The following is a 61,907-nucleotide window of genomic DNA, read 5'->3' as shown; positions in this document are numbered from 1 at the left end:
TAGAGATTAGAAAAAACCTTGAAACCTGGAGTAAACTAAAGTTAACATTTCTGGGCAGGATTTCCATTATAAAGATGAACGTGCTTCCAAAATTAATCTTTTTATTTCAAATGATTCCAATACTGGGTGAAGCGGGCTGCCTCAAGATATGGCAAAAAGAGATTTCCAAATTCTTGTGGGAAGGGAAGAAACCCACATTCCATGCCGGAGTGAGAGCCAGGTATTGAGACCAACTGTGAGTGAAGGCTGTTCTGCCCCTAACCCCCCCCCCATCCCTGGGGAGAACTTGCAGGGATAATTACCCTCAATCGTCCTTGTTTTTTCTTTGCTAACAATCTCCCGCTATTGTAGGAGCTGCCTCCATTAAGGCAGACAGGAACCAGAAGCCGAAGGATGCTGTAGTTGTGATTCCTGGATCACAAGTGGTTGGATTAGATGACCCTCGGGTGTCCCTTCCAACTCTACACTTTTTATATGACACCAGGCAGCAAGAAGAGTAAAAGGCAGCCGATTGACACACACAGTCTGCCACCTCTGTCGAAATCTCTGGCTCCCTTCCACAATGCAGGGAGAGAGGCAGCTCTGTGGCCTGCTGGGCCCCCACCCTCTCCATCTGAGCTCAGACAAGGAGGAAGGCCCAGCTGGGCCCAGGAGTGGCAGCATCTCCTTGCTAAGCATGGAAAAGCCCCCCCCCCACCCCCATACTCTGAGACATGTTCTCCCTTCACTGTCAGAGGCAGGAGCCTTCAGAGTCCCAGTTGCTGGAAGCCACCAGGGGTGGGGGGTGGGGAGTCCAGATAGTTCTCTTGCGCTGGGGTCTTGCTTGTGGGCTTCCATAACAGGCACCTGGTTGCCCACTGTGAGGACAGGATGCTGTCCTAGGTGGGCTCCCTTTGGCCTAATCCAGCAGACTCTTCTCATGTCCTCCACAGTCCCACTGCTGGTGTGTGCCTGCTGGCAATCTGGACCCCCAGGGAACACCCTGCTGCAGCTCCTGCCCCTCCACCCCTTATGGGGCCTTCTGGCCCACAAGGGCGAAGACAAGCCCAGCCCCTTCCTACATGGTCCTGCATGCAGTGCCTTTTGCTGCCTGCCGGGTGGGGCTGCGGGGCCCTTTCCTGCCCAGCTCCCTCTGCTGAGAGCTGCTTGCGAATATTTAGTCTGCCCTCTATGAAACCTCCCTTTCTGTAGGCTGTGCAAACTCCTTCCAAACTCTACTGGAAACCCCTTTCCTACCAGGGGAGCATCTCCATTTGCAGCTCCCTGTTTAAATGGCATAAACTCTGTCATCGCCTCCAAACTGTTCCATCTTCTCTGCTAATGAATGTCTAATTACAGCAGGTGCTGCATGTGTGTTCAGCGACCGAGGGCAGAATGTGTCCCACACTACTGGCAGCTCCAGGACAACGTGGGCAGCAAAGGTGCTCCTCTGCCTCCTGCTCTCCCTAATTCCCCTCGCAGTGATGAGCCAGGAACAGGTGTGGGGCTGAGGAAGGGGTGCCTTCCTCCTGGGGCACCCGCTTGCTTGCCTGTCCACCGGCCCACCTGTCTGTCAGATCAGCCCCAGGGGGCTATTTCTGGCTCTGGGCTCAGCGCAGGCAGCTGAGGATTAGGACCACCTCCCCATGCCAATAACGTCACCTCTGGCACAGCTCCGGCTGCCTTGGGAGCAGGGCCTGCTCTGGGGGCTTCTCCCCATCTCCTGGGGACAGCTCTCTGGGGACCTGGTGGCAGGAGCAGCAAAAGCCCCCCCCCCCAAGAGATGGGGGTTTCAGAGGAAGGGAGAAGAACAGGGCCTGCTCAGATGTTGGGGGAGGAGAGCTCCCTTGCGTCCTCTGCCCCAGGATGCTATTGCTGCTGGGATTACAGAGAGGACCACCCAGAAGCGGACTGGGGGTGGGGGCAAGGGAAACCAGTCTGGGTACTGGTCCCATTAAGTTAGAGCACTTAGCAGATATCAGCCTGTTAGCCTCGCAGGCCTTGGGGCAGGCATCGCACTCAGGGTTGTCTCTGCTGCGCAGGAGCCTCAGGCTTTAAGGCAAAGGCTGGAAATGCCGTGGGGGCTTCCTCATGGGAAGGTGGGGCTCTGCCCCTGAGCCCCTATGGCCCTTTCCCTCCACACTCTCCGCTGCTGTTTCTGCACACCTGTGGGGAGCTCCAAAGAAGCTGCTGGCAGCTCAGTGGCCGCCTGCAAGTGTACTGGCTGTTCCTGGGGCACAGGCAGGCTGGTCTGTCCTTGATCCTGGAGGGGGGGGATTCTAGGATGTTAGGGAGGGGGCGATAGAGCAACAGCCTTGGCAGAGGAGGGAGGGAGGGGGGTTCAACTGCCCAAGCAGCCTGAGGTTCACACCCAGGCCCCAAACCTGGGAGGGCTGGGCGACAAAGAGAAGCGTGAGAAAGGACCCCACCTCCCTTCTTGCTTGCTCAAAGCCCATATGGCAAAGGGAGGACTGAGTGCAGCAGCCAAGGAGACCCAGGAAGGGCTCTGCGAAAGACACAAGAACCCCTCAGCCTCAGTGGGCCTCAGGAACTGCAATGAAGACGACTTTAATTTATATGAGATGACTCACAATATGAAAGTACTGTAAAATATATAGTGTTATGGCTGGGGGACCAGAGTCTGTTAGGGAATATTAGAAAGTAATAAATGGTAGTATTTAGATAATATTTGGGATATGAAGGGAAAAGACAAGCTGCAGAACTGCGCCAGAATCCATGGGTTCTTCTTGTAGAGCCACTGAGCAACAGTGGGGGACCAGCATGGAGTCATTGGGGGCCTTGGCAATGCAAAAGAACTGTGCCCCCCCAGGAGTGGACAGACAGGAGAATTGGCAGGTTGCCAAGGGGATGGGGATGTGATGTCACAGGAAAACCTGTCCTTTTTGAAATCTAAAAGTGTGCTGGGAAGGAGTGGGCAAGACTCTGTGGGCTGCTGTGGTGGCGAGAAGCAGGAAGAGACCCAGACCCCAGGAATCTTGTGCATGGCTCAGCAGAGGCTGGGGCGGCTTCCCTGGCTTGTAAGAAGCTGCACTTCCCAGTGGAAGAGGCATGAACTGCCATCCATGGTGATCTCTGTTACTTCTGCATCCAAAGTGGTGATGGGAGGGGGTGGCCAAGAGCCCCTCAGTTTGGTTCCCATTGGAAGCCTAGAAAATACCCCATGTCTTGCCTTCCTTTCAGCCTCCCAAACTAGGCAGCCCAGTCAGGTGAGAGGAGCCTTTGCCAGCTGTGGTTGGCCAGGCTGTTTCACTGCCAAGACAAGCCTGGCAGCACCCCTACAGAAGAGCCAGGACTGAGGTGCCCAACAAACAGAGGGGCTCCCCTCCCCCTCTGGGAGGAGGCCGGATTTGGCCCTGCCTGCTCCTGCTGCCCGTGTTTGCAGCGCCATGCCATACCTGGCATTCTTTCCAGGCTACAGAAGTCTGCAACTGCTAAGGAGACGCTCCCATAATAAATGCCTCAGGACTGCAGCCGATGAGGGAGAAGAGGGAGAGCCCTGCGTGTGGGGCTCGGGAAGTGCAGTGGGTGAGGTCTTGTGGGGCCAGAAGGCCTTCCTTGCAAGAGAGGCAGGGAGGTGCCAAGCCAGTGGGGTCACCAGCTGGGCAGGGGGCACATAAAGAACAGGGATGAAGGTGGGGTTCTGGTCTAAACCACTGAGCCTCTTGGGCTCGCCAATCAGAAGGTTGGCGGTTCGAATCCCTGCAACAGGGTGAGCTCCCGTTGCTCGGTCCCAGCTCCTGCCAACCTAGCAGCTAGAAAGAATATAGATAAATAGGTACCACTGCGGAGAGAAGGTAAACAACATTTCTGTGCGTTCTGACTTCCGTCACCGTGTTCTGCTACGCCAGAAGTGGTTTAGTCCTGCTGGCCTCACGACCTGGAAAGCTGTCTGTGGACAAACACCAGCTCCCTGAAAGCAAGATGAGCGCCGCAACCCCAGTTGCCTTTGACTGGACTTAACTGTCCAGGGGTCCTTTACATTAAGAACACAAGAAGAGCCTGCTGGATCAGGCCAATGGGCCTTCTAGCCCAACATCTTGCTCTCACAGCGGATAGAGAGTTTCCCCATGGGAAACCAGCAGACAGGGTGGATCTGAGCCCAAGAGGCCTCTCCTGTGGCTTCCAGCCACTGGCATTCAGAAGGCAGAGCAGAGCCATCGAGAGCCTCTCCTCCTCCATGAAGTTGTCTAATCCTCTTTTAAAGCCATCCAAGTTGGTGGCCATCCCTGCCTCCGGTGGGAGGGAGTTCCAAGGGCTAACTATGCCTGGATCTTATCAGTAGAGACTTTGGGCCATGCAAGCCCAACTTCTCGTGGCCCTCCAGGGGCTCCCTCCCAGCCCGCCTTTCTTTACAGGTTTGTTGTGGCAATTTGAAACGGAAAGAATTGTACTTTGCATGATGCACTGCGCTAGAAAAGATGATGACAACCACCACTGGCCCAGCACCCTGGACGTCTCCACTCCCCCCCCCCGGTGGGAGCTTTGCTGCTGGGGCTGGAGGAAGGACTGCTGGATGCCCTCCCTTGGGGCAAAGCTCCCTGGAGGCCTGGCTGTCACAGTGGCAGCCAAGGGGGCTGAACCCTCCCCTCATCTGCAGGAAGGCGCCCCCTCCACCACTTAGGTGCCCTTAGAGGCAACTCTGGGCTGTGCAAGAGAAGGGCGGCCAAGGGGCATCTCCACCCCCTCAGCCCAATTTCCCAAATGGGGACTCCCCCCCCCATGCCAGTCCCCTAAGGTCGCTCCGCACACCTGCAGAGAGGAAGCAAAGCCACACAGACTCGTGTCTTCCTTCCTTCCTGCAGCAGATAGAGGCTGCGCTGCACTGAGAGTCCTGGGCAGAGAGGCTCCTTGGGCGCCTTCCTCCTCTCGCTTCTTGGGGGAGCTTGCTTGCCTCCCTGCGCAGCGCTTCCTCCGAGGAGCTGGGAGAGACTCAATTATTGCCAGTGGGAACCAAGGGACTCCTGCCTTCTTCTCCTCTCAGGCCTTTTAAACTGTGTGTGTTGCAATGTCTTTGCTATTATGGTATGGATGTTTGTGTTTTTATGTTGTAAACCAGCCTGTGATCTTTGGATGAAGAGCAGTATAGAAATATAATAAATCCTTCTCCTCCTCCTCCAGCCGAACTCCTTGCAACACAGGAATCACAGCTAGAGAATCCCAGACAGACGTCCAGCTGACCTGTTTCAAAACCTCCAAGGAAGGAGAGCCCTGCATATTCTGGGGGAGTCCATTCCAATGCTGAAGAGCTCTCACTATCAGAAAGTTATTCCTGTTTAGCCAGAAACTCATTTATTCCCATTTGAATCCATTGGTTTGGGTCCTACACCCCAGAACAGGAAAAAACAAGCTTGTAATAGCCCTTGATGGATATCTGAAGGCGGCCGCCATATCTCCTTTCAGTCTCTCCTCTTATCCAGACTAAACATTCCTAACTCCCTCAACCGTTCCTCCCAAGGGTTGGTCTCCAGACCCTTGATCATCTCGGTCGCCTTCTCTGCACGTTCCAGCTTGTCAAGATCTTTCTTAAACTGGGGTGCCCAGAACTGGACCCAGGACTCCGAGAGTGCTCTGACCAAGGCAGAAGAGGGCAGGGCTAGGACTTCCATCTGGACACAAGATTTATGTTGGTGCAGCCTAGAAGAGCATTAAGATTGTTTGCTGTTGCATCTTGCTACTGACTCATGCCAAGCTTATGGCCTACTAAGACCCCCCCGAGTCCTCATGTACTGCTGTCAAGCCAGGTGCCCCCCCCCCGCCATATCTATGTGCAACTGGTTCTTCCTGCCCAAGTGCAAAGCCAGCCGTCTCCTCCTTGCAGGCTGTTTAGCCATAATAAGCATTCATTCAGTCTCTTCCTCTCAGGCACAGGCCCACAACTTTCCAAGAACGATGGAGAATGGCTGCCTCACTGCTCCCTCCTAACTCTATTGCTTATGAAGTTTACAAGCACAGGTCCCAGTCCTGACCCTTGAAAGAACTATCCATTTATTCCTGCTCTCTGCTTCCTGCTACTTCACCAGTTCCTGATCCCTGAGAGAACTTCTCTTCATACTCAAGAGTCTTTAGCGAGGTACTTTGTCAAAAGCTTTTTGAAAGGCTCAAGCACACAATGTCAACTGGATCACCTCTCTTGACACTCTCGAGAGGTTCATGAGACAGAACTGGACTTGCAGAAGCCATGCTGGCTCTGCTTCAGCAAGGCTTGTTCTTCTATGTCCTTATTCTGTATATATTGCCTGTGATTGGGGTGGGCACACAACTTTGCCCCCAGAGAACATGTGTGTGCATATTGAGGGGGACAGTCCCCGAGATAGGGAGATCTGTAATACGAAGTAAACACACACTTATTGGGGGTTCAAGGACATGTGCCAAAGGTCAAGGGAGGACCAGTTGAGATTGCCCAGGGTGGCTGGGTGTCCAGCATTTGTGCATGTTCTGCAAAGAGAACCAGCCCCCCCCCCCCGTGTCTCAGCAGGCTTTTCTTCCTTTCAGAGGAGCAAATGGGAGTGACACCTCCTGGGACGGGACGGACAGGGCTGCCTGCGGGACGTGTGAGTGGGGCTGGGCGGGGTTCCCTGCCTACGGCTGCAGAGAAGAAGGCTGGCACTAGACTGGCTCTGAAACTCTTTCCAATCTTCCCCAGGCTCTTCTTGCCCGACAGCTGAGCCCCACGCATCACCCTCAGGATGGTCGAGTGGGGAAGAGAGACCCAAAGGTGGGGGGGGGCGTAGCACCTGTTCCACACCACTGAGAGACAGAAATTGCAGGGAAGCCAGTTTATTCAAGGCAGGCCCTTTGCAGGCCTGGGGGGTGGGTGGGGGGGGGCGTGTCTGGTTCTGTGTGTGCTGATCACACACACCCCACCATCCATAGACTCATGCAACTGCAGAGAGCTGGAAGGGACCCTAAGGGTCATCTAGCTCAACCCCCTGGGACACAGGAGTCCCTCCACCCGCCTCCCTTGGATTCCCTGACATAGAAAGGACACAGGCGGCTTATGGATGTATCAAAATTACAAAAGGTGAGAAGCCTCAGCAAGTGGGGGGGGAGGGTTTCAAAAAAGGGGGTGTCGAGCCTTGTGGTTTGGGGGTTTGCAGCACAAAGCGAATTTGCTGCTGCTGCTGTAATGGGGGGGGGGGTTAGGGCAGGACCTGGGGCAGGCAAGTGGGTGCCAGAACCAGGGGGGGGGATGTTCTGGGCCCACACAGACAGGCACTTGGGAACAAGAGCAGCTATGACAAGAGAGGAGTGGGGTGCAGAGGCCTGGGGGCAGCAGGCAGAGAGGGGGCTGAGGGGGGCTGCTGCCTCTAAGCCCCCCCTGGCTCCCATTTAAGGCACCCAATATTTGGTTGGAGTGGAGGCTAATCCACATTGCAGAGTCAGACCACAGGCAGCGGCCCCCCACCCTCCAGAGCGAGAGGCAGGCTGAGTAGCCAAGGCACAAGGAAGGAAGATTCTTGGAAGAAAAGGCGAGGGGGCTTGGGGAGCCTCCGCCCCCCCCCGCTCTTCCTGGAAGGGCAGTCCAGAGCGTGGCACGTGGCGGGGGCCGTGGGGGCAGGGCAGGCGCAGGGTGGGCAGTGGCAGGCCCCCATCTCTCCCTGCTCGGGAGGAGGCCTGGCTGGTCCTTGCTGGGGGCGGGGGTGTCGGCATTAAATAGGGGAGCGGGGGGGGGGCCGCGGCGGTGCTCAGGGGCAGAGGCGATGGCGGAGCTCAGTTTGGCCCTTCATCCCGCAGCTCCGTGGGCAGGAACTTGTACTGCTGCTGCCGGATCATGGCCAGCTTCTTGCGTGCCTCCTCCAGCTCCCGCTCCTTGCGCAGCATCTCTTCCTGGGCAGCAATGATCTGGGGGGGGAGAAGCAGGGCAGACCGTGAGGCGGGGGGTGGGAGCAGCTGCCCCATTGCTTGACAGCAGCGCCTGCACGGGGGGGGGGCACCTGGCACTCCCCCCTTCCTCGCTTGCAACCACTGGGGGGGCCAGAGTCCCACCTGCCTGCAAAGGCAGCCTTGGCCCCCCTGTCCTCCCCCCACCCCTCCCTGGGGACTCACCTGCGCAATCCCGCCCACCATCTTCTCCTTCACCACCACCGTCTCGTTCTCCTGGTCCTGGAAGGCGGCTGCTTTCTGAGCTGCCTTCACCAGGTTGTCGGACGCCCTCTTGACGGCGTTGCCAGCGGCCTGGAGGAGGGGGAAGAAGAAGAAGAAGAAGAGTTGGATTTGATATCCCGCCTTTCACTCCCCTTCAGGAGTCTCAAAGCGGCTCACATTCTCCTTTCCCTTCCTCCCCCACAACAAACACTCTGTGAGGTGAGTGGGGCTGAGAGACTTCAGAGAAGTGTGACTGGCCCAAGGTCACCCAGCAGCTGCATGTGGAGGAGCGGAGACACGAACCCGGTTCCCCAGATTACGTGACTACCGCTCTTAACCACTACACCACACTGGCTCTCTCACACTGGGGGAGAAAGAGGGCTGGGACTCTCCCCCAGGATACAGGCATGGGGGGCAGGAAGGGGCCGGCCAGAGGAGGCTCACCAGCCCTGGCTGCCTGCCCCAAACCAGAAGCAGGAAACTTTGGGGATTATTATTATTTAGGTGTTGTGGGGTGGGATTAAGTCTGGAAATAAAACCTTCCCAGAAGGCAAAATAGTCTAACAGCCACATCGTGAGGCATGAACTGCAGGAGAGCAGAGCTGCCCTGGGCTGTCCATTCGCAGGACCCCTCGCCCATTCCCCCTGCCCACAGCCAACAGCCCCCCCATTTGGCTTATGCTGGACACAGGGTGCAGGGTGAGGGAGGGGTCGGCAGCGTGGGGGGCCAGGGGAGACATGCCCCCCCACAAGCCCTTCCTGCCCACCCTTGAAGACTTGCTGCTCCCATGATTTGGAGAGCTGGAAGGGATCCAAGGGTCATCTAGTCCAACCCCTGCAACGCAAGCCATAAAACGAGGACCCCCCATGGGAAAACTCAGAGCAAAGGCCAGCCTGTACCACCTCCCAGGACTGTGCTGCAAGGGCACAAGGCAGGGGGGCAGCATCAGCCAAGCGGTCCCCTCCCTGCGCCCGACTTGGGTGTTCCCGAGGCCGCACGCCCCCCGGCCTCCCCGCTTGCTCACCTGCAGGCGCTTCATGGCCTCCGAGTCCTGATCCGCCTTGACCTTGCAAGCCACCAGCAGCTGGGCGGTGGAGGCAGCCACCTGCTTGGCGGAGGAGATGAGCTTCTCCTCGCTGGCGTGTCCCTGCACAGCCGCATTGGCCGCCTCACACAGGTTGTTGGTGGCAGCGGCCACCATCCGCGCCTTGGCAGGGGAGGAAGGAAAGCGAGTGAGCGGAGGGGGAAGCCGGCCGGCAGCTCACCCATCTCCCCAGCAAAGCGGATGCAGACGGGGACTGTGGCCCCCACAGGGGAAAAGGAGCCTCTTCCCCCCCCCCTTTGGTCCCCTTTGTACTCACCGCTGAAATGAGGCCCTGGGACCACTGCCCATCGTCCAGGGCGTTGGCAGGGATGGCACCCACCTGGCAACAGAGAAGGCGGAGGGGGGTGAGCCTGGAGGGTCCCCGGGAGGCCAGCCCCCCCCCCTGATAGATAGATAGATGATTGATAGATGATAGATAGATAGATAGATGATAGATAGATAGATAGATAGATAGATAGATAGATAGACTGACTTTATTCGCATTAGCCAACGGCCATAGCAACATAAAACAAGCAATATATACAAATAAAATATATACAAATAAAAAAAGACAGCAATGGGCAAAAAGGGCAATCAAATGACCAAGATTATCATTCAGATAGTGGCCCTTAATCTCATTGCTCCCTCGATCAACCTAGCAACCTTTGCTGTTGTCTGATCATTTTGATCTGATAAAAGAAAGAACAATGCGGCCTCAGATGGGCGGCCTGGGATGGTAAGTAAGAGTGGGGTGATGATCTCCTTCCTCAGATCTTTATAAAGGGGGCAGGACAGGAGACCATGAGCCACTGCCCCCCCCCCCGCCCAGTCCACAGGACTCACCTTCCCTTGGGCCACTAACTCTCTCTGGGCGGCTGAGGCTGCTTTCACCAAGGCGCTGGTTGCGGCCGCAATGGACTTGGCAGCCTCCAGAATCTGCTCCTCAAAGTTCAGGCTCTCGTCTGCCTGCTGTTGGGGGGAGAGCAGAGTCAGCGGGGAGAGAGGGGAGGGCGGGATCACCTGGCATTGTTGCAGGATTTCGAGACACCGCCCAAACCCCCCATTCAGAGACCAGGCCAGCAGACCCCTCCAGCAGCAGCCTTGGGCAGACGGGTGAGGGTGGCATCTGGGGGGCCTGGGGGCCCTCCTGGGGGCAGCCCAGCTGCCCACCTTGGGCTTTGCCCGCGGCTTCAGCTGCTCCAGCTTCTTGGCGGCAGCCTCAATGGCAGCAGCGGCGCCCAGCAGCTCGTTCTCTGCGATGACGGTGGGATCCTCAGGGTCCACCCATTCCGTCCCTGGTGGGAGAGGGAAGCAGGAGTCAGGAGGGCAGAGAGCCATTCCTCCCTCCCCCGGGAGCCCCAACAAGACCCCACCCACTTTGTTCAGGCGGGCTGCTGCCCCCTGCTGGCTTCACTTTCTCCTGCTTCAGAGGGGTCCCTTCCGGAGAGGGGAAGCAGGGGGCCTCCCCCGGGGGACCCACCCACCTTTCATGGCCTCCGCTGCCTGGATGAGCTCCGTCACCGAGCCGGCCACTCGCTTGGAGTATGCGGCCAGCTGCTGCTTCAGGTCATGGCTGGGTTTCTGTAGGATCTGGAGGAAGATGGGGGGGACGACAAGGGGTGAGCCATGCCCAGACCCACAGGGGGAGGGCGGAAGGCGGCGCGTGTCTTGGGGAGGGTCCCCCCTGGCAGGGGCTTGCCTGCAGCAGGGCACCCAGGGGTGGGGGCCGCAGAAGACGTGGACACCCTGGCAAGAACCACAAGGGAGGCCAAAGGAAGCCTGGGGAAAGGGGCAAGGGAGGTGCAAGAGGCTGAAGGAGGGAGGAGAGAAGGTGGAAAGAAGAGCAACGGAGGTTCAAGGCCGCACAGACTTCCCGGCCCCATGAGCTGCCCAGCAGCAGCAGAGCGAGGGGTCAGGGAGACCCTGAAGCTGCCTCCCCTGGAGAAGGCTGGGCACCTCTTGTCCGTCTGCATTGCTTAGTGCAGAAAGTATTGATCTGATGGGCAGAGATCTTTCCTATTCTACTTAATTCAAGAGGGTTGTGGCAGCTTCTCTGCGTGAAAGAAACAGGCAGAAGGTTCCTGATGTTCTTCCTTCAGAGATGCTGAGTACAGTTGGCTTAAACTGGTCCTCTTATCTCTTCTGTCAAGGTCATGCTGACTATAATAAGAGGCCAGAAAGAGCCTGTTTCTCTCTTTCTCTTGCTATCTCTCTTCCTTCTGGTGTTCTGTACATAGTATGCTTAGTGTTATAGTTTAGACTTATGAACTATTTTAAGTTTAAGTTGAGTCTGCTGCACCTATGGACAGGGCCAATCCTGAAGGTATGGGATTTGTGACCATTATGCTCATTTGCCTTCAGTAGCAGTAAAGCTCTGCTGGATGAAATATAATTGCCTCCGGTCTATTTTTTGGGAATCTGCAACGTGCTTGTTGCTCTGCTAACTGCACATCAGAGTTCTGCTCTGGATCAATATTGAGTAGAATTTCAATGACGCCTCTAAGGGAGGCTGCTTGGCCTCAGGTCTCAGAATCACAAGATTTAAAGGGACCCCAAGGGCTCATCTAGTCCAACCCAGGAATCCCAGCTGCCCTGACCCCGGGGAGCAAGAAACCTTCTGGGCTGCACCCCTGAGAGTGGGAAGACCTTCTTTTGCCCCTCCTTCCCACAACACAGAGAGGCAGGCAGAACTGCCGGCTCAGGCTAGTCATGGCCGAGCCAGGATTAGAACCCAGAGCAACACTGCCCACCCCTGATCCAAGTGAGATGTTAGCCACACTGCAGCTGGGACTGGCTCCCAGCGGTTATTCACCACGGCATCCCAGAATCCAACACAGCACAGCAGAAAGGCAGGCACACAGCAAGGGCCCAGAGTTAAGGGGGACAGGAGAGCCTGGCTCACCCCTCCCTTCTGCCAGGAGACCCCCCCCCATGCGTGTGAGCACACACACCCCAGGTGCCACACACTCCCATGCAGGGCACTCCATACTCACAGGCTGCCCAGAAGAGAAAGAGAGGAGAGAGAGAGAGAAAAGGGGTGAGCAGGGAGGAGGAGGAGGAGGCTGCTGGGGGGGGGCAAAGGGCCCCCGCCCCGAGATCCAGCCTCCGCCACGCAGGGTACAGGGAAGAGAGAGGGACATGCACTCACCACCAGCACGTGCTCCAGCAACTCCAGGTAACCGTTGGCACACTCCTTGCCAAAGCGCAGCGCCCGCTGCCGAACCTCCGCGTTGGCCTCTGGGTGGTAGGCAGCCTCCTGCAAAAGCCCCTCGGGTGAGAAACAGCCTAATGCAGGAGCCTGGCAGGGTGGTGCACTGGGCACAGGTTTGCTGGGCACAGGAGAGAAGCCTCCAGAGCCACGCCGGGTCCAGAGAGCCCCTCTGGCTTACCAGCTCTTCCAGGATCCTGGCCGAGCCTCCTCTGAATTGTGGAACTGGCAGGCACCCCAAGGGCCGTCTAGTCTAGGGTTGACATATGTCTGGTTTCTCCCAGACAGGTCCTCTTTTTGGGGGTGCAACATCTCAGTCTGGGCAGATTTTTAGAATGTGCCAAACTGTCTGGGTTCTTGCAAACAGCCAGGAAGTGTGTGTGCGAGGATCACTCTTAACCTTTTCCTCGTTCTACAGTGCACCTGCATGGTGCATTTTGGGATTGGGCTCATCATCAAATGGCAGATTGGCTGCTACTGGTCCTAGACCGGACCTCTGTTGGCCATACTGGTGCCCAGGAAGCTGCCCGTGAGCAGGCGGGAAAAGCTCCCTGCAGGGGGGTCTCTGCTGGAACCTTCTTGCTCTGTCTCCCCTTCCCCACCCCAGGGCCTTGTCCATTGATTGCAATTAAGCAGACTCTATTTTGCAATATCAGAAAGATCTAAGAAAAGAAACAGAGCGCTGGCTAGTAAAGAGGACCCCCCCCCCTCAGCTCTCTCTGTCCTAATTAAAAGCTTGGGGGGGGGGCATTTGGAGATGAACCAACTCACCTCGGCTACCTCTAAACACAATTCTTGAATGTAAGTTAAAATACACAGCTCTCACGTAAGGCCAGGGAAAGCCCCTCTCCCCATTTTTGTGTGTGGGGTGTGTGCCCTATTTTATACATCTTGAAATCTTAGCAGACTGAAGAACCTAGAAAAGAAAGTGGTGGGGGTTTGGGGGGGGGAAGAGTGGAGGAAATGGCGGAAGCACTGGGCACCCCATTCCCCCCCAAAAGCTTTGCTCCTTTCCTTTGGTCACCGTTCTGCTTGGATCTTCATATTGTATTTCTTCTTGCCCTTATGTGACCCCCAAACCAAGGAGATAAGTAACTATACAACCTTTAGAAGACATTTGAAGGCAGCCCAGTGCAGATTATAAATGTTCCATGTTTTATTATATTTTTATATATGTTGGAAGCCACCCAGAGTGGCTGGGGCAACCAAGTTGGGTGGGCGAGGTATAAATAATAAAATTATTATTATTATTATTGAAGATGATGTCCCTATTTTCACAGGAGACATGTTTGAGGGTACAGTGTGCCCAGTGTGTTCGTGCCATGGAAGGTGTCCTCCGTGTCCTCTTTTTCGCTCTTCAAAATAAGGCAACCCTATTCTAGTCCAACCCTCTGCAATTTAGGATTCGCACCTGGAGCCTCGTATATGCACTGCCCCCCCATCCTCCGCTGATTGTTCAAGGGGGTCCTGTGACCTTGGCCCACCTGTTTCCAAACATGCCCCCCTTCAGCTCCCCCCACTGTGAGCACGCTCCCCACCTTGCAAGAGCGCAGCATGTCGGCGATGGCGCGGCGGCTCAGGTTGGCCGTGGCGATCACGTCCTCCTGCCGGCACGAGTTGCCGGCCGCCACAGCCTTGGCAGTCGCCATGGTGATGCCTTTGGTCATGCGGATGAAGTCCTCCGGTGTCGAGGTCTTGGCGGGCGGCACCTGGGAGCAGAAGACCTGTGGGGGAGGGGAGGTGGTCAGCCTGGCCAGGAGAGGAGGGTGGGGCAGAGCAAGGGGGCAGCAGCTCCAGCCCCCTCCTGCCAACACACTCACCACAAGCTCCTGGCGGATGTGCTCAATTGTGGCTTCCAGCGCTCGGGTCCCCTTGGTGGCTTCGTCCTCCACGGCCTTCACCGTCTTCAGCAGCGATGTGACGTTGGTGACCATCACCTGCCAAGCAGAAAAGGGTGACCTTTGGAGGGGGGGAGGAAGAGGGCTCCCTGCTCCCCACAGCCCTAGGGGAACTTCCTCCCTTGGGTGGCCATAGAATCTAAGCATTGCAGAGGGGGAAGGGACCCCTGGGGGTCATCCAGTACAACCCCTGCCATGTCACAACCAAACCATCCCTGAGAGGTAGCCATCCAAGCTCTGCTTAAAAAGCCCCCAAAGGAGGAGAGCCCACCCCCTTCCGAGGAGCCTGCCTTCCCTACACACCCCACTCTGCCCCACACACGTGCCCATGGCCTGCTGCAGGGCCTCCCACCTTGGCCGAGTTCTTCAGCTGGTAGACGGCTGGGTCATCGCCAGACTTGCCCGCGGCAGCCTTGGTGGCGCTGATCAGGTCCCCGAGGGCCTTGGCCACGTCCTTCACGGCATTGATCAGGACCACCTGAGTGCAGAGAGGAGAGAAGGAGGACATGAGCAGAGCCTGCAGCTGGATCAGGCCCAAGGGGTCCCCCCACGGGAAGCCAGCAAGCAGGATTCGAGAGCAAGAGCCCTTGGGTGGTCAACGGAAGGACAGACCCAAAGAGAGGGGCAACCCAGCCGTTGTGGCCCTTACCTGCGTCTCGGGGTCCTCGGAGCCCAGGCTGGCGGCCCCCAGCTTCACCACCTCCGAGAGGCGTGTGATGGTGGCCACAGAGGACTGGGCAGCCTGCGCCAGCTTCTCCTGGCTGGCCGTGGCATTCTGCACCAGCACCTTGGTGTCCTCCACCAGCGCCTTGGCCGTCTTCAGGATGCCCTCCCTGCCACAGAATTAGGGTGGGGGGTTAAGAGGTGGCCAGGAATTCTGGAAGGCCTGTTGGAGGCCGAACGGGAACCGATGGGGGCCGCTACCTGTGGTCGGCAAAGGTCTCTGCGTTTTCGCGGTTGAGGGTCCCGGCCGTGGCAAACATGATGGTGGTGTCCAGGTCGGCGATGATGCCAGAGACAGCGCTGGCCGCTGTGATGCAGGCCTGGGTTCCCCGGTTGCCCGCCTGGAGGGCGGCCAGGACGTGCGACACCTGCGGAGGGAGACAGGACAGCTGGCCTCCCATCGGCACTGGGCTGACCCCCAACACGGTCCCAGGAGAAGATCCCAGGGGGAGGAGACAGTGCAGGCGTGTGTTGGTGTGGGAAAATGTTGGGAGGGGATCTGCTGGATCCGGCCAGTGGTCCCTCTAGCCCAGCATCCTGTTCCCACAGTGGCCGACCAAAGGGAACCCAGTAAGCAGGATCTGAGCACGAGAGCCACTCGATTCCGGCCGCTGGCGTTTGGAAGCACTGCTGCCCCCAACCTCGAGGGGAGAGCCCAGCTGGCAGAGCCAGCTCCTCTTCCCAGAGGCCACTGGGCCCCGGCCTCCCTCCACCCAAGCCCAGGCAGGCAGGCACCTTCTCGGAGACCCTGCGGGCGCACTCAATCAGCTCCTTCTTGGTGTAGGTGTCGCTGGGGCTGCACTGGAGGGCTCCGGCCTTCGTCACCAGCGCCGCACAGCCGTGGCCCAACTCCTGCACCCGGTTCTTGATGTGGGAGCCAATCTGGAGGGGAAAGAAGGCTGTGGGAGCCTGGCTGCCTGGCCCTCACCTTCTGCCCACACCTCCGTGCCCCAGCGGCTGCTGCTTCTCTCCCCCAGCCCCACCTGACCTCCAACCACCCCTTTCCCCATTCCAGCCGCCAGAGGCAACAAGGTCCTTCTCAGCCTTCTGGGTTCAGGAAGAGGAAGCGGAAGAGCCCAGCATTTGATGCCCTGCCAGGCCGAGGCTCACAGCTCCCCACCACACCCCTGTCCCACTGCCCAACCACCAGGGACGCCCCCCCTCCTCACCTCATCATTCTCAGCCGTGATGGCAGCCGGCTTAGCCTGGAGCGCCAGCTGTCCGTAGTCGCTGGTGAGCTGGTTGGCCAAGGTGCCCAGTTCGTCCGGGTTGGTGGTGGATTTGGTGACCTGGAAGAGAGTAGGGACAGTTGGAGGGGGAAGAAGAGAGGGGCACCCCCCAATCCTGGCAGAAGGAAGAGGGGGGTTCTCAAAGGGGCCTGGCCCAGATTACCCCCCACGGAGGCCTCCCCCACAACACCCCCAATGCCTCACCATCTCCTGGACGGTCACAGCGATGGCCTTGGCGGTCTTCACCATGGTGGTTTGGTAGTCCACAAAGGTCCCCTCTGGCTCTCCCACGGGGCCCTCATCCAGCTGGGCGGGAAGAAAGAGAAACGTCTCCTTTCAGAGGATACCAAGGCTGCCTCTGACCCCCAAGCAGCTGAGCTCCACTGCTGGCCCTGGAAGAAGTAGCAAGGACCCCCTCCCACACTGGCCTCTGATGCCTCTGGACCCAAGAGGCTCCCAAGAAGCTGCCAAGGCCTTTCTGGAGACAACCCTGTGGGGGGAGGGAACTTCCTGGGGAAGCCCAGAAGGGAGTGCCGTTTGATCCAAGGTGGTGGGTTGGAACAAAGGCACCGGGAATTCCAAGGTAAAAGGGAGCAGATATGGTCTGTTTACTTGTTCCATGTCCAAAGTGGAAATGAATCCAGCAAACACAACCGACATCCGGGGGGAAGAAAGGGCAGATTGACCGTCTTTCTGATTGATCTCTGCTGACAGATCATTACGTGGCGATTGACAGCAATCAGACAGAAGGTCTGGGGATCAAATCACTCTGGGATGAAGACACGCAAATGCTCTGACCAAGGCTGTTTGAGCCAAGGAACTGACATCATGTTCAAACGCCGCATAATAATCCTTTATGGGTATAAGATCTGCATCTTCTCTTTCTTAAACATTTATGGGACAAGATAATTTGTAACTTAAAGAGATTTCTCTGTCTACTGATGAAATTTCACAACTGGAAACCTTGCAAGAGCCGCTTTCTGTCTTGAAGAAGAAGAGAAGGAAAACTGGTTAAGTGTCCAAGGAGAGCAAAAAGCCTGATTTATGGTTGACAATAAAGATTAAACAAAATTGTGAAGAATCAATAGTTGTTTTTCTTCTTTCAAAAGAAGAAACTGGGGAACTGAAAGAAAGATGGCCATTATTTCCTGTGTAGGAAAAGACTATTGTAGTGACAGTGATCTTAAGGTGGAAATCTTAGAGTCGGGAATTATGAAGAGATTGAGTTGTTAATAACATCAAAAACATCCAAAGTATCCAGTTTGGCAAATATATCTTTGGCTTCCGCAGTGACTGTTGGTATTGTTTGGCAGCTGATGGCTAAACAATTAGAAATGATCAGATTGATGTTTCATGAAAAGGGGAAAGAAAAAGAATCAGAGAGATATGAAATGAAAAACGGAACTGGAGATTAGATTTCAGACAAAATCGATGAAAAGTTGGTAAGACTGGATGATGAAACACCAAAACTGGAGAAAGCAGGTGGTGAAATGGAAATGCCTTTCATCTGGGGGCTTGGAGGAAAAGGGAAAGATAAAATAATAAATGCAAAGATAGATATGAATGAAAAAACACAGTTGACAATGACTAATAATAATAATAATAATTTGGAAACCCCTCTTGGATTTTCGTGGGAAAAAGAAATGAATGATTTTGAGACACGTGGACTCAGAATAAATATTACTGAACAGAAAGTGGAGAAGATGGAGGTGTTTCCTGCTTGGCAGGGGGTTGGACTCGATGGCCCTTGTGGTCTCTTCCAACTCTATGATTCTATTCTATGTTATCATGGACAGAATGTCTTAAATAACATTTTTTATGTAACTGGCGGATGGAAAATTGGAGGTCCTTTTTATCTTTTTTAATTGTATCTTTTCGCTTTCTCGCTCTTTTCCTTTGCTTTCCTTTTTCTCTCTCTTTCCTTTCTTCCTGTTTCTTTCTTTCTTGTTCTGGTAGCTGTTTTCGTTTCTGCTTTTATTTACGTTAGTTTTCTACATCTCACCATATTATGAAATCTTCAAATAAAAATCTTAATGTGAATGCAGCAAACACAATCAGGAATTGCCTTTGCTACACTTTTCAGTCTGCAAACGATACACAATTGATAACATTCCCCCCAATCCTCAACTGTAGTGTAATTAGGCAATTATGTAAAATCCCGCTGCGGTGGAGTGGGACAAAGAACATTTTTGTGGGAAGCAGAAAACTGCAGCCAAAGAAACAGTCCTGCGTGGGACGGGGGGGGGGGCAGACCTCCCTGCCTTCTCCCCTCCTGAGGCCTTGGAGGGGGTCCCCCATTAAAAGTCAAAGGGGGAGTTGCGCTCTGGGGAAGGAGTCACACCTGATTGATGGCTTGAGTGATGGAGTCCACCATGCCGCCAACCACGCCTGCTGCGCTGGCCGCCTCGTTCAGGGTGGCCGTCAGGTCCTCCACGGCCTCCTTCATCATCTGCGCAGACTCCTCGAGGGCTTCCTGCGTGTGGGCTGCTTGCTGGGGGGGGGGGGAGAAGGCGATGCATCACCTGCTCTCAGAAGCGCCTCGATGCTCATCATCCACAGGCGAAGGCTCTCTGCCGCTCCCCACCTGAGCAGACACTGGTGTGGCGCTCCCCACCTGCCCGGCAGGCCCCTCTGGGAAGGGCAGAGCCACATCAGCCTCCCTCTCCCTGCCCCCACCCAGCTGGCACCTTGGGGTTCCCTCCGGCCTCCTTGGCCGTGTAGAGCATCTGAAGGGCTGACTCTGCCAGCGTCTTGGTCTGGTCCAGGAGGTTCATCTGCTGCTGGCTGTTGAGGGTCTTGGAAGCAGCCCCCACGGCCGCCAGAACCAGCGGCTGAAAGTACTGAGCCAGCTGAGAGACCTGGAGGGAGAGAAGGGGCAGGTGAAGGGGGCAGGGGGGCAGAAGCAGAATCCCAGTCTCCCTGGCTGGGGGCACACAGTGCCTGGGGGGCCAGCCCTCCTGCAGCTCCTGCCTTAGGCACCCTGGGTGCAGAAGAGGGCCACGTCCTGGAGAGGACACCCCCCCCCATGGCTTTTGCCGTGTGATTCAGTCCCAATGAGCAAAACCTCAGCAGAAGAGGAGAACCGTAAGGAGGGAGGCAGAGGAGGAGGAGGGAGACGCAAAGGGGCTGCTCTGGCACTTCCCTTCAGTGGCCTGAAGAGTCTGCCAGGTGATCCCCTGGCATGCCACTCTAAGCCACAGGGGGGCAGGAGATCTCCGCAGTGAGCGCCAGGGGCCAAGCACCCCTTCTGGACTGAGTTTGCTGCTTTGCTCATCAGCCTGGTTGCCACGGCATTGAAGGCAAAGCCTCAGGTACGCCAGAGACACTGGGGAAGAGATCTCTGGCCGCACCTGAGGCCTCGCCCTCAATGCCAGGGCAGCTGGACTGCCCTTCGCTCTCCCGCCTGCAGCTCCTTCCAGAATCCCAGGCCCACAGAAGCTCCCTCTCTGGCACCAGAGGTCCACAGCCTCCCCTTTGCTTGCTGGTATTCTTCCCCACTCCAAACATGCCATCATCCCTCACAGGAAGAGCCCAAGCCAGGCCATGGCCCCTCTGGCGCAGGGCTTCCTGCACAGGCTGGCAGCAGTGGCTCTGCAGGGATTCAGGCAGGTGGGCTGCCAGTGGGGCGGAAGCAGGGACCTTCTGCCTGCCTGGCAGCTGCTCTGGCCCTTCCCCACCAGCAACTCTCGTTAGGCAGCCCTTGGCTCTGCCTTCTTCCAGCCCCCCTCCCTGCCCCCCCCGCCGGCCCCCCATCCTCTTACCTTGTGCCCCAGCTGGGAGGCCTCGGCTCGCGCTGCCCCAGCCACCGGCTCAATGAGGTGGTTGATCTCCTGGACGGCCGTGAGCATCTGGTTGTGCAAGGCCTGCGAGGGAGAAGGGATAGAGGGAGAGTTCCTGGCAGGCCCACCTGGGGAAGGGGGCACGAAGCCCACCCGCCTGATGCCGTGGGTGGGGAACACCCAGCTGCTCAGAGTCAGAGCCCCACAAGTTCCCCTCTCCCCACAAACACTAGAGCCCAGCAAGCCCTCCGGCACACGGGGGCAGCTCCTGACTGGGAAGGTGTTGAAGGCATGGCAAAGGGACTGGGCAGGATTTGTCCCATGTGGGCTGTGGGCCCGTTTTTCACCAGTGAAAGGATGTTTCCTATTCCAATGACTGGTCTCCTGCTCCCTGCAGGCATCCTAGATGGCGGCTAACGGATGGACGTTGAATCCTGACAAGACAGAAGTACTCTTTTGGGGGGACAGGGGGCAGGCAGGTGTGGGGGACTCCCTGGTCCTGAATGGGGCAACTGTGCCCCTGAAGGACCAGGTGTGCAGCCTGGGAGTCATTCTGGACACACAGCTGTCCATGGAGGTTAATTCTGTGTCCAGGGCAGCTGTCTACCAGCTCCATCTGGTATGCAGGATGAGACCCTACCTGCCCGCAGACTGTCTGGCCAGAGTGGTGCATGCTCTGGTTATCTCCCGCTTGGACTACTGCAATGCGCTCTACCTGGGGCTCCCTTTGAAGGTGACCCGGAAACTACAATTAATCTAGAATGCGGCAGCTAACTGGTGACTGGAAGTGGCTGCCGAGACCAAATAACACCAGTCTTGAAAGATCTACATTGGCTCCCAGTACGTTTCCGAGCACAATTCAAAGTGTTGGTGCGGACCTTTAAAGCCCTAAATGGCCTCAAAGGCCCAGTAGACCTGAAGGAGCGTCTCCATCCCCAACATTCTGCCCAGACACTGAGGTCCAGTGCCAAGGGCTTTCTGGTGGTTCCCCCCCTGCAAGAAGCGAGATTACAGGGAACCAGGCAGAGGGCCTTCTCGGTAGTGGTGCCTGTTTTGTGGAACACCCTCCCATCAGATGACATCTGAAGGCAGCCCTGTTTAGGAAAGCTTTTAATGACTGATGTTTTAATGTATTTTTAATATTTTGTTGGAAGCTGCCCAGAGTGGCTGGGGAAACCCAGCTGGACGGGCAGGATATAAATAATAAATTATTATTATTATTACTCGCTCACTCACTCACTCACCTCCTGAGAGATGCCCTCGCGAGGCGCCAACTGCTGGCTGATGGCTGCCAAGGATGCCTGGTCCACGTCCCGAATGCACTTGGTCAGCAGCTCAATGGCCTCGTCGCACTCCCGCTGGCCAGGAGCCTTGTCTCTGCCGGGAGGAGGGGAGACCATCAGCCTGGCTGCACCCACCGAACACCCAGAGAGGCCGACTCCCTCTCCCTGGCACAGCCCTGGCAGCACAGGAAGGCATGGCAGGCACCCAGCACCCCCACCCGGCCGCTGTGCTTCTCACCTCATGTTGGTGATGAGCTTCTTGATGGAGTCGGAGACGGTCCGAGAGTGTCCGGCCAGCACTGACCACTTGGGCGGGTCCTTTGGGTTGACGGCCAGGGAGCGAGCTGTCTGGATGAGGCCGGCAGAGCTCTCCAGCATGGTCTTGGCAGAGGAGATGATGGGCTCCATGGCTCTGCGCCCCTGCAGGGTGGGGGGAGAGGCGCCAGGTGGTCAAGGGGAAGCTGGCGAGCAAGTGGGGGCACAGCTGGGGCTCTGAGAAGCCCCCCACCAAGTCTAACTCCCTGCTCCCCCCAAAGGATGCTGCCCGTGGCAGCGGAGGAAATATCTCCCCACCAGGCCCTGACTGGGTCCTGCCCCCCGACTTACCTCTGGGCTGATCTGAGCAGGAACGGTGGCAAACTCTGGGTTGGAGGCAAAGGCGGTCAGGTTGTCCACGGCCTCAATGAGGGGGGAAGTGGCCTCGCGGCAGCGCTCCCGGTTCTCTGGGGTGAAAGCCCCGTCCAGAGCCTGCAAAGAAGGACAGAGGGACGGGCAGCACTGGCCTTGGGGCTTCCTCCCCACGGATTAAGCCCACGGCCCAAGAGGACGTGGGGCGGCTGCCAAGGTGGACTCCCCACTCCAGCAGCTCCTCCAGGGACAGGATCCCCTGAGCTCCCCATGAGCAAGGCCAGGCGGTTTGGTCCAGGCTGGCGGGGGAGAAGGACCAGGCCCTTTGGGTCGAATCCTTCAGCTCCAGCCAGCGCCGCCCCTCCCCTGAATGCCAAATACTTCTGGGATTGCTCAGCCAGCAGCTCCATTCCTGGCAGGCGAATCTACTGGCGCAGCGACAGAAACGAGTCTCCTTGGACGTCCAGCGGCTGCACCAGCAAATTCTCCAGCCTGGCTCTGAGGCTTTTCTCTTTCATTTTTGTGTTCATGAAGGTAATGATCTAATCTCTAATCACTAGTCCTCGTGCGAAGGACCACTTTCCACTCTGTATCACAGCCCCAAAGCCCCCTTTCAGAGCTCCAGCCCCTGGCTCAAGACTGGCTCCCCAGGCCGCTTCACGGGCTGAACCCCAGAGACTGGAGCAGGGAGCCCTTGGGGGGAGCTTTCCCTTGGGAGCTGGTGGTGGCAGAGCAAGGCCGGGGAGGGGCTGCCTCACCAATGCTTGCCCTTGACCAGAGAAAAAGAGGGGGGGGGGGAGAAAAAGAGGTTGTGAAAGAGAAAGAGATGGGGTGGGGGAGAGAGAACACAAAAGAAAGAGGGAGAGGGAGAGAGAAGGAGAAAAGAGAAAAAGATTTAGAGGGGAATAGAGAAAGAGAGAGAGAAAGGAGGGCTTCCCCCTTCCCAGGCTCATCACAGTGTCATCCCACCCACGTGCCCCGACACCTGTCAATCAAGTACCTTGATGGTCTTGACCAGGTTGGCGGTGCTGTTGGCCACCTCCTTGGCAGACTGGACAAACTGGCGCTTGGCCACTGGATTGGCGGTGCGAGATGAGGCCAGCCGGCAGGTATTGCAGAGGGCCGAGGTGTGCTTGGCCACAATGGTGGCGGCTGAGAGGACCTGTGGGGGACAGGGGAGGGGCCTCCACGTTAGGCCACGGCAGGCGGACAGCAGCCAGGGAGGTGGGGGGCTTTCAAGTCCTCCTGCCTGGCCCCGGGAGACGGGCATGTGGAGACTCGTGGCACAGGGCACAGGAAAACCCACCCTTCCGGCTGAAGCCTCGCCACCACAGCAGGTCTCCAGCCTCCCAGTCCGAGGTGCCTCCTTGCTCACGGCACCGTCAACATAGGCAGCTGGACTTGGGCGTGTTGCTGGCTTCCATCCTGGCCCCTTGCGGGACTTTCTCCCTGACAAAGGACTAAACCAGCAACACACACACATGCCTCACGAGGGGCTCTGGCTGTGCTCCACCCCCCCCCCCACCCCGTGGCGCCCTTGCACAGCTTGGGTGATGCGCCACCCAAGGGCTCACCTGGGACTGGGTGCAAGCCGGGTCAATCAGGTTCTGGCAGGCCATCTGGATGGCTTGGTTGGCTCTTGCAAACTGGGTGGGGTCCACCAGGCCTTGCTGTCCTGCCTGGCTATTGGGGTCCGAGACGCCAACCAGGTAGGCAGCCTGGGAGCAGAAGGGAGAGAAGGAAGAGGTGGGGGGTGGGTGAGCAACGGAGCAGCCAGGCGCTCTCCCTGCACCCCAAAAGGAGAGCCCCCCACCCCCTCATTTCCCGTGGCCTCCCTACCTGGGCAGCTGCTTCCGTGAAGCCGCAGAGGGCCTTGGAGGCGGTGCTGATGGAGTCGCCAAACTCGGGCAGCTTGCTGTTCTTGGCATTCTGGGAGATGCCGGCCATGGCTTCCCCCAAAACCTGTAGAAATAGGAAGGGGAAAGGGTGGGTGCCAGGCCTGGGAGGGGAAGCAGAGCCCCCCAGGGCTGGGGTCACAGAAAGCAGCCACTGCCCGCCCCCCAAAAGAGAGAGTCGCCCCCTGGCTGCTCACCTTGGAGTTCTCCATGACACTGTCCAGGCAGTTGAAGTACGACATGTCGTTGACAGCCTGCGTGGGATTCTCCAGAAGCTCTCGCACTGTCTGGGGAGGGGGAAAGGCAGCTCAGGGCTTCCCCACCACCACTGCAGGCCCCTCCCGCCTGGCAGGCTGTGGCCCCCCCACAGCAGCCCCCGCCCCCCTTCCCTGCACAGAAGGCTACCTCCAGCTCCCGCAGGGCGTTGTCGCACTCCTTCTGGCCGGGCGCTTGCTGGGTGCACATGGTGATCAGCTGGTTGATGCTGTCCGTCACGGCCCTGCAAGGACAGAGGCAGCCCATGAGCCCCTCCTGTGCCCCCCCCCCCAGCCATGGCCAGCCAGCCACTCCGGGAAGGAGCTTCCACAGCCAAGAGACAACACAAAGCAGTCTTCCCTATTCTCATTCCCCTTCCTCCAGGAGGGAGCCCCTACCGGGCAGCGGCTGCCAGCTGGTTCTTGAGGTTGGGGGCCGCAGGGTCGGCGGAGAGGGCCTTGGCGGCCAGGAGGAGCTTGCTGGACGACATGGAGATGCTCTTCAGGTTGGAGACCACCTGGGCCTGGGCTTCCCTGGACTGTGGGGAGAAAGGGAGGGAGGCAGAAGGAGGGGTCACTCGGCCATCCGCCCCAGGCCAGGGCCAGGGGGCCTCGCATTCACCCAACAGCCCCACTGCCAGCCAACCAGCTTGGCACTGGCTCGGTCCTTGGGACGAGGGGACACTCCACTCAGCACCGGCACCTGCTCTCTTTACTACGGTTGAAAAGCCACATAAAGCCAATCTGCTGCTTTACTAGGGAGCTGTCAGGGCTCCCAGGCCCAATCCAGCCAGGTGCTGAGCCTGAATGGAGGAGCGGAGTGAGACTCCCCGCTTTGCCTGGGCCAGGCAAATGGGCACTTTGGCAGAGCCCTGACTGAGCAGCCTGCCCTTCCTCCAGAGCCCGTCCCTCCGGGGAAGATGGGTCCCCTGGCACTGCCCACCCGAGTCCCTCTCTAACCCCACTGCATGCACACACACAGGTTCAATTTGCCCCCTGCGTACAGCCCTCTCTCCGCAAGGGGTCTCTTACCGGCGACTGGCCGGCCATCTCCACACCGGCCTGCAGGAACTCGTTGAAGTCTTGGCCGAACTTGCCGGAGGCCTTGGCCAGGTCCTGGGGGGTCCCGCGAGACGCCTGCACCAGCTCCGTGGCCGACTGGTTGAGGCCAGCAGCTGCCTGGTTCAGGTGACTCTGGGCCTCCTGGAAGTTTTTGCCACTGGGGGGGAACTGGAGGGCGGGAGGGAACGAGAGTCAGCTTCAGGCATGGGACTCACAACAGGGCTATGCCCCGCCCCCCGCTCCCTTGACATGCAAAGAGACACTGCCTATTGGCCAGACTAAATTACAGCAGCACCTCTTCCGTCTTCAGATACAAGCCCTGGGCTTCACTTGGACCAGGGATAAAAGCAAGAGTCAGGTCCACCTGCCCAGGTATTACTTGGCTGGGATGGATCTGCTGCTCTCTGTGCTGATATTTGTACCGCTCCTTTCATGGACGTGAATTAATGTTTTCTTGTATCCATGGGACAGCAGGACGGACGAGTGGGAAGAAGGGGCCAGATTCTCCCTCGCTGGAGGTTTTAAAGCAGAAATCCCACGGTTGCCTGTCGGGGATTCTCTAGCTGTGATTCCTGCTCTGCAGGAGGTTGGACTAGATGAGTCCTGGGTGACCCTTCGGACTCTACAATTTGTGTCCTGCCCCAGAATGGCTTTGGCAACAAGGAGCAGGGCAGAAATGCTTTAAGTAACTGATGGGGTTTTGCTCTGCAGGATCACTAATGCTGGGGAAACCCAGCCAGATGGGCAGGGTATAAATAACAAATTATTATTAGAATGCAGAGGCAGTCAATGGGGCAGCCCTAGAGCCATGAGTGAGACGTGTGTTGTGCCTGGGCCATTTTAAAAGGGGAGGGATAACTGCAGCCCAGAGGAGGGTGGGCAGGCATGCTGCCCTGGGCTGTACAAGGGCCCCTCCGTTTGCTAAACTGGTCCCGGAGCTGAGGGGCCAGGAGACAGGCCTCCTCGAGGGCCCAGACCCCCCCCCCCAGAGGGGATGCCCTCCCCGCCTCCCGCCAAGCCAGAGAGAGAAGGGAAGGGGCTCACCGAGTCAGCCAGAAGCCTCTTGCTGGCCTCGCCCACCGTGCGAATGGCGGCATCCACATCCCGTTGGCCAGGAAGGCAGTTGACGCAGCGGTTGAGAGCCTGAGAGACGGCCTTGGCCACCTGCCGGGAGAGGGCAGAGCGGCTCAGTGGGGAGGGCCACTACCCCACCCCCCCACGGCCCCCACGCCAGGCCGAGGGCTCACCTGCGCCAGGCGCTGCTGGCTCTCGGGGTCTCCCGGCTTGGCCACGGCCTTGCGGGCCTCCTCGATCAGGTTTCCGGCCTTGTCCATGACATCGCCTGCGCACTCCAGCATGGCGGCCTGGACCTGCGGCTCCTCCGAGTTGGCAGCCACCCCGCGGGCAGCTTGGCTCAGGGAGCGCAGCGCATGGGCCACATCGCGGGCAGCAATCCCTGGGGGAGGCAGGGGGAGAGGGCGGCATCAGCCCAACCCTGGCCAGGACCCTCCCTCCCCAAGAGGGGGTGAGGAGGAAGGGGAGGAGGAGGCTGGGTCCAATCCAGACCCATGAGGAACAGAGGGATGTCTCCTGAACTATGCATAGCAAGGGGGGAGCCTGCCACAGCTCGGGGGAGGAGCAACGGAGGCTGCTGGTGGGGAGGGGGTTTGGGGGCACGGAGGAGTACCTGTGTAGTTTTCGTTGCCCTGGGCAACCTCTCCCAGCAGCTGGGCGATGGCGGAGCTGACGGCCTTGGTGCTGTTCCCCAGGTCCTGGGCGCTCTTCTCCATCTGCAGGACACACAGAGTCAACAGGGCCCCCCCGTGCCCCCACCTCCCCCTTGTGCCTGCTGTGCCCCCCCACGCCCTCTGACCCCCCACGCCCTCCTCTGCTCACCGTCTCTCCCGGAAGAGGCTTCAGCTTGCCCTCTTTGGCCGCCGTCTTGGCTTCCTGCAAGTCCCGCTCCAGGCTCTGCACCAAGCTGAGGGCCGAGTCGATCTCCAGGGGGCCGCAGGCCTCTTGTGCCTGCCGTGGAACAGGAGGGTGTCACCCCCAGGGGGCGCCAAACACCATCCCCAGCCCCCAGCCCCTGCCACTGTCCCACACTGAGGGCTTTAGCATAGAAGACTGGCAGAAGATCTGTGGGGAGGAGGCCCCCTTCACCCCACAGAGAACCAATGGCCACAAGACGCAAGAGAAGAAGGAGGAGAAGAAGGAGAAGAAGAAGGGGCCACGGCTGTGAAGAGGGCAGGGGGCTTGACGGCTGCTCCTCCTTACCTTCTGTGCTGCCGTGCGAAGTTCGGCCAAGGCGGCTGCCAGGTTCTTGGCACACTGGCTGAGCTGCATGGCGGAGGCCTGGTCCGAGATGGTGGGCACTGTGGCCTTGGCCGCGGCCACCATCTTCCCGCCGGGCTGCAGCGGGGGGAGGGAAAGGAGAGTGGTGACCATGAGGAGCCCCCAATCCTGAGGAGCCCCCCACCCTGGGTTGCCCACACAACCGCCTCCTCGCCCCGCGGGCGCCCTCTGCTGCCCATCCCCTCACCTGCAGGAAGTTCTGGCTGGCAGCAATGAGAGCCAGCTGGGCGCTGGGGCTGTCGGGCTGCGACTGGCTCCCCCGGACGCCCTGGACCAGCATGGGGATCTGGTCCGCCACCACCTGGAGGAGGGCGGGAGAAAGAGACGGTTGGGGGGCCTCCATCTGAACCGCGTCCTGGGTCCTTCTTGCCCCAGAGGTGCCAGGAGAGCCTCTGGGGCTCAGGGGGTGAGCCCACCAACACCCAAGGGAAGCAAGAGGCGCCCAGAGTAGGAAGTACTTGTGGCTGGTGTTTCTGATCAATGTGATAGCAGCCATTAATAATAATAATAATAATAATAATAATAATAATAATAATAATAATAATAATATATTATTTATACCCCACTCACTCTGGGCGGCTCCCAACAGAATATTAACAACAACAACAACAACAACAACAACAACAACAACAACAACAACAACAACAACAACAACAACAACAACAACAACAACAACAACAAAGCAATAAAACATCAAATGCTAAAAACTTCCCTAAACGTGGCTGCCTTTATTTATTTACTTGGCAGCAGTCTCCTCTGTCAAATGAATGAATGTATGACGGCTAACATAATGTCATGTTATGGTTATTGATATCGCTATTAGTATTGTTATTAAAATAATTGTGTTATGCACTGTGTTTTTGTGCTGCAACCTGACCTATGATCTTTGGATGAAGAGCGGCATATAAATTTAAATAATAGCAATGGTCCCAACAGCAACAATGAGAGGTTGGAATGGCCTCTCACCCCCCCAGCCAGACACCCACACTGAAGCTGGGGGGGGGCAAGCCCAGCCCTCCCCTCTCTCCCTCTCACCTTGCAGCTCTGCGCCAGCTGCTGGTGGGCAGCCGGGTTCTTGTTGGTGGTGGCAGCATGCTGGGCGGCTGCGATGGTTTGGGTGGCGGCGGCCGCTGCTTGCTTGGCTGCATGCTGGGGAGAGAGAAAGTGGGGACGGGGTGAGGCCAGGAAGGCCCCTCGCTCTGCCCAGCCGGCCAGGCCATGGCAAGCGACGGGCATGGGCACACACACACGTCACTTGCAGCACTAACCTCCAGCCGGTGCACCAGCTTCTTCTTGATGGCGTTCTGGGCGGCTGCGTTGGTGGCCATGCGCAGGCCCTCAGCCGCCTCCCGCAGGCGCTGCTGCTGCTCCTCGCTGTCTGGGTGGGCTGCAGCCCCCTGGTGGGCAGGGAGCAGGAGGGGAGGCTGGTCAGAATGGCCCCCGCCAGGCTGCCCACCACCACCTCATGGGGACCAGGAGCAGGGAGCGGGCAAAGAGGCACCAGTGAGGTTCCCACCAGGCGCCCAGGGGGACACCGGCAAGGGGCACCGGCCGGCTCTAGCCTGGTGCAGCTCCCAGGAAACGTATGTGGCTGGCACCAGAGGGCATGAGGACAGGATGAGAGGGCATCACCCGGGGGAAGTGGACAACCCCCTCCCTGAAATGGGATGCAGCAAGGAGGGCATCATTGTGGGCACAGACGTGGCACTCAGTTGTTGCTTCCCAAAGAAGGGGGACCAATCCAGGGCGGGGGAGGCTCTCCATGGCCACAGCACCTGCACCCCCCCTCCACTGCCAGAAGCCAATTCTGACCCCTCCACCTCGCTCCCCTGCCAGGCAGGCTTCCCCCCATCCGCCCAGTCCCTCCACCGACGCCACACCTTGGCGGCCTCCACCATCTTGGCCGTGGCGTCAGCCAGGATCTTGGCCGCACTCAGCAGTTTGCGCGAGTTCTCCAGGTCCGTCTCCCCTTCGGCATCAGCCTTGATGGCGTTCACCAGGTCGGAGGTGGCTTGAGCCAGGATGCGGGCCTGACGCACCATTTCCCCTGGGGAGGAGGAGGGGAGAGGTGAGGGCCGGCCCCACAGACGGACCCTCAGACACCCTCACCCATCCCATCCCCAAGTGGTCCCTCCCCCCAAGGCCCACTCACCCGCATCTCCCATGGAGCTGAAGATGTTCTCCGTGACGTTGAGGATGGTGTCAGTGGCCTGGTCGTAGCGGCCGATGGGCTGCCCGCCAGTGGCATGCTGCTTGATGTGCTCCAGCAGGTCGTTGAGGGCCTGCGTCACGGCCGTGGCCGCCACCCCCACCTGCTTCAGCAGCTGCTCGTCGCCCGTGGCCGCCTGAGACGCGTCCACACAGCTCTCCACCGACTTGGCCACCAGCTTGCCAGCTTCCACCAGCTGCTCCTGGCAGACGGGCGAGCTGATGGTGGGCGCCACCACCTGCCAAGGAGGAGGAGGAATGGGCAAGGCACAGGTCAGTCAGAGCACTGGCCCAGCCTGCTCCAGCCCCACCAGCCCCACTTCCCACAAGACTAAGAAGTCACCCTTTGGGGAGATGGCAGGGGCCAGCTTGCACTCCTCAAAGGAGGGCCTTCTCCAAACGGAAGCCCAAACAGTGCCCCGATGCCAAGGCATGTGTTTCCTGGAAGAGGAAGGGGCCAAGGCCAGCTGCTGCCCCAGGGTGCCAGGGGTGGGTGCTCAGGGTCTGCTGCTCACCTTGGTGCAAGCCACCAGCTGGGAGGTGGAGAGGGCGCACTGCGTGGCGGCAGCAATGACCTGCGTCTGCAGCACCGAGTCCTCCGTCTTCTGGGCCACGTTCTTGGCCTTCAGGACCAGGGCGGCAGCGGCACTGGCCACGGCCTTCGCCAGCTGCATCAGCATGTCCTGTCGGGGGGGTGGGGGGAGGAAGAGGCGGCGTTGGCTGGTTGTGCTCATGAAACATTCAGCAGGGAAACCCGAGCCGGGCAAGGAGGGCCCTTCCAGGCTCTCCTGGCACAGGTGAGATCATCCTTCTTCCGCCTCTGCCAGCACAAACCTCACCCCTCTGTGCTCCTGCGGCACTCAGCCCCCACCCCAAGACCCCCCCAACCACCACCCTCTCTGGCCTCAATCACAGGCGCAGAGAGCACCGCACACCAAACCCGTCACCAAGAGGAAGCGCCCACAGCCCCCCACCGCAAGGACCGGGAGCGGGGAGAGAAGATGCTCGGATTCCCCTGCTGCCAAAGCAGCCAAGACCCCACATGGGGCGCTGGGGGCAGAAGGAGCCCCCAGGCCGCTTGCCCTGATGCAGGCCCAGCGCCGAGAGGCTGGCACGGTTCCCTGGCATCTGTGGGGAGATTTGGCAGCGCCAGCTGCTCTACCAACAGAGGTCCCTGCTGACTTTGCTACCATGCCATGTGGCGAAGAGTCCCACAGGCAGCCTCCTGGGGGTCCTGCCAAATCTTGGCCCCTCTGGCCGGTGATCTTGGGGGCTTCCTGGCTTGTGGGTCAGAGCCATCCCACCAACTGGAGGTGTCAGGGAACTGCCATCGGAGCCAGAGGGAGAGGGAGAGGGAGGGCTCCAAAGGGATTCCGGAGAGCGTCCCGGGAGGGAGAGAAGCAGCACATCTTTTGGGGAAGGAAATCAGCGTAACACCAGTGGAGAAGGGAGGCCGATTGGGGAATCGGCGAGGTGGCTCCAAGACTCCTCGCCGGGAACCAGTGGGGAGAGCACGGGTCCTCCGATGCCCACACCCTCCCTGCGCAGAAGGCTCCCGCGCAGGGAAGCTAGGCGGAGACTAGGCGTCAAAGAGCTTCTTTGCTGGAAGAAGTTCAAGAAACGCCCACTAACGGATTCTGCCAGCGATTGAGACAGTTACGGGCGAGTGGCTGTCCAGACAGAAAGGGTTCATTCAGGCAACCAGCCAGGAGTGGCGTTGATTTACACACAAGCAACCCCTAGAACCCTTACAGGAGGGGCCAAGGCTCCTGCAACAGGGGGAGCCGAGCATGCGCCAGCGAGAGCAACAGCTTGCCCCAAGCCCCTTGGCCAGTGAGCCCCACTGATTGGCAGCAGCGCAGAGGAGGGCTCTGCCCCAGAGAGCACAGCCCCTGCTGGGCTCAGGCCCTTTACCGTCTTGGGGTCAGGGGCAGACAGGGTCCGAGGGCGCCGGCTCTCCACCATCTGCACACGAATCCACAAGACAAGAGAGGTTACTGGGCCCAAGCGCCACCCCCACTGCCCATCCTGTGCCAGAGGGCAGGCGGCCTGCGCCAGGCTGTCCCCCGCCAGGTGTGCCCCAGAGGACTCCCGCTTGCCACTCACCTGGAAATGGGGGTCGGCGTCACTCTCCCCGATCTGCTGCAGCAGCTCCCCACTCATCTGCCCCACGGCGCCTGCAGCTTGCAAAAGGTTCTGCCGCGGCTGGAGGAGGAAAGGGCTAGAGGTTAGGGGCAGCCCCTGAAGGCAACCCACAAGACCTAAACTCGAACAGGCAGACCCTCGTGGTAAAGTCCCCTTTGTCCAGCTGGGAATGGCTGTCACAGAACAAAGGGCTCCCGTTGCTTCCAGAAAGTGGGCAGAGTTGGGTGCCTGTTGCCTCTCTAGAGGAACGCTGTCCCTCAGAATAGGGGCAGCCACATGGAAGGCCCCGCTCAGAGTTAATGTGGAGGTTTCTGGGGTCCATGGAGGCTCGATGGAGAATCACTGCATCATAGAGTTTGAAGGAACCCCAGGGTCATCTAGTCCAACCCCCTGCAGAGTGCAGGGCTCTCCTGGGTGTAGGAGGGTCATGGCGGCCTCTCAAGGGGGGTCTCCAGCACATTAACTCTGACATGGTGGCTGAGAACCTTTTAGCGCCGCCAGGCTTCTAAAGACATTTGCAAAAAATGTTTTCTGTAGAAGTTAACTGAGCTGCGGTTTTAAATATTGCTGTGATTTTAATGTGCATATATGGGGTCAACAACAACAAACAACAAACCGTATTTTTCATGTATAAAACGCCTCCAGATTGAGAAAATGAGGGAAGATTGCCCAGACTTGATGAGCTTTTTTGAAGGGGGGTTGCCAAAAATTGCTCACCTGCAGGACTGCCACAGCCAATTGCACACACATTGATAGAGCCATCAATCGTATGCACGCTCGCTGAAAGCAAGTGCCAATTGCTTGCACAACTGCTGCAGCAGCCAATAGCCAGCGGACCTTGCCGCAACCACCAATCCCACGCAAAAATTCTGCTGACAATCTACTGTTCGCGGCAGCCACCAACTGCCTGTCCCACCTCTCCACTCTCTGTGTATGACGACCCCAAATTTTAAGCATAATTTTAAAACAAAATAACCTTGTCTTATACACGGAAAAATACGGTGTGTTTTTAAACCACTTTGCTCTTTTTTTAAAAAAATGAGATTGCGTAATACAAGTATAAAACCGCAGGCCTGCGGAGTGGGAGGGGACCCAAAGGGTTGCCTAATCCAAGCCCTGCAAGGCAGGAATTGCACTGAAGAGGAGCTTTTCCCTGGACTCAAGCGGCCAGGCTCACCTCTGCGCTGGAGGGCTGCGCGGTCTTCAGCAGCTCAGAGACGGCCCCCGCCAGGTTCTTGGCCGCCTGCAGGAGCTGCCTGCCATTGCCCCCCTCGTCCTCCATGAGGGCGGCCAGCAGCTTGACCCCCTTGGACATCTCCGTCAGGTTGGAGGAGATGGTGGTGACGGCGCAGCCCACGGCCGTGTAATCCGTCTCGGCCGGGTCGCCCGCCGTCAGATTGACCACGGAAGCCGTGCCGGCCGTGATGGCGTCCACCTGGGAGTGGATCTCGTGCTTCGACTCGTCCATCTTGTTCTTGCGCCAGGCTTTGGAGGCCTGGGGGGGGAGGAAAGGGGGCCGTTATTCCAGGACTCCACATGGGAGGCTCCCCCCCGGAGGGTACGCAGTCGCCCCCAAGGGCCCCTTCCCTTGGCCAGCCCCACTCACCGCATCCTGCCCCATGGGGGGCAGCGTGTCAAAGTCCTCCAGGTTGGACTGGGCAGCATGGACCGCCTGCATGCTGGAGAGGATGGTGCCCGTCAAGGCCTGCTGGGCCGAGGTCTGCAAGGAGGAGGAGAAGAAGAAGAAGAAGAAGGGGGCACAGCCTGGCCCTCTCCTGGAGCCCAAGGGCCCCTGAAAGGAGGGGGGCAAGCAGAGAGCCCCTGGGTGGGGAGGGGCACCCGTGGGCTGCAATGTGGGTGGGGCTACATAAGCACCACTCCTAGGGCCCTCAGCTCCTGAAGGTAACAGGCCCCTTTCTATGTCCAGCTCTCCTTTGTCAACAACAAATTGTCGCTGTCATTTATGGACCCAACAGGTATCTCAAGCCATTTGCACATAACAAAATATGTGTTTTATCCAAGTAATTGTTGAATTGAAATACAATTAAAAGGTGTATATTAATAGTGAAATAGAATTAAAAAGAAGTATATTAATAGTGAAATAATTATTAAGCTCTAACTAAAAATGACTTTTTATTCATAACAAACTTAACAATGCAAACACATTGGCATTTGGCAACAACAAAAGTTCCTTTTGAAACACAATTTACAAAGACTCAAAACCTAGTCTCTAGGAACTTGCTATAATATGAAAAAATAATAGGTGTAAATACTGTATATGATGCAAACTACTAATAATTATAAATATCAGAATGTAGGCCTCCTATATATAGAAAGGAGCAAATCCGTGATATTTGAGGGAGCAGGCGGGGCCCATGACTTACATCCTAGGAGCCTACACAACACAAAAAACGGTATGTAGGTTTTATTTCATTTGTTTTTTATCTTATATTTTGGAAATGGACATCCAGTTGTTTTTTTCCTTTAATCCCCCCCCCCCCAAGAGAGTGGGGCCCTAAGCTATAGCTCGTTTAGCTTCTACGTCAATCTGGCCCTGACCACTCCCTAGCAGCAGCCACGGGTGCAAACAGGCCCAGAGGGAAGAGGGCTCTGTGAATCATTGACTTGTAGAGGTGGACGGGACCCCTTGCGGTCATCTAGCCCACCCCCCCGCAAGGCAGGAACTAAAGCATCCCAGAGAGACAGCCACTCAGTGCTCTTTGTGCTTCTTGTGCAAAGAAACGGCTTGGTGGCCCCCGTGGGAGCGGAGGGGAGAGGGAAGGGCTCCTTACCAGGGGGGGCATGTGCCCGCGGTGCATCTGCCCGCTGGTGATCTGCTGCTGGGCCTGGGGCATGGTGCCCATCTTGAAGTTCTCCGGCCCGCCGGCGCCCAGGCGGATGATGCCCGGGAGGGCCAGGGAGCCCGTCTCAGCCTTGTTGACCTGGTTGAACTGCTGCTGGAGGACGGTGGACCTGCGAGGCAAGCGGAGGGAGGGAGGGAAGGAGGAGAGAAGAAGCACCCCCACTCCAGGCAGCGGCAGCCCCCCCACCCCCAAAGCCCTCCTCTCCCTCCAGACTTACTTTTTGGGGGAGACGGACTCCTCCAGCATGGTCGATTCCTCGTCCCCCTCCAAGCCAAAGTGGTCTTTGCTCTTTTTCTGCGGGGCAGAGAAGGGGGCAGGCAATGACTCCGCCATCCACAGACAAAGGCGGCCATGGGGCACAGGGCAAGGCAGCCCACCCTCCTGGTGGGGGTCATCCTTCCCCTTGGCCAGCACCCTGCAGCGCCAGCTTGGCCTTGTCCTCCCGCATGCCCAGGCAGATGCCACGCCTGAGGTGGGCGCCCCTCTCCCTGCCTCCCCACAGCCTCACCTTCTTCAGGATGATGTCAATGTAGCCGGCAATCAGCTGGGCAATCTGCTCCCCCTCCGTCGTCTGGACAGAGTAGTAGCCGTCCTGGTAATCCCCAAAGTCCTGCAAGAGGAAAGGAAAAAGTCTCTCTCTCTCTCTCTCCCCTGGCCACTGTAGGGCAGCCACAAGGTGGGGGAAACTGTGAAGCCAGATGATGATGATGATGATGCCCCACTCGTCTGACTAGGTTTCCCCAGCCACTCTGGGTAGCTTACAGAATATCTAAAAGCAGAGTGTGAGCTGCTGGGAGCCCTGCTCCTCTCCCCCTGGCCTGGCTGGCTCCATAAAGGACTGCTGCTGCCACGGCTGCTGGGCAGAGAGGCCTCCATTTTTGTTTTTGTTTTCTTTTTAAATTGCTTTTATTTCCCCCCCCCATGTCATTTTAAATTGTGATTGATATTGTTGCAGAAATTATGGAGGTGGGGGCACATCTTTAAAGTTAAATGTTCCAAATATTATGCCTGAATGTATCCTTTCAACGTGACAGCTCAGGTAAGTTACCTAGCTTTTACAATCATATAAAATCAGCTCCTTTGCCAGTTTCCTCCATTCCAAAGCTATTTTCCCCTTGAAAAAGGACTCCAGGAAGTGCCCAGAGGTGACAATTGCTGAGCTGATTGTTGGCCAAGGAAAGCCTAATCCCATCACCAAACTTGCCAAGGGGCCAGACATGCAAAGGAAGTTCTATTGTACTTTGGGTGGTGGGACTTCAGAGGTGTTTCCTATGCTAATCTTATACCTGAGTCTTGCCCTGCCATGTCTGCTTAGGCTAATCTTGTGCCTTGTCTGGACTTGTTTGCAGGGACGCGGACTTAGAAAAAATATTGGGGGGGCCCGGGAAAGCTCATGAATAATAAATAAGCTCATGAATATGCAAATAAAGTGGCTCCGGCCCTAAATAGGGCAAGCCACGCCCCCCCAGCCAGCCGATTGGCTGGCTGGGAGGTGTGGCCAGTCGGGATTCCCCTGTTCTCGCGGGATTTCCGGCAGTGCCTCCGATTAGGGCGCGCGGCTGGCTGGCTGGCGAAGGAGCAGGTGAGGAGGAGGCGGGGGACGGCGGCGGCGCTCTGCTGAAAGGGCGCCCGCCCGAGATTATTGGGGGGGCTGAGCCCCCCCAAAAAAATTTTTGAGGGGGCTCGAGCCCCCTCAAGCCCCATGGAGTCGGCGCCTATGCATGTTTGCCAAGGTTAAACTAGTGTAACCCCTGTCTACCCCTCTCTTTTGTGATATGTCAGTGATGTAGCAATGATGCTGTGTGAACTGTACTCTGGGATATGGTGGGAAAGTTCTAAAAGTCTTTTCAAAATTCCTCTTTGAACCTGTTGCGCAATAAACTTTGATCTACAGCGATTTGCTCCAGTTGGTGGCTGGACTCCTCCTTTATTCCGCAGGGACCCGCGGTCTCTGCCCGACCAGCTGGGGGACTGAGCAGCCTCACACCTAGATTTTTCCGATAACAATATTAATGCTGTATTCTGAGTTTTAGATTTTATGATTTATGTGGAAATTGTTTTTTCCATTTGGTTGTGTACCTTTTGATGTGTTTTATTTATTGTTTATGACTTTGGTTATGTTGGTAATTACGTAAATCTTGTCATGTTGTAAGTCGCCTTGAGCGTTGTTTTAACTATGGAAAGGCGGCAAATAAAACGATGATGATGATGAAACATAATAAAAACATCAAGCATTAAAAGCCTCCCGATACAGGGCTGCCTTCAGATGTCTTCTAAAAGTTGTGCAATTCTTTATCTCCTTGACATCCGAAGGGAGGGTGTCCCACAGGGAGGGCGCCACCACCGAGAAGGCCCTGCACAGCTCCATCCTCATTCCAGACATTGTCTGTTGCAATGTTCAGCTGGGGATGCAGCACGATGTTGAAAACCGGATGTTGCTCAGTCCTCCCCCCTGCCCACCCTCTGCTTGCAGGATGCGGCCCCAGGCAGCCCCCTTCTGCCCCTGCGCTTCTTCCAAAGGACACCCGGGGACGGGGCAAAGAGAGCTGGAGATGGCGGGGGAGGAAGAGGAAGGAGGAGGAAGGCCTACCAGCGTGAAGCTCTTGGGGGAGGCGGCCCAGCGCTTGATGTTGGTGAGGTTCCACTCCTGGATGACCTCCTTGGTCTTCTCGTCCACCCGCATGACACATTCCTTGGTGATGCCCAGCAGGCGGGGGACCAGCTTGTTCTTGCCCTTCATCTTCTCCTGCAGGGGGGACACGTGGGTCAGGCCCAAGGGGAGCCCTCAGCTCCCCCTGCACCAAGGGGGCACCAGCCACCTCAGAGCCACCGTGCTCACCTCAAAGGGTGAACATGCAGGAGAGCCCCCCCGCCCCCCTGCGAGGCGTAGAAGAGCCAAGGTGCAACAGCCCCACCTCAGATGGAGGCAGGGGGCTCCCCGATAGGGCAGAGAGATGGGGCAGGGCCCCCCTCACCTTGACCAGGAAGAAGGAGACCCCGTAGGTCTTGAGGGATCGGGCCAGCTTCACGTAGCGAACCTTCGCCTCAATCTCGCTCATGTTGCCGCAGTTCTTGTGCGCCTGAGGGCAGAACACAGGGGGGTCACTCTTCTGCTCCTCCCACCCCCAGGGAAAGGGGCCCCCTCTCCCGCCAGAGCCGCCCCACACAGCAGAGGCGTCCCAGGTCCCCACAGGGGGTCCTCTGGGAAATGGGCAGCAGATCCTGTCAAAAGCAGATATTTTGCCAGGTGTGCCCCACCCCCAAGCCCACTTATCGGTGGAGGGGGAGGAGTGTCCCCTGTGAGCCCCCTTCCCCTGGAGGTCCAAGGGGTCCCTGGTTGCAGCCAGTCCCCCCCCCCCCCGCTTCCACTCACCATGAAAATCTTGCGCTCGCCTTTCTGCTTGATGTACTCCTTGGGCAGAAAGTCCTTGAGGCTGGAAAAGGGGGAGGAGGGGGGGCATGAGGGGAGGGAGAGCAAGGAAGAAGCCCAAACCTTTGCTGCCCAACCCAAACTCATCCCCTGGGGGGGGGGCAGTCCTGCCCAGCGCAAGGAGGCCTTGCCCAAATAAGGGAAGTGCAGTGAAGAGCTCCTGGCGGACGGCTGACCAACCTCGACTTGAAACCCCCCCAGGAAGGGAAGGCCACTCGCTTCTGCGCGGCACCCTGTGACCCAGTTTCCCCTGGCGCTCCGCTGCGAAGCCCACGCCAAGCGGGCAGAGACCGGCAGGGGCACTCACTCTAAGAATCCCGCCTTGTGCTTCTGCTCATTGTGGGGGCCAAACTGGATCTGGCACTGGAATCCCGCAAACTCACAGGCCTTGTCGAAGGAGACGGGGTGGGAGCCGTTCAGGATGTCGTCCCGGGCCTGAAGAAGGGGGCGGGGCACAGGGAAGTCATTCTCCTGAATTAATTCACAGTTCATTCATATCTCCTTAATGGGCCCATCCCTCCCATCCTCTACACAAGGATTTTGGGCTGGGGGGGGAGGAGAGACCTGCTGCCCACTCCACCAACCCAACCTTCATGGCACCTGCCAGGTGTACCTTGGGGGTTATTTATTTTATTTCACAAATTTTATACACTGCTTGATTGTAAAAAAGAAAAACAAAAAACCCAGCAACCTCAAAGCAGTTAATAAAAAGAGAAAACATTAAAATTGAGTTCAAAGCTTACAGAATCATAGAATCATAGAATCCTAGAGTTGGAAGAGACCACAAGGGCCATCGAGTCCAACCCCCTGCCAAGCAGGAAACACCATCAGAGCACTCCTGACATATGGTTGTCAAGCCTCTGCTTAAAGACCTCCAAAGTAGGAGACTCCACCACACTCCTTGGCAGCAAATTCCACTGTCGAACAGCTCTTACTGTCAGGAAGTTCTTCCTAATGTTTAGGTGGAATCTTCTTTCTTGTAGTTTGGATCCATTGCTCCGTGTCCACTTCTCTGGAGCAGCAGAAAACCTTTCTCCCTCCTCTATGTGACATCCTTTTATATATTTGAACATGGCTATCATATCACCCCTTAACCTCCTCTTCTCCAGGCTAAACATGCCCAGCTCCCTTAGCCGTTCCTCATAAGGCATCGTTTCCAGTCCTTTGACCATTTTGGTTGCCCTCCTCTGGACACGTTCCAGTTTGTCAGTGTCCTTCTTGAACTGTGGTGCCCAGAACTGGACACAGTACTCCAGGTGAGGTCTGACCAGAGCAGAATACAGTGGCACTATTACTTCCCTTGATCTAGATGCTATACTCCTATTGATGCAGCCCAGAATTGCATTGGCTTTTTTAGCTGCCGCGTCACACTGTTGGCTCACGTCAAGTTTGTGGTCAACCAAGACTTTTCACATGTACTGCTCTCAAGTCAGGTGTCACCCATCTTGTATTTGTGCCTCTCATTTTTTTTTGCCCAAGTGCAATACTTTACTTTTCAGTGTTAATATTTCAGTGTATAAATTAAAAAAACTAAAACAGGTTAGAACTCCACTTCTACTTTCTAAGCATCTGGGGGGGGGGTCTACACAAGAATGTTTTTAGCAAGCGCAGATATGTGCAAAGCAAAGGCACCTGCTTGATATCAAGAGGCAGGGAGTTCCAGAGGGCAGGTGCTGCCACACTAAACGATCAAATGCTTACAAACGCAGAAAGTGGGGCTTATGTGGCATCTATGGCGTAGCCCGTCCCCCTGAGCAGCTGCATGTGGGGTGAGGGGGTTTCATAGGTAAACTGGGGTTAGGATAATGCCCGAGACTTGCAGGGTTGTGTGACGGGAACAGTACCTGCACATAGAGCAGGTTGAGTTGCACAGGATCCCGCGAATCCACGTTTTGGTCCGAGTAGAAGAACTTCCGTCGCAGGAGGAGGGTCTCGCTGTCATCGATGCCCTGCTCTCGGAGGGTGCGCCCGTGGTCCAGCCAGTTCACTGTGGGGGCGCAGAGAACATTGGGAGGGGAGGCGGGGGGAAGGAGAGCCCCCCACTCTTTGTGGAGCATCCAACCAGCCCCGCTGCTCCTGGAACCTCGTGGGTCGTCCCCCATCCCACCGACTTACACTCATCGTCCGTGTGGAGTTTCTGCTTCAGCTTCTCCATCTTCTTCTCATCCCGCAGGAGCGTCTTGTCCTTCTTGAGGGTCCCTGTCTGCTCCTCCTTCTTCTCCTCCACAATTTCCCGCACCAGGGAGTACTCGTCGTAGTTTGTGATGCCTGCCAGGCGGGGAGACCCCCGGGTCAAGAGTGTGGGTGGGGGGAGAGAGGTCAGTCCCACCAGACTGGGAAACATTCCCAGAGAAGGGCCTCCCTCTTGCCTTCTGCAGAGCAAGACAAGTGTCTCTGTGTTGGGGGTAGAGAGGCCTTCTCTCTCCCTCCCTCCCTGGATCAAGCCCCCCCCCCCTCACCGATTCTGGCGCAAATGGTCATGAGTATGTCTGTGACCGTCTTGGAGTCGTCCACCATGACCGTTTTGACTGTCCCGTCCAGCATCCGGATCTTCAGGGGCCTCTGCTTCTTCTTGTACTCCAAGGTGTCCTGGAACGTTGTAGGGGGGGCATCAGAGAGGGCCAGAGGAGGGAAATTGGGGGGGGCAGGGGAGGGGAAAGAGGGGGCCAAGCAAAGGAGGAGACGCCCGCCTGGCAAGGGAGGGGGTTGCCAGGGGACAACCCAGGCGGGGAAGGAAGGAGGGGGGACGCACCCCATTGCGGAGCATGTAGTAGTCCAGGGCCTTCCCAGCTTCCAGCCAGATGCCCTTCTTGGGATCTTCGTCCGACAGGAAGAGGCCAAAGTCGGTGGCTGGAAAAGAGCAGGAAAGACTCTCCCAGGGCAGGCCAAAGGGCAGGCCCAGTGGCTGCAGACGGAGGTCCAGGCAGGGCTTTGGGGAGGCCCAGCCCGCCTGGCCCCCCTGTGCTTGGGCCTGAGGACCTGCCTCTGCAGATGCCCCCCACTCCCCGACTTTCTTCATCAGAAGGGCAGGCCCCCCTCTCTTGCCTGACGTGGAGAGATGCAGCTGAGAAGACACTCAAGCCCCCCCCCATATCAGCTGCTCCAGCCTACCCAACCCCCCTGCCCCTCCGACTTACGCTGGCCCATCTGCGCCTCCGGAACTCGCTCCCGGATCATGCGGCAGGCGTCGTACACCATGGTGGACGGCTCAAACTGCATCGTCTTCACCACGTTGCCAATGCTGATCTTGAGGGATAAGGCAACCATGGTGGCGGCTGGGGGGTCCCCACTCCTGCTTCACCTGCAGGGCAAAGAGGGGCCACAGCCGCTGGTGAGCAAGACCCCCGGAGAGGCCACAAGTCCCTTCAGCCAGGAAGCACTTGCTGAAGCAAAGGTTAGTCAACTGACAGGGGTTCCTTCCGGCTCGGCCATCCAATGGCTCCAAGGCCACTTGGGTGGGCATCCACTCTTCCCCCCACAAGGGCCAGGCAAGGTAGAATCCCACTTGTCTTTTTACAGCTGAGCCTGAGGTTCAGTGAAGCCGCAGGCAGCGGCGGAGGAAGCCTCTCGGGCACCCGCGGTGGCGTGCCCAGGGGCAGGGCAAACTGCCCATAAGGGTGGGGTGCAGTGCCCATAGGGGTGGGATGGGGCACTCGGCATCCAGTGATGTCCCTGTGCTGTGTCGCCCCATGCCATCCCTATGCCGCCAGGTGTATTTGCAGGATCAGTGGTTGGATTTTCACAATTGGTGAGTGGCGCTGGCACCCCCGGCTGCTCGGTGGGCAGTACTTGCACCCCCGGCTGTCGCAGCCAGGATTGCGAGCACTGCCCGCCAGGCAGTGCCGCCTGCTGATCGTGGAAATCTGACCACCGATCACATAAAACTCGCCAGGGATGCGAGCGCCGCCTGCTGGGGGGTGCCAGGCTGATCACTAGGCTTATTTGCGTGATCAGTGGGCAGATTTTCACGACAACAATCGCACCAATCGCAAAAAATTGGCAAAAGTGCAAGATGGAGCTGGACCCAACACAAGCTACCTGGGTCCCCAACACAAGTCACCCTGAACTGAAGGAAGGAAGGAAGGGTAGCAGTTCCAGGAAACAGGGCAGTTCTAGCTCCAACCAAGGCCCTCCTCAATTTTGTGCAGTGTTAGAAACTCAAGATATATAAGCTAGGCGCCAAACGGCTCCTTAAACCAGGGTTACAGTTGCCAAAACGGAAGGTCTCGTTGCCATTGTTGAGCCAGATGGCTCAAAAGTCGACTTTTTGGTTCCTGAAATTCATTCTGGTTGTGCAGATAAAACACAATGGATAGAATTCTACAGGATATGCAGAGCCAGGGTAGCTCAGGGGGTTACAGCGTGGTCCTGATAACACCAAAGTTGCAGGTTTGATGGCTGCATGGGGCAGCTGCACACTCCTGCATGCATGATCCGCAGGGTCCCTTTTTTGCAGCTGGATGGGTGATTCAGGGGGTCTGCAGGGGAGCATGGGAATAAAAGAACGTCTTTGTTTTTTGCTGCTGCTGCGCTGCCGGGCGAATCAGCTGCTATCCTGCAGACTCCCTGATTCACCTAGCAGAAAGAAAGAAAGAAGGAATAAATAAATAATTGTTGCATCTGTCTTTAAATATGTAAATGATTAAACATTCTGTTTTGGTACCTGCAATCCAAATCCCAGGAGCCATACGGCTCCTAGCCTGTGTATCCCAGTTTCTAACGCTGCCATGAGGATGTGCTGCTTGTGTGTGAAATAGTCCAGAGCCGAGGATCCCCAGACAGGCGCCATCCTGGCACCCGGGCATCTTCCTTTGGTCGCAAGCGGCTGATAGCCAGGTGCAAAAGGCGCCTGGTGGATTTTGATCGTTGGCCAGTGCCCACCTAGTCCAGGAACCCGAAGTCCTGCTCCTGGTGCCCCACCTCCAGCTCAGACCCCTTAAAGGGTATATGCTGCAATAATATGGATTTTTACAAACTACCAATTCATTTTGAAAAAGGACAATGCACAATCAAGTCATTAAAGCACCATCTAATTATAAAATAATAAAATGGAGAACAAATGACCAACCCCAAATAGAACTGATTCTGCAGAAAAAGCTTGGCGAGACAGAAATGTTGTCATCCGGGGCAAACTGCCCAACTACAAGTGCCTGGCTGGCTGCAGGAGTGCTGGCGATCCAGAGGGCAGGTGCAAAGCCCCCCATGTGGGCTGTGGGGGAGCCAGGGGGCCTCTGCAGGCAAGTGGCCCCTGCAGCTGGGAGGCAGCGGCCCCAGGACTGAGCAGGAAGGAACAGCGAGTCGCTCTGGAGTGACAGCCCTGCTGTCCAAGAGGAAGGGAGCCTGCCAGGAGCCCCGGCTGATAAGACCCTGCGGCAAAAAGGAGCCAGAGATACGGAAAAGTGGCTGGCGAGGGTGACGGAGAAACCGCAGGAGGGAAGCGTGTGGCTCCAGGCTTCACTGGAAGAAGAGCCTGCAAGATCGGCCAGTGGGGGCACTGACTCCAGCTCCTGTTCTCATGGCGGCCAGCCTTTGGGGGGAACCTGCAAGCAGGACTCGGGCACCACAGCCCTCTCCCCTGTCGCCGTTTCCGGCAACTGGCTGCCAGAAGCATTGGTGCCTCCGCCACAGAGGCTGAGAGGAGCCAAGGGGGCGAGGAGCCCGGGGAATGGAGGAGGCAGGCAGCCAACAAGGATCCTGGCAAACTCCCCCCGACACTTCTTCCAGGGACCCCCGAGGCTGGGTCCCCTCTTGTCAAAGGCTCATCTGAACAGGAGGTCCTCTTCCACTCGAGGGGCATTGACCAGGGACCCCAGGGGCCCTCCTTGCTGGCTGCCTTCCAGGGCCCTCAAGGGCACCAAATCTTGGCCCCGTGAGCCAAGGGGCACCTGAAGGCAGGGATAAATGCAAAGACAGAAGCTCAAATGACCCCTTCATCCTCAGTTACGGTCACCACCGCTGTCTAGTTGCCTTTTCCCCCAGAGAGATTTATTATTATAGGTTTACAACACATTAAAACATCAAATAAAAGGATCCAGAATAAAACAGTGACCAGGCATCTCCACGCTGCTGCCTGCCGGTCGGATGGTGGAGACGTCAGTCGCCCAACCTGCTGGCAGGACACCTTCACTCTGTCGCAACTGGACCCACTGCCTGAACTGCCTGCTGCACCTTAGACCAGGGGTCACCCACATGGCAACTACGTGGGTGCTGGTGCCCCGAGACCTTCCCTGGTGACTACAATGTGCCCCCCTTTGCGGAAGTTAAGCAGGAAAGAAGCATGCTGTATTCCTAGCCAACAGAACAGGGTGTGGTGTGCCTTTTGTTGCGGTGTTTGTGTGTGTGATGCCCACCTGTGGCTTGCAGGTGGGGGACAGGAAGGTGGGCGAGCCTTGCCTTAGACTCAGCTGTCTAGACAAAGGTCTCCTGGTCAGGAATCCACCCCAGCTCCCTCCTGGGCTGGGTTAAACCAACCCTTGTGCCCACCTGATCTCCACCAGCCCAGCTGAGCACCTGAAGAACCGCAGGATGTGGGCAGCTGCAGCCTGGCAAGGGAAGCCAACTGTCGGGGGAGGGGGGTTGGCTGGCTCCTATCAGGACAGGGACCGGGTTTGGGGAAGGGGCTGCGGATCCCAGATCCCCCTGGCCTGCCCAGCTCAGCTCCTCTGTGGTGTCCCAGTGCCTGAACCCAGGGAGCTTCATCTTGCCCTCTCCTAGGAAGCTGCTCCAAGCACCAGAGGGGCCCCTGCCAGGCCAGGAGGGTGGGCACTCTCTCCCTCATGCACTGGTCTCCTGCCCTGGCCAAAGTTGTGTACAGAGAGGACTCCCAGCCTGGCAGGGGCCCTGTCCCAGAGGCCTTTGGGGGCCTGCTTTGGGTTCACCTGCTTGCCCCGTGGCACCATGCCTCACTGGGCTGTGAACCAGCTTCTGAGCACCCAATTCTGAACAGCACAAGCCCCCCCCCCCCGGCCCAAAGTGTCTCACTTGGCTGTGCAGGTCTTGGCCAGCTGTGCTCCACCACTGGAAAGAAGCAGCTTCCGAGCAAACGGGCCTCCCAGGGCCCTCAAGCACTGGCCCTCCTGCTGCCCCCGGGATTCTGCCTGCCTCTGCCTGCCTGGGCACACAGCTCCTGCTGCTGCTGCTTTGAGCTCCTCACCCCCTCCTCTGCCTCCTTCCTCCTATCTCCTCCAGCCCATTTCCTGACCCGAGACCAGCAACCAGCCTGGCTCTCCCCTGGCCTGAGCCTCTTCCGCCCTGGGCCAGATCCTCCCTGCCCCCTGCACGGCTCTCATCCTCTGCCAGGAACTGAGCTCAGGGGCAGGAAAAGGTCCTGCCAGTGACCCCGGAGGCTCAGTCCGGCCTGCCGTGGCCCTGGGACAAGGCCAGGAGCACAGAGGGAGTCTCCAGGAAGGAAAGGGTCCTTCAGAACTGGGTGCCACGTTTGCCCCATGTGGTCGGGCCCTACGTGGTTGGGAGACTGTGGGAGCACCCACAGAGGGTGTCCAGGCAGGGGATGCAAGCCCCCAAGGTGGCTCCAGCTCCCCACACATGCCAGCTATGGGTCAAAGAAAATGAAGGGCTCCTCTTCTTTCCACCTCCTCCTCTGTCTCTTCCTTTTCATCAAGGAGACTGACTCAGAAAGAGTTTGCCAGAGGCTCCTTTTGTGGCTTCCGCTTTCCGTCTGCTGCTGTGCTAACTGTGGGGTTTTTGGACCTAGAACTTGCTAGCCATTCTGGGAGGCCGGTTGCCCCCTGAAGGCAGCGGATGGGAGTCAGCAGGCAGGCTCCAGCCTCACCGCAGCGTTGCAGGCACAGGGAGTGGGCGATGGGTGGGATTTTGCAAGAAGGGAGAGCAAAGGGAACTGATTTTGAAGTGGCAGCGGAAGCACGAGAAAGGCAGCAGGAGTGTTGCAGGGGCCCCAGCCAGGCTGGGGCTGCTCCTGGGGGCCAGCGCCCGCTCTGCACTGGCCCCAGGGTGGAGGGGAGGCAGAGCGCCAGCAGCAGAAGCTGTACGTGGCCCAGGAGGAGGAGGAGGCAGATGGAGGAGCCCCCTCTCGCTCCACAGAAACATTCCAGGCCTGCATTCTTGAGCAACTCAGCAATGCAGCGCCTGGAGAGGCCAAGGCTCCCCATTGGCTGACAGAGCCCATCGGGCAAGGGAAGGGTTCGCCCCCCCCCCGCAGGCCAAGGAATGTCAGAAGCACCCTGGCAGAGGGCGGCACGTGTGGCACAAAGGCACCAACACCCCACCCATGCGTGCCACCAACCCCCCTTCCACCAAGGAAACGGAGAGAAGCAGCACCATTCCAGGCACAAAGCAACACTTGCGCCCCTCGGCACAGACCTCCTGCCGCCCCGACCTTCTCCCCACGCTTGCCCAGGCTCTGTGGCCAATGGGGAGTCTGGGCCGGCAACCGGATCAGCCGTTGCCCTTTTGCCCAGGAAGTCTGCCAGCCGGGCTGCCCAAGCCCAGAGAGAGGCAGTGTGTGTATCCCGCAGCCAGCGCAGAATGCCTCTTCCAGCCGCCTCCAGTTAGGGGCATTACTCAGCACATGCCGCCTCCGGAGGGATGGGATCCGTGTCAAGAGCCAGCAGGAAAACCAGCCTTTCACAAGAGGAGGGAGGTGGCATGTGGGCCTGGGAGGCTGCCCCACCCACCCAATTTGGTAAATCCAGAGCCAGGGTGACCCTCTGGCCAGGCAGGGCTTGTACAGTGGTGCCCCACAAGACGAACGCCTCGCAAGACGAAAAACCCGCTAGACAAAAGGGTTTTCCGTTTTTTGATGCGCTTCGCAAGACGAATTTCCCTATGGGCTTGCTTCGCAAGATGAAAACGTCTTGCAAGTTTTTTCGCTCCCCCCCCCTTTTCTAAGCCACTAAGCCGCTAATAGCCTTTTAGCTGCTAAGCCGCTAAGCCTTTAATAGCCGCTAAACCGCTAATAGCGCTAATCCGCTAATAGGGTTGCTTCGCAAGACGAAAAAACCGCTAGACGAAGAGACTCGCGGAACGGATTATTTTCGTCTTGCAAGGCACCACTGTACCTTCAAGGGTCTTTGCCCTCTCCCAGATGAGGACAATGGAAAGAGCCCCTGGGATCTCTCTCCAGCTTCTCCCAGGGGGGCCTCGCCAAAGCCCCTTCGCCCTCTCCTGGCAGATGTTTGGGTCAGCCAGACTGTGTGGAAAAGAAGGAAGGAGGGAAGCCACAAGGAAAGAGGCAGCCAAAATCCAGGCGCCTGCCTATCCATCATCCCTGTCCAAGGCCCATCCAGGCCAGCCGTCTCCAGCTTCCCACAGCAGCCTCTCCTGGGGAGCTCAGAATCCAACCCTGGCTATTTGGCTGCCAGCACCTGCTCCTGGCAGGTAGAGCACCCTCCGGGCACAGAGGCTCTGCTTGCAACTAGCACTTCCAACTGGCATTAGTTTAAGCTGTGCGTTTGCCCAACGGTTCTCCGAGGCTCCTTCTGCTAATCCCTGCCTGGCGCCTGGTCTCTTGCCGAAGCTCTTCCTTCGCGGCCACCTGAGCTTCTTGCATCTACAAATAAGTCGTCTTCTGACACACACAAGGCAGAGAGGAGAGGCCTGGGGCTGCCGTGTCAAAGGTCGTGCGGATCCCGGGAGGCAGAGGGGAGTTGGTGCCTCCCCAGTCATGCCCACGGGTGTCAGTGCCCATGCTCAGACAACCCAGAATCTCAAGACAGGAAGGTCCAGGCGAGAGGCAGCCCAAGGGGGTGCCAGGCAGCAGCTAAATGTGGGGGGGGGGAGTGCCAGGCAGATGCTCTCCCAACTGCCCCCCTGAGTTGTGAGCTACCAGAGGCCCCTTGACAAGATGCCCCAGAGGGAACGCTGTGAGGGGCTGGGCTGCTCAAAAGACCAGCCTGCTCAATGCTAGGATTGCTGCTCTGAGTCCCAAGGACAGCCCTCCTGCTCTCAGGGCCCCAGCAGAGATGGAAGGTGCGCAGGGAGAAATACCAGGCACGCTCCCCCCCCCATGCCTTGAAGCGTCGCCTGCAGATGCTGCAAGGTGAAGCAGAGAGGATCTTGCGAGAGACAGCGGGGGGGGGGGGCGGGGCTGGCAGCCAGGCGAGTCCCCCAAACAGGAAAAAACACGTCCTTGCTGACAGGCAGCTGCAGAGGGGAGCCAGCTCCACGCTGCCTAAGGTGTCACCCAAGAATGCAGGCCTGAGTCAAGGCTCTGGCTTCTCATCCTGCAAGGCAGCAGCCGGACGGATCCAGGGCCAGGAAAGGACTCCTCAGGAGGAAGAGTCAGCCAGCAAAGCAGAGCTCTGGAGCCCATCCCAGGAGAGGCGTCCAGAATCTGCGCCCAGAAGGTGCAAGTGGGGATGAGGCAAAGGCACAGAGGGGGAAAGGGCTCCCCATGGCTGCTGGTCCTGGTGGGACGATTCCTGCCACCTCCAACAGCCCAGCAGCAAAGGTCTGACCCCCAGGAGCCGGAGCAGGATCGGGCCTTTGGGCTCCTGGCAGGTCAGGGTGGGCAGCTGGGTGCTGGCCAGAGGTCCAATTCTGCTGCAGGGCTCTTCCTCATATGGAGGGGCCGGCGGAGAGCAGGATGGGAGCAGGGGGGGCCTGAGCAGATCAGAGGAGCCACAAAGGGGGGCCGGGTGAGAATGGGAGCCTCTGAAAGGAGATAAGGAGTGGGGGGGGGGAGGACTCTGTACACTGAAAGAGAAGGAGCCGTTCCCAGAGAAAGAAGCCCCATCGCTCTGGGGGGAGCCGCAGAGAAGCAGCGCTGGGTTGCAGGGGGTGGACTAGATGCCCCCCAGGTCCCTCCTGACTCTACAAGGCTCTCATTCTGCGAAGGAGTCCCTGAAGGGACAGGGCTGCACAGCCAAGACCCGCACCTCTGTGGCACCCCAAGTTCAAGGGGGTTGGCCCCTTGGCAAGCTGGCTTCCATGTGCCCCCAGGGTACCCCAGCCACTCAGAAGCGGAAGTCAGGGAAGGCAGAAGACAAGGGCCCCCCGTCCTTCTCAACCAGCCCCCATCCCTTTGCCAGAGTTGGGAAGTCCCCCTTCCAAGCTCTGCAGGGCTCAGGATCACGGAGAAAGCCAAGCGCTGGCGGGTTCTGCTTGGGAGCAGGGCTCACAATTAGCAGGGAGCCAGGCGCTCCATTTGCCAGCATCTCAAAAAGTCTGGGTGCCGTTTTTTGTGCCAGGCTGACACTCAAGGATTACTGAAACGTACATTATTTGAAGCCTCAATGGATATTTTGACAGGCAACATGTTAAGGAGTTTAACAATGTGTTTTGTACGGTACCAATATTTCTGTGGTAAACACCAAATTAAACATATATTAACAATTTCTGATAAAAATGTGTCACTTATGTGAATTGTGTATTAATTCATGCTATGTTTAAAGTATTATATGTGTTGGTAATGTGTATCAGTTTTTTGTTTACTGTTTTTTTTTTCTTTTTGGAATTAATAAAGCATATCAAATATATACCTTCATGCTTATTCAAATAATTGAAAGTGTTGCCGCCCCCCCCCCCATGACGACTAGACCCACAACCCAGGTCCCAGAAGCCATTTGGCTCCTAGATTTTCTATCCCAGTTTCTAACGCCGCTTGGGAGCCCCCCCCCCCCCCCGAGGAGTGGGAGGGTCTTCTCTGCCCCACACCCAAGTCTCAGCGCCAGTGTTAGAAACTGAGATATAACATCTAGGAGCCAGGTGGCACCTTCAGTCTATAGTTTCCAGAACGGTAGGTCTAGGCAGATTTTGCATAGCAAATGGTTTGTGTGCCTTGAGTTTTTGGTGCTGCGCTGCCCTGAAGATCAGCTGGCTGGTGGGGCATCGCAGCCATGCCAGCCAGTCAGATGGAGATGTCAGGTGCCAAATCTGGAGACCAGACGTTGCCCCACTTTCTCGCAAAAGGTCAGTTGTCTGTCGTGAAACACGCCTGGTGCCCGGCTAATTTCAAACGCTGCTCAGAGCCTCCCCTCCCCATAGCAAGGGGGCTGACAGCACACTTGCCAATTGCCAGGAGGGGAACTTGATGCTCTATCAATCTCATCACCTCCTGCGCTCCGGCCTTTTCATCTTAAACTGTTTCTGGGACATCATTATCATTCTGTAAACTGCCCCGATAAGTGTTTTGTTTTGTTTTTTAATAGAAGGGCAGGTTATAAATACATTTAACAAGCAATTGGGATTGAAAGTGGCCACCAGCTTGGCTAGCCTTGAAAAGGGATCAGACACATGCATGGAGCAGAGTGCGACCCACAGCCAGGGCCCACAAGAGCTCTGCTATGCCTCCAGGTGCTGGGATTGCAGTTTCCCCACTGGGACATCTGGTGAGAATAGAATGATGGGCTAGCTGAGCCTTGGCCTGATCCAGTGGGGGGCGGGGTGAGGAAGGGAGGTGCCTTTGGCTGGGGGGGCAGGCAGGAGGGGCTGCTGTCCTCTCATGTCTCTTCCAATGGCTTGGGGGGGGCTGGTTTGGGTCGCTGTTTCCTCCCTGGTGTCAATTCCCTGGGGGGACAAACCATCCCTTTGAAGCTGTTTTCCAAGAGGATCAAGCACAAGCTTTGTGAGGGAAAATGATGCAAAGGGAAAGAGCAACCCCCTCCCCAGGGCTGGAGTCCCGATTCAATCTGCCCCCCCCAAAAAAAACAACCACACACACACACACACACACACGTTTGCAGCTGCTTCTAAAAAGAATTTAGAGGCCCCTGCTCTCCAGGGACTTTTCAGTTTGGTTCTCACCCTGCAAGGTCAGAGTGTCTGGAGTGGGGGAACCATCCGGGACCCCAAGTGAGCTCCCCACAGCTGCCAGGGGGGCGGTGAAGCCTGGACTGAAGACCACCTTCTTCCCGTCCCCTCTTAATGCTCCCAGTTTGTGCCAAGAGCGCTCTGGGCCCGGCTGGGTGCACTTGCAGAGTCTGCCCTGAGCTGCCAGGCCGGAAGAGGAGGAGGGAGGGGCTTGCAAGCCTCCCCCTCACAGCTGCGGGGGGGGGGCACCTCTGCAAGGCCTGCTCTCTCTGCACAGGAAGTTGTGCAAAGCAGCGTGGTTAGCACTCAGCTCAGCAAGCGGTTCTGCAGGCCTCGGGGAGACAGCCACACAACCAGCCCCCCCTCCCTGCTTTGGCCAATGTATTGATGGGCCTTGTGCAATCTCTCTGGCCTCACCAGCAGGGGCCAGGTTCCTGCCAGAGCGGCATGCACACACGTTCACACGCGCTCACAATCTCTCTCACGCGCACGCTGGGATTTCTCCTGCAAAACACTCAGCGCTCAGGCCTGACGGGAGCCTTTGGGAACCGGCAATTCTGTACACAGCCCAGCGGCCCTGGGGAGGGCACAAGGCAAGGCGGCTCTGCCGGCATCCTCCCCAGCCCCAGCCCAGCCCCCCCCCCCTTGGAGGTCCTTGTTTCCGCTCCCCACCCCCACTAGGGCCAGAAAGAGCAGGAAGAGGAACTTCAGGCTGGGAGGGGACAGCTCAGCTCCCCACCCCCCCACCCCACTTCCAATGCTGCTCTCAACCAAGTCACAGGCTTCTCCAACAAAGAGACCCCAAAATACTTTCCAAAACCCCTAGTCATCTTTGCTCCAGCTCTAGTCAAGTTGCAGCCCCAAAAGGAAAACTCAGTGGAAAAAGAGTCGGCAAACTTACTATACTGGGGGGTGGAAATCAGTGGCAGAAACTCCGATATATAATCTCATTGCCAAATGGCAGCTTAAACCTGGGCTGCTGTTGGTACAATGGAATGTATAGGTTCTGTCCCCCCCCCCCCCCCGGGATGATGTAGTTGTTGTTGTTTAGCCTTTTAGTCGTGTCTGACTCTTCATGACCCCATGGACCAGAGCAGCAATTATTATTATTATTATTATTGTTATTACTACTACTACTACTACTATTACTATCATTTCTATACCACTTTATATTTTAAAGAACAAGTCTCAAAGCCATTTACAGCACATTAAAACATCAGATAAAACAATCCAGAATAAAACGAATACAAGCTTCAAGGGGAAAATATCCCAGGTCTTTCTCTAAGGGGCGTTTTGTTTTCCTTAGTCACCAGCCTGGCATCCAGAGATCTCCCTGTCGTCACAGTGGGACCCACGCCAGACAAAAAATGCACCTGGCGCCTGGCTAATTTTGAACAGTGGTGTAAATAGCTGGTGAACGCCTTCCCTACTTGGGTGCCCAGCAAAATGTCAACCCCGTGGCCCTCCTCCACCTCCGTCACATCACCCAGCACATGATCACACAAGGGACTGCGCCATCGGGCACAAGGGAATGCTGGACGCCTCCCAGGCCTGACTCAAGACTTCTCAAGGAAGCAGAATGCAACCCCAAGGACCTGCAAGGCCACTGGGCCTCAGGGGAAGAGACATCTGCGCCCCAAGATCCACACACTGCACCAATGAAGCACCTCCCCAACAGGGGTGCCAACTTGAAGAGAATATTGGGGGGCCCAGGGAAGCCCCACCCCCACATAATTGCATGCACGCACACCATTTGAATGACGCCAGACCAGAGGGGCCATTGGCCTGTCCAAGAGGCTCTTATGAGACTCCCGAATGGGGAGAGCCTGGGAGAGGCAGATTTGCAGGTGGAGTTTCAACAGGGCCCCACTCCTGCCCTCTGAGGAGCAAGTGGCTCCCTGGGGGCTCTCCTTGGTGCTGCAGCAGCCAGCCTGCCTTGCTCCACCGCTCCTCCTTGAGACCCGAGCAGCACACCGCCATGCTCATGAACTGGAGGGTTGGAAGGACTCCTGAGGGTCATCTAGCCCAGCCCTTGGCAACCCAGGAACCACAGCAAATGCCTATCAATGAAAGACCACAACTGAGTTGAGAAGGCAAGCAGGAGCACAAAGCGAACCAAGATCCACCATTCTGGGCTGGGATGAGTCATGACCTGGCGCAGGGCGACTCAAGGGAACTCAAACATGCATGAATGGGCACCCCAGGCAGCCACCGCCTTCTCTTCCACCCCCTTTGCTGCCATCACTGGATCCTGAGTAGCCCAGCAACCAATCAGAACGAAGCACCAGCCGCCTGCAAGTCCCAGTGTTGTCTTGAACCCATGTCAGAGAATCCTCCATGGCAACAAAGGCAGCAGAGAAATCCCCGTCTCCATTTACCTGAGAGCAGGGCTGGCCAGGGGGGCCTTTCTGCATGGGCAGGTGGTGTCACCCCCTCCGGCCCTTGCTTGCCATGCTGGCTGGGGCTGATGGGAGGGAGAGGGAGGTGAGCAGCACTTGCAGGGCATAACTCTGGCCACACACACACACCAGGGAGGGATCTGTTGGTTCTGAGAGCCAGGATCTCCAGGGGGCTCCTGCGACCAGTTTGCGCCATGCTCTCCTGGCAAAGTGGCTTGAATTTAAGCCCCAGATTCGGAGGAATGGGATCAGCAGTGATGCTCTTTAGAGGAAGAGAGCTCAGCGCATGCAGCCTGAGGGGGTCAGTCAGTCGCTCCAAGGTTTCAGACCAGCCTTGAGTCCTGCCTGACCTGGTTGGTGAAAACCACAAGGCCAATCAGTCTGGGGCGGCAGAAGCTGCCAGGACCTATTTAAAAATTAAATGGTACCATTTCTTGCAAAGGAAGCAGGCATGAGACGTCCGCCCAAGCGGTCCTGACTGGACTTGCTGCCCTCCTGGATAATTATTAGCCCGTCTTGCTCTTCAGCACTGCCATTTCCTAGCAAATTATCTGAGCAGGTTGTGGCAACTCAACTCTCGGCTTTCTAGAGGATTTGGGATCCAACATATCCAAAGTCAGACCTGGCTTTGGAAAGGAGTTTTGGATGCCTTTGCTCAGAACCGGACGGTTGGTTCTTCTGGATCTCTCCGTGGCCTTTGAGGCCACTGGCTCTAGACTGCTCAGGATGGGGACTGGAGGCAGAGCCTGGCGGAGGATGCCAGCCTGCCTGATGGATGCTTGACCCTCTGTCCGCTGCCCTACAGGACTCCTCAGGGTTCCATCTATCCTTTCTCCTCTCTCCAGGGATGCCAGACAGGGTTCAAAATTAGCCAGGTGCCTTTTGCGACTGGGGATTGTCAGAATGCGAGCACTTTGAGAAGCCTTGGGACTGGGAATCAAGAATAAAATTGCTGCAGCAGCTGCTGAGAGCATGGAAGAAGAAGAAGAAGAGTTTGGATTTGATATCCCGCCTTTCACTCCCTTTAAGGAGTCTCAAAGCGGCTAACATTCTCCTTTCCCTTCCTCCCCCACAACAAACACTCTGTGAGGTGAGTGGGGCTGAGAGACTTCAGAGAAGTGTGACTGGCCCAAGGTCACCCAGCAGCTGCAGGTGGAGGAGCGGAGACGCAAACCCGGTTCCCCAGATTACGAGACTACCGCTCTTAACCACTACACCACACTGGCTCTCCAACTCCAAGAGACTCCCCCCCAACTCCAGAGCAGGGTGGATTGATTTAAATCAAATTGGTTTAAATCACGATTTAAATCACTAGTCAGTAAGACTTGATTTAAATCATTTTTTTACAGAAAAACTCATTCTTGCTGGTATAATCTTAATATTTACAACCAGATGAAGGTTTCATTTTTGGAATAATAACATTTCAGAGTAGTTTGTACAGTTATATCAAAAATTGCTGATTTGGTTATACTATTAGAAACACAAAGACAGGTAATTATGAAATTTTTGCTTATATTTGGGCAATTTTTCTGCTGTACTTTATTGGAAGGAGATAAATAATCATTTCCTTAATAACAATTTAAACAATTTATTTAACTAAAATAATAACATTATAGCATATGTATCCATGTTTGTTAACTGATGTGGTTAAACAATAAAAAAAAACTTTAGAGCGAGTTTCAGCACACATGAAAGAATTAAAACAAATCCTTATTTCCCGATGAATAGCCTTTTGACTATAATGTAACTTAAATGGAAAATTATCCTTAGAAAGATTTTTCCTCCAAAAGCATTTTATTTTAAAAATCTGATTTAAATTTTAAAAATCCAATTTAAATTTTTTTAAAAAATTATTTATTTATTTATTGGAAAAAATCATTGGTTTTTATCCACGCTGCTCCAGAGAAGGAAGAATCACTGCCCTATGTGCAGGGAAGTGCTGCGAGTCACCAGGCGGGAGCTGAGGGTGCGGAAGGAGAAGAAGAAGAGGAGGAGGAGTTTGGATTTGATATCCCGCCTTTCACTCCCTTTAAGGAGTCTCAAAGCGGCTAACATTCTCCTTTCCCTTCCTCCCCCACAACAAACACCTTGTGAGGTGAGTGGGGCTGAGAGACCTCAGAGAAGTGTGACTGGCCCAAGGTCACCCAGCAGCTGCATGTGGAGGAGCAGAGACGCGAACCCGGTTCCCCAGATTACGAGTCCACCGCTCTTAACCACTACACCACACTGGCTCAGAAAGGCCTCCCCACCCAACTCCAGAGGAGGATCCCTACTGTACAGCCAAGCGCCGCTTCCCCCACCAAAGAGCGAGTCGCCCTTGCAAAAAGGACAACATGGTGACTCGCTTTCTGCTTCTGCGCCCATAGCCTGGGTTCCAGGAGCCATTTGGCCACCAGCTTTTCTACCCCGTTTCTAACACTGATGCCATCAGTACGCAAAGGACTCTCACGCCTCTCCGTCCTCCTTTTCCTTGGATGCCAAGGAAGCAGAAAGGACTTCTCAAGGGGTCAGTTCTGTCTGGATGGGGCGGCCCTCTCCTTGCCAGATCCCACAACAGCTTGGCCTTGGCTAAAGGATTCCACAATCAAACATGCCCCTGAACGCTAATTACTATGATGACATTTTGTATAAAATACCTGTAGACTGGCAGTTCTCAAAGCAGTGTTCGAAATTAGCCAGGCGCCAGGAACATTTTGCACCTGGCGCGTTACTTCGGGGTTTTGCCGCTTGCAGATGGTCAAAATGATGTCACGCGCATGCGCGGAAGCAGCAAAACGCGACCTGCGCATGCGCAGAAATGCTATTGTGTCTTACATTCTGTTTGGGATGCGAACGGGGCTCTGGAACGGATCTCGTTCGCATCCCGAGGTACCACTGTACAGCGACAACCACGCAATATGGCTAAAGGTGGAAAGGAGGAGAGGTTCCAAGAGAAGAAGGTTGGCTTTTGGAAATGATGCAGTATGCAGAACTGGCAAGATTAACAGCAAAGATCAGAGACCAAAATGATGGAAAAATTCCTGAGGACTGGAAGCTTTTTACTGAGTATTTAAAGAACTGCTATAGCAAAATGAAAAAGCGAGCGGGACTTGCAAGATGAGCAACAGCATGAATTATTAAGACAAATAGGTTAAATTGGATGCATTAAATAAGGGAAATGTGCAGCATTTAAGGGTAAATATGGAAACCATGGAAGAGGAGGACAGGAAGTCAATAGATAAAGTAACTTAGGGTTTATGTTAAAATGTGTAAAGTTTTCTCTTTTTTTGAGAAAAAATAATAAATAATATTTTTAAAAATACTACAGTGCAAGGATCCATTGGAGGCAGGACTGTTTAATGTGGCAAAACAAAGCTTTAGACAGAGCCCCAGAGCAGACCTACCAAAATGAAGAGTTTCTTCATTTCAGTGGGTCCACTCTGAATACAGTCCATGGTTTTTACTTTAAAAGCACTGGCGGAGATGATGCGGGGGCCTGTCCTGTTGAACCCCAGCCCCCTTCACTAAACAGGGCTGTGGGGGCTTCAAGGAGCTGCCCACCTGACTTCCCAAAGAGGGAGAGAAGGAAAGACAGAGGCATGGGGGGCGGGATGGGGGGGGGGATACAGCTTGGCACCGGCTGGAACAAAGCCACTGGACCTGCCCCCCCCCAACACCTCATCCGCTGGCCTGGCAGGCACGAGGAGAGGAGGCTCACCCTGGATGGCCGGAAAAGATTGCTGGGAGATTCCGGACTCTCAGAAACAGGATCTCCAAAACTATTTCCCCTGAAGACTCACTTCTGCCTGCTGGTCTGATCAGACAGTCCATTTCTGCAAAAGGCATCGGAAGGAACTTCTGCAGCCCTTGAACTCAGGGCAAAGAGCGGACGGGGAAGAGGCTTAGCAAATGCTCAGAAAGACCAGGGCTGCCATCCTAAACACGGTCACCACACTTGGGAGCAAACTCCCCTGAATTAAGTGGGCGCTACAACTGCACTGCACCATCCTCAGAGCTGGGGCAGACTCTCTCCAAGTCTACTCAAGCGCCACAACCTGAAGATGAACCGTGAAAAATGTGTGTCAAATCTTTTCAAAGGGAAGGAAGTGAAGCCAAGCCGGGAAGCCTCTTCTGCAGTGTCCCAAGACTCACTGTAATAAAACGTCATCTCACAAGTATTTTTTTCATTTCTTAAAATAATCATAGTCTGCCGTTTCTGAGCGTGGGAAAAGGGAACCAGGAGAGCAGGGACAGGTAGCCAGGAAGTCAGAGGAGGGGGTTCCCAGAGGGCAAGCAGCCCTTCACCCACCCACCACAAAGCCCACCTGCTTCTGAGTTTGGCAGGAGCACAGGAAGGGGGCAGAGGGGGCAGGAAAAAGTGTCACACACTTGGGAAATCTCTTGGCAAACTGCTGATCTCCCCCCCCCCCCTTTGAAAAACCCTGTAGCAGGTTCCACGGATGAGTCCTGCAGCCAGTCTCCTTCTTGTCCAGCCTCATCGCAGCCCTCCCAGGCAAAGAGCAGATTCCAGCAGGGAGAGGGAAGCTCTGCAGCCTGAAAACATTCACCCTCCTCGCCCCCCCCCCTTGCAATCCGAGGCGTAAACAATGACTGCTACCAAATATGGAATTTGTAGCCGGCCAGCCACAGAGGCAGGAGCCCCACAGCCTTCCAGCCTCCTCCAGGCAGCCGACGCAGAGGACCACGGAAAGAGGGCCCCCCATGCCCTGAAGAGGTGGCACGTGGTGCAAAAGCAGGACCCCAAGCGGGAGAGACCCCCATTCTCAAGGGGGCTTCATAGGCACAAATTGATTTTCTATAGAGGAAGTTGCACTCCTATCAATATTGGCATTTCCACACACAACACCCTCAGGGAAATCAAAGAACTGGGCCCAGGCACGTCTCCTGCTCCCTGCCAGGCCATAACAATCTCTGCTCTCTGAAGGTGCCCCCCCCCAGGCCCCCTGCCCCAGAAACACAAAACATCCTGGGTCCTCATCCTTCACAGGCTGGATGCATTCCCACTAGGCTTGTGGGGGGCGCAGCCCAGGGGCCATGATTCTGCCCTACACACCAGCCACCACTGCGGGTCCCTTTCCAGCTGCCCCTTTAGACCTGGCCATCAGCTGCCACCCACCTTCTCCTGCCACTGAACGCGCAGGTGGTGCCAGGACAGCCTGCTCTGAAGCAGAAGCCCAGAAGGGCCGAGCCCAGCCACGGAGCAAGGGCCCCAGGGCTCAGGGGCCCCCTCTGCTGCTGTGCCCACCCAGCCCCAACCTGCCTCAGGGTCTCCATGGGGCAAGCTCAGGGGCAAGAGAGACAGAGAGCCCTATTCTCTGGAGCCAAGCTGCCCTTGAAGTGGAGCAGTGAGGGGGGGGCGTCTGCCTGCATCTTACACCCCACGGGGCCTCCGCCTCTGGGTACAATCGCCACCTTGTTCTGGGATCAGGGCAGGACACATGTCACAAACAGCTTAGGGGATCAGCAGGCTCCCCTCTGGAGGGAGCAAGGAGGGCGCAGAGCCCAGGTGGGGAGGGGGGCAGCTGGAAGCCAGGCTGCGGAGTGGCTCAGGGGGGCAGCTGTGAGGGTCCCAGCAAAGAGAGGCCGCTGCAGCTTGAGCTCCCCAAAGACAAAAACGGAGACATGACAACCGCACTACAAATGAGGAAATGATTAATTTAGCAAGTAGCATCAGGCAGAGAGCAGGCCGGAAAAACAGAGGGGCATCAACACAGAGCAAGGAACAAACAGCTACAACTTTACTCCATTAAGAAAGGAGGAAAGGGGAACCAACTTTTAATCTGTTTCCTTGCAGTAAAGAAAGATGGCAAACTGCTGGTGGCTGTTCTTCCGTTGCCAGTTGGGAGGGAGCTTTTTGGGCTGGGGGAGCTCCGATTTCCCCTGCAGACCCTGCCCGGGGAATAAGTAGCTGGTCGTGGCTCCGTGCGAGGGGCTACGAAGAGGGAGTGGAAAGGGCTCCAGCAGCTGAGTGCGGGAACCAATAGGGGCAGAAAGTCCGGCCGGAAGGCTAGAGAAACAGAAGGACTTCCACGTCTGTCCGGAATGCCAGGCAGGCGCCCCACGCCCAGGAAAAGGAGGGCAGCTCTGCCCTGGAAGCGCCGGCCAAGGGTCGCCAAAGTGGGACCCGCACCGTCCAGGGCCTGGCGCGCAGCCCCGCGAGTCGGGAGCGACTCAGCCTAACGGGAGAGCCTTGCAGAAGCGGCTGCAGCGCCGTCGGAGGAAAGGCGGGAGCAGGACTGGCCGCGGCACTTCGCCAAGCCACGCGCTCCGCCTCCGCGCTCCCGTTTCGCGCGCGGCCCGCCGAAGGCAAAAGCCCGACAGGCAGCGGGCCTCGACGGCAGATCGGCCCCGGCCCGGCCGGGCTGCGGGGAGGGAAGCGGCGCCCGCCGGAGACTCTGCAGAGCGGCAGCCTGCCGCTCGCCGGGGCGGAACCCGGCCGGCCTGATTCACTTCCTGCCCAAGGGGCGCCCTCGAGGGCCGCGCCCAAGCCCAGGCGGCAACCCTCCGCTTCCCGGGCGAGGGAGCCCCGACGAGGTGGTCGCCGCCGCCACCGCGGGGATGGGAGGTTTGCGCCCATCTGGAAGTCACGTGCAAGCAGCCGGGACCGGCCCGAGCAGGAGGAAGCCGAGACCCTCCGGGAGGCGGTCTCCGCCCGCCCCGTCCCAAGGAAGGGCCCGTGCCCCGCGGGGCAGAGACCCTTCCTCCCCGCCGGAGAGCTCTTCCCGAGGGCGGCGGAGCCCGCCTGGGCCCGGCCCCGAGGCTACGGGAAAGCCGTCGGGCAGGAAGCCAGGAGGGCGGGACCTGCCCTGCCCCAGCCGGGATGCGCCTGGCACGCGAGCGGGAGGCGGCCGGGGCGGCGGCACTGGGGCGCCCGCGGGCCGAGGAAGGAGGGCGCGGAGCGGGAAGGGACCCGCCGGCGGAGCCAGACCCGACGGAGCCCGGACGCCGCCCGCCGCCGCTCGACTTCTTCTTTCTCCCTCCCTCCCTCCCCGCCCGCCCGCCGGGGGGGGCGCCTGCTCCTCCTCGGCCCCCCAACTCCTGTCCGGATCAAGGGAAGGAGAGTCGCCTCCCGCCCCCCGGAATGAGGCGGGGGGCGCCGTCCTACCTGGGGGGACGCGGCGGCGGCGGCGGCTCCTGCGGGGCGCGACTGGCTTCTGGGGGAGGAGCGCCGAGGGGCGGGAGCGCGACCTCCCCTCCTCCTCCTCCTCCGGGTCCCCCGGACCCGCCCCCCGCCCGGCCGAGGGAAAAGCGCCGCCCGCCCCGTCTGCCCGCGGCGCCGGCGCAGAGCCGAGAGGAAGCCACCGCGGCCATGTTGGGTGCGGGCGCGGGGCTGGGTGGCGGCGCCCTCGGCCAATCAGCTGGCGCGAGGAAGCCTCCGGGGCCGCCCCGCCGCAGTGCGATGAGCAGAGGCTGAGCAGGCTCTCGCCGGGTCGCTCCCTCCCCAGACACGCGTCTTGCGGAGCCCAGAGCAGCGCCGCCAACAGCGCGTGGGAAGGCTCGGGTTTGGTAGGGACGGAAAGGCGCCGGCGACGGAGGCGGGGGAAAAGCCCCTCTCAGCTGAGGACAGCGCGAAATTCAGCCAACAAAGGCCATGGCATGTCCTTCTGGACAGAGGTGCTTACAAGCCTAACACCAGTGTACGGGAAGAAGCAAGGAGCACCGGCGTCGCAGCAAATGTTCTTCCGCATCAACTTCGTGGGACTGGTCATGTTGTGCCTGATTCTCGTCTTCCAAAGCAGCTACTCTAACCCCAACTCAAGAATGGAAAGCGAAATACAGTGGTACCTCGGGTTACATATGCTTCAGGTTACAGACTCTGCTAATCCAGAAATAGTACCTTGGGTTAAGAACTTTGCTTCAGGATGAGAAAGAGAAATCATGCTCGGGTTACAGACACTTCAGGTTGCATACGCTTCAGGTTACAGACTCCGCTAACCCAGAAATAGTACCTCGGGTTAAGAACTTTACTTCAGGATGAGAACAGAAATCGCGCGGCGACAGTGGGAGGCCCCATTAGCTAAAGTGGTGCTTCAGGTTAAGAACAGTTTCAGGTTAAGAACGGACCTCCGGAACAAATTAAGTACTTCACCCGAGGTACCACTGTACTGGTGGGCAACAAAAGGTTTAAAGATGCTCTCAAGGCCAATCTTTAAACATGTAGTATAAACACTGACAGTTGGGAAACACTGGCCTATGAGCGCACCAACTGAGATGCCATGGACTTTGAAGACACTCGAACTCAGGACTCAAGGGAGAAAGGTGCTAAGAGGAAGGCATGCTTGGCAAACCCTCACCGTGATCAACTCCTGCCTGGAAACCTGTGTCCCCACTGTGGAAGGATGCATGGATCCAGAATTGGCCTCCACAGTCACTTACAGACTCGCAGCTAGGACCATGTCCATGGGAGACAATCTTACTTGGCTAGGAGGAATCTCCAAAGAAAGGAAGAAGCAGCTTACAAGCCCCAAGACCTGAAGGGCCGCCTCTCCCCTTAGGAAGGGACCCAGGCTCTGCCATCCTCCTCCTCCTTCGAGAGGATCAGAGAAGGCAGCACCAGAACAGGCCTTTTCTGCAGTGGCTCTCCGTTTGGGGAATGCTCTCCCCAAGGAGCTTCAGCTGGTGCCTTCATGATCCACATGTAGGAGGAGC

At 57.2% G+C, this 61,907-nt stretch overlaps 1 protein-coding gene across 3 annotated transcripts; it reads right to left on the bottom strand.

Moving 5' to 3' along the window:
• Positions 1–6,761: 6,761 nt before the first annotated feature.
• Positions 6,762–60,436, bottom strand: TLN1 (talin 1). Of its 3 annotated transcripts, none has more exons than XM_081213354.1 (57): positions 60,364–60,436; positions 41,268–41,431; positions 40,883–40,980; positions 40,590–40,719; positions 40,246–40,398; positions 39,975–40,117; positions 38,438–38,565; positions 38,074–38,134; positions 37,676–37,780; positions 37,291–37,446; positions 35,209–35,310; positions 34,918–34,994; positions 34,629–34,809; positions 33,443–33,556; positions 33,014–33,331; positions 31,798–31,896; positions 31,606–31,656; positions 30,207–30,374; positions 29,636–29,930; positions 29,364–29,530; positions 28,752–28,880; positions 28,519–28,632; positions 27,671–27,784; positions 27,406–27,540; positions 27,025–27,153; positions 26,816–26,918; positions 26,376–26,584; positions 26,173–26,292; positions 25,099–25,296; positions 24,466–24,605; positions 24,218–24,311; positions 24,010–24,099; positions 23,757–23,879; positions 23,492–23,635; positions 22,918–23,079; positions 21,897–22,037; positions 21,529–21,710; positions 21,252–21,384; positions 19,990–20,091; positions 18,916–19,086; positions 18,570–18,719; positions 16,433–16,534; positions 16,169–16,288; positions 15,735–15,881; positions 15,201–15,367; positions 14,926–15,109; positions 14,629–14,754; positions 14,199–14,315; positions 13,917–14,102; positions 12,319–12,426; positions 10,655–10,760; positions 10,341–10,465; positions 10,014–10,139; positions 9,448–9,510; positions 9,111–9,293; positions 8,047–8,175; positions 6,762–7,842 (listed from the first exon to the last, which is right to left on the bottom strand). In XM_081213354.1, the coding sequence occupies exons 2-57, from the start codon at positions 41,395–41,397 to the stop codon at positions 7,711–7,713; spliced, it is 7,680 nt and encodes a 2,559-aa protein (XP_081069480.1). In that variant the 5' UTR covers positions 41,398–41,431; positions 60,364–60,436; the 3' UTR covers positions 6,762–7,710. The 3 variants fall into 3 exon arrangements, with proteins under 3 accessions (XP_081069480.1, XP_081069481.1, XP_081069482.1); XM_081213355.1 differs by having other exon boundaries at positions 41,268–41,434; positions 60,368–60,415; XM_081213356.1 differs by lacking the exon at positions 31,606–31,656.
• Positions 60,437–61,907: the final 1,471 nt, after the last annotated feature.

Source organism: Podarcis bocagei (assembly GCF_964188305.1).
Source record: "Podarcis bocagei genome assembly, chromosome: 11".
Taxonomy (NCBI): domain Eukaryota; kingdom Metazoa; phylum Chordata; class Lepidosauria; order Squamata; family Lacertidae; genus Podarcis; species Podarcis bocagei.
Note: the sequence above shows the minus strand (reverse complement) of the source record. Positions and strands in the feature narration are given on the sequence as shown.

Excerpts from the sequence above, each read along its gene's own strand:
- TLN1 (XM_081213354.1), bottom strand. The coding sequence starts at position 41,397 with ATGGTTGCCTTATCCCTCAAGATCAGCATTGGCAACGTGGTGAAGACG. Across the intron at positions 27,541-27,670 it reads CCAGCCAGAACTTCCTGCAG|CCCGGCGGGAAGATGGTGGC; the intron begins GTGAGGGGATGG and ends CCCCCGCTGCAG. Across the intron at positions 23,880-24,009 it reads GTGTCATGGAGAACTCCAAG|GTTTTGGGGGAAGCCATGGC; the intron begins GTGAGCAGCCAG and ends CTATTTCTACAG.